We start from the raw sequence: 72,089 nt of genomic DNA, 5'->3' as shown, positions 1-72,089 counted from the left end.
TTTAAGTACAGATAAATCATAGTTATTGCGTATATTACATTATCTACAGATAATTTTGCTTGTTGGTCAAATGCACTATCTTGAATATAGATGTCATAAATGAGGTGATGTTGGTCACTCACTTATGTTGGATAAGTAAAAAATCAACGTTTGTAATACACAGGCAGAGTCTCATAGTTTGTGGTTCAGTGATTAACGGTTTTATAAAAAAGAGTTGTACCCATCCTGTTCATTAAGACCCAAAGGTGCTAGGGTATTCAGCCAAAATATCCAGCGACATTCCGCTTGGAGTAACATATTCTCAACGTTTCCTGCTCTAATACCAGGTTTTATCACCTGTAATACTGAGACCTTCAGTTCTGGTTTAGTGCCATGGCTTAGCCACTGGGGTAAGGTTTTTACCCTTCTGTTGATCCTTTATGCAATTCTTTATGCTGTTTATGTGTTCACCAAGTCGCGTACATAGTTCACGGGTCGTTATGCCGATATATCTCTTGCCACACTTGCACAGTAAGCAGTATACCACATTTTTGGTTTTGCAATTAGCAAATCCAAGCATCCGTTTCGTACCTCCAGTTCGAGTAATATATTCCCTCTCATTGGATATGAATTTGCAAAAACTGCATGTGCCACATGTATATGTTCCACATATATATTTGTTAGTTCTCCTCTTGGTAAAGTGACTTTTAACCAGCATATTGCCAATTGTTGGCGCTCTTCTCCAGCTTGTTTTTATTCTGTCACCTACATAGGGTGACAGGTCCTTGTCAGATTTGAGGATACCACTGTGTTTATTCAGATATATCAGTGATTCTGTTATGATTATTGTTGTAAGTTGTTACAAATCTAACTTCTTTGTCAGCAGCTTTAACCCTCCTTTTAGGAGTTAATAATGATTCCCTAGATGTTCTCTTTTTTTTTTTTTTAAGATTTTTTATTGAGGTTTAAAATAGTGCATACAGTCAAGTTGTGACATTTGAACAATATACATAAAATTTGTTGCAAAACATACATATAACACATAGTGTACAGGTTAGTAGGCATATCACATGTCCATATATAATCATCTTTATAACCTATAGAAACAACACCTCAATTTAAAGGGTAAAGGGGGGTATATCAATATCATACTATTGGTAAAGACGTTTAAACAGAATTAGGGGTTACGTATGGGGTCTGTGCCCCTAAGCTTAACCAGTAAGCTGCGTCAGCAGGGGGGGGGGGGCAGCTCAAGAACTGGCCATATTAAATACAACTATTATATAAAAAACCACGTTAATTTAAGGCAACATTATGCTGAAATTACAATTATTACAGATATTGAGAGAAATTCTAAAGCTAGAAGGTTGAAGTATGCAAGTGAACCTAGGTAGGCTATCCCGGCCGTAGACAGCCCACCCTCCTCTGCACAAGATACTAAAACAACTTATAGGTACTGTGAAATGATAAAGAATCGCTATAAATGAGTTTAGATGCAGCTAAACTATATATCAAGAGAGACATCAACAACCTTCAAGTATCAATCCCATGGCCTCTACCATATAGTGTATTCATTTAGCTAGGTACAGTATTAAACCACAATTAGTGAAAATATGAGCTATAAATTCTATAACAACTGCCATAGACTGAGTGACATTAAGCATTTGGATCTACTAGCAGATATCTTGCAGCTAAAGTAAAGCCTAAGCTTCAAGCTTATATTTTCCCCTGGGAAGATTACTATTAATAGAACAATTAAGATCTCATTTATCATTGGGTACTTTATAGTGCTGACTCAGGAGCATGGGCCCCATACCCCCAGGTCAAAAGTGAAATGTGCAGTTCCCTAGCATATAATATAAAAATATGACCAGTATAAAAAGAGTAAGGGGCTGGCAAATATACAGGGAGTGCAGAATTATTAGGCAAGTTGTATTTTTGAGGATTAATTTTATTATTGAACAACAACCATGTTCTCAATGAACCCAAAAAACTCATTAATATCAAAGCTGAATATTTTTGGAAGTAGTTTTTAGTTTGTTTTTAGTTATAGCTATTTTAGGGGGATATCTGTGTGTGCAGGTGACTATTACTGTGCATAATTATTAGGCAACTTAACAAAAAACAAATATATACCCATTTCAATTATTTATTTTTACCAGTGAAACCAATATACCATCTCAACATTCACAAATATACATTTCTGACATTCAAAAACAAAACAAAAACAAATCAGTGACCAATATAGCCACATTTCTTTGCAAGGACACTCAAAAGCCAGCCATCCATGGATTCTGTCAGTGTTTTGATCTGTTCACCATCAACATTGCGTGCAGCAGCAACTACAGCCTCCCAGACACTGTTCAGAGAGGTGTACTGTTTTCCCTCCTTGTAAATCTCACATTTGATGATGGACCACAGGTTCTCAATGGGGTTCAGATCAGGTGAACAAGGAGGCCATGTCATTAGATTTTCTTCTTTTATACCCTTTCTTGCCAGCCACGCTGTGGAGTACTTGGACGCGTGTGATGGAGCATTGTCCTGCATGAAAATCATGTTTTTCATGAAGGATGCAGACTTCTTCCTGTACCACTGCTTGAAGAAGGTGTCTTCCAGAAACTGGCAGTAGGACTGGGAGTTGAGCTTGACTCCATCCTCAACCCGAAAAGGCCCCACAAGCTCATCTTTGATGATACCAGACAAAACCAGTACTCCACTTCCACCTTGCTGGCGTTTGAGTTGGACTGGAGCTTTCTGCCCTTTACCAATCCAGCCACGGGCCCATCCATCTGGCCCATCAAGACTCACTCTCATTTCATCACTCCATAAAACCTTAGAAAAATCAGTCTTGAGATATTTCTTGGCCCAGTCTTGACGTTTCAGCTTGTGTGTCTTGTTTAGTGGTGGTCGTCTTTCAGCCTTTCTTACCTTGGCCATGTCTCTGAGTATTGCACACCTTGTGCTTTTGGGCACTCCAGTGATGTTGCAGCTCTGAAATATGGCCAAACTGGTGGCAAGTGGCATCTTGGCAGCTGCACGCTTGACTTTTCTCAGTTCATGGGCAGTTATTTTGCGCCTTGGTTTTTCCACACGCTTCTTGCGACCCTGTTGACTATTTTGAATGAAACGCTTGATTGTTCGATGATCACGCTTCAGAAGCTTTGCAATTTTAAGAGTGGTGCATCCCTCTGCAAGATATCTCACTATTTTTGACTTTTCTGAGCCTGTCAAGTCCTTCTTTTGACCCATTTTGCCAAAGGAAAGGAAGTTGCCTAATAATTATGCACACCTGATATAGGGTGTTGATGTCATTAGACCACACCCCTTCTCATTACAGAGATGCACATCACCTAATATGCTTAATTGGTAGTAGGCTTTCGAGCCTATACAGCTTGGAGTAAGACAACATGCATAAAGAGGATGATGTGGTCAAAATACTCATTTGCCTAATAATTCTGCACACAGTGTATACATAAAATGGAACAGTATAGCCCAAGAACTACTATAACACTAATTTTAGATCTTAGAGTCTCTATGAAGAGTGTAGGAGCACATAAACCTCAAGTAAGGGCATTGGTATCTTTAAACTAAACATTGTGTCAAGTTAAACATACGAAATTTATTCTATTAAAAAAGGATAAACACTGCTAAACCAAGTGTAAGCTATCTAAACAACAGAACTTGAGCACGGTGGTGTAATACATATACAAATAAAGGGTATATCAGACTAGCAAGTGATCTCCTATAATGGAAATTATGGGCCATTTTAATAAACTGTTAAAGGCCTTGAATGAAAATAAACAAAAACCAAATAATACCAGCAATAGGATCGAGTCCATACATAACTAGTTCAGATAACTCCGATCCCAGCGTGTACACCCTCTCCTCAGTCCACAGTATTTTAACCTATGCCAGCTTTTTGTGAGACAAAGAGGTCAGTTGAAACCATTTTAGGAGCCCTCTGTATGGCGTGTTCGGATGGAGGTTCGTCTGCATAAGTTGTGGCCGCTCCGACAGAAAAGGTAAGTGTCCCTGAGTCTTAGACTTCCAAGCCGTCGGATTATCTCCTGAAGCGGTTTAGCCGGCTTGATCCAATGCTCCATGCGCAATGTCCGGTCTATCCAGTCGGCTTACCACTGTCATAGGCACTGTGTCAAAGCCGCTCCAGGTGTCCCCAAGAGCAATTAAGGGGTACCCGGGTCCCAGAGCATCCCCACCCTTGGAGACAGCTGCAGAGGCAGATGTATAAGCACCATATTCTGCGGGCCTTACTTCAATGGGTTGGAGGGTCCTCTGGAGTGTGAGTTCCACTGTAACTCGACAAACGTCTAGAAGGTTACTTATTTCCTGTATAATAAAGGATGCAGGCTCCATGTTACCATGAGTTGTCGTTAGTAGAGGTAATACAGTTCCAATAAGTCGGATTCACTCCCCGCACTGGGCGCCACGTGGAGGAGCAAAATGGCGACTTCCGAGATATCAGATCAGCCAAATAAGTCCTAAAAACTTGAAAGTCTGTCTGCAAAGTGCTTATCACTTAAAAGTAAAGTAGCCAGATCCCTGGAGCCTAGAAAGTAGCTGGTTACAAGTGTTAGAACAATCGCCAAATTAGCCTCTGTATATGATATAGTCAGAGCTATTGCATTGCGCGGCCATTCAGCTTCAGTGTCAGCTCCGCCCCCCCCCCCAGATGTTCTCTTTGCTCTTTGGTATGCTTTACAAATTATCTTGCGACTGTAACCTCTATTTTTAAGTCTTATTTTCAATTCTCTCGCTCTTTCATTGAAGAATTTGAAATCTGTACAGTTTCTCCTTATCCTTAAAAACTCCCCCGTGGGGATTGCATTTTTGGTTCCTCTGGTGTGGCAACTATCATATTGAATAATCGAATTAGTCGCTGTTTCTTTTCTAAAGAGGTCAGTTTTAATGCAATCATTCTCATCTCTGTAGATGTGAATGTCCAAAAATTCTACTTTGTTTTTGCTTATGCAGTAGGTCAATTTCAAATTGATATCATTGTGGTTCAGAATAGAGATAAACTCTCTGAAGCTATCTGCACTTCCTGTCCATATTATAAAGAGATTGTCTATGTACCGGCACCACAGACTTATATGGTCAGTGTATTTCGACATACTTTCATTGAAGACAAATTCACTTTCCCACCACCCTAAATAGATATTTGCATATGTAGGTGCGCAAGAAGACCCCATAGCGGTGCCTTGAATTTGTAAGTAAAAGTTGTCATTAAAAACAAAGTAGTTGTGTGTAAGTACAAACTAGAGTAATTTGATTATAAACTTATTCCTTTCAGATTTGTCATTTGATTGCATACTCAAGAAAAATTCTACCGCTCTTAGCCCAAACTCATGTTTGATAGAGGTATAAAGCGATTCAACATCGCAGGTAATCAGAAAGGAATCCTTATCCAATGTTAGATCATTTACTTTGCTTAAAATGTCCATGGTATCACGGGTATAAGATGGTTGTGCCCATACTATCTCTCTTAAGTACAAGTCTAGAAATTTGCTTCCCTGTTCACATAAACTATTTATACTGGAGACGATTGGTCTACCTGGTGGTAATTCCTTATTTTTGTGAATTTTGGGTAAGAAGTATATGGTAGCAATTCTCGGATTCTTAACTTGTAGAAAAGACCATTCTTTTTAACTGATTAGATTGTCTGCTTTGGCGTTATTAATAAGATTGAGGTAATCAGTTAAAAATTGAGAGGTGGGATTGGAGAACAGATTTTTATAACATTTGCGATCATTTAGTTGTCTGTTTGCTTCATAAACATATTTCTCTTTCTCCCAGATTACTATGTTACCTCCTTTGTCTGAAGGCTTTATGATTACATCATCCCAGGAATTAATTTCCTTTAGAGCTTCATCTTCTTTTTTACTGATATTTCTGATTTTAGTATCTGGTAATTCAAGGAAATCATGCATGACCATTCTCAAAAAGACTTCAATTTGTGGTACTTTTGATGTTGGTGGCATGTATTGAGATTTTAGTTTAATTTGTTTATCTAGAAACATATCACTTTCAGCCGTCTCACTTTCCTCATTTTCATTTAATAGATCGATTAGAGTATCTAACGTCTGAAGGTCAGTGCTGGCACTATCATCATGGGTACTATACATTTTCTTTAATAATAGTTTTCTGCAGTAAAGATGTAAATCTTTTATTAAGTCAAATTTATTTAATGGAGGGGAGGGTGAGAATGACAAACCCCTAGAAAGGACATGTTTTTGAGTTTCTGTGATTAATCTGTTTGTTAAGTTAATGACTTGCAATTTGTCACTATCCTCATTTACCATTTTGGGTGTTTTCCCCAATCCTCCCTCCTCCTGTACCCATTGTCGGTCCTGTAACCCCACCTCGTTCGATGTCGTAGGGTTCTGTTTTCCTTTCCCCCTTCTGGTTGGTCTCTTGTATCTTTGTCAAGATGTGTTGTGTCTCTCCCTAAAAAACTACTTGTACTGGGTCTGTTAACATTATTCTCAGAATCACTGTCTTCTACTGCAGAAGATTCACAGTCTGACTGATGTGTATTCTTTGATGGTGGTAAACTATTGGGTGGCCATCGTCTAGACTGCTTATCGTCCCACGTAAATATCCTTCCCTTTTCAAAGTCTTTAATATTTCTTTTCATTTTGGAACACTTTGTCTGGATTATCTCTTTTTCTCTTTTGTCCAGCTCATCTCTCATCTCTTTATATGATTGTTTGAATTTTTCTAGTGTTTCAAATTTTTGTAACTTCATATTATACTCACTGATTTCTTTATCTAACTCAGACATAACCTCTGTTTTGTAATCTGACAAGATTGCAACCAATATCTCTGAACAGTTTATTAATGCCTGTTCCCATCTGTCTTTGTAAGTATCAATGTGAAAGGAGAAGGTAGGAAATAAGCGTACCCTAAGACCTCTAGGTATAATATGCTTTGCTAGGTATTTATCATACGCGCTCTTATTCCAAAAAGAGCGCGTATGTTTCCTAATTAAGTATTTCAGAGATTTCAGACCATCTTCCCAGTTGTCTATTTCGGTGTCAAGAGTAGTCTCAGTATCGCAGGCTAATGCAAAAGTTTTGTCTATGTCCCTTAGTCTTTGATCTTGTCTGTTTTTAAAGTCTTGTGACAGACTGTGTGTCATTTTTGTGTTCGGACTGATCGGCTATCCAACTAATTAAATACAGAAAAAGTAACTTTAAAAAAAAAGTTTCTTCCTTGCTTTTCTCAGAATGCTGTCCTAAACAGCTGATAGACAGTTAACAGTTATATAATTGTAGAGGAGAGAGTATAGTGTACTTCACATTAAGTCCCCAACAAAATTATAATATATATGAACACAGGAAAAAATGATATACATATTAAACCTGTGTAGAGGGAATTAATCCTTTGACTAATAGTAAGCTGGGGGTTGCTCAATATCCTTGGATAAACATAAGTAAATATATGTAGAGAGAATGGATATAACAGAGCACAGAAAAGCTACTGAATGAAGATAATTCAATGTGTCAGTGGACTTGCTGAGTTCGGGCCAATTGAATAATAAAACATAACTTTTAATAATTAAGAATTAAAATAAAAGTGGTGAAAAACATTCACTCATACATAGTGTATATTAAAATCAGTTAAAAATGGTAGATAGTGAAGGCTACAATGCCAGGTATAAACCATATAGTGTGTGTTAAATGGGTAAATCTGGCAGGGAAGCACCATAAAATGCTCACGGATTGCACAAAAAACTGATCAACAAAAGAGGATTGACCTTGCACAAATAATTATATCTAACTAGTGCAATACTGGAGCGGTGCTTGCATCTGTCAGAGTCCCACACAGTGAGTCTATTTGTCAAACTGAATTATTTAGTCAATTCCCATTAGTATTGAAGTACTGGTCTATAGTGTGAGCCCACACAATGAAAGACAACTAAGTATCAGCAATAGGGTACTAGATTAAACAATTATATATTAGGTTCCATATGTAAGTTTAGTACACACAAGGCAAGGTATTCAGCATTCACACAGAGCGCCTGATGCGCATTTCGCCACGTCCATGGCTTTCTCAAAGGCTAACCCGACTAGCGCCGTCCTAAGTGTTTAAATACTTCCTTGAACCAATCCGGGGACTTAATGTGAAGTACACTATACTCTCTCCTCTACAATTATATAACTCTTACATAATAGCACCCTGGCAGTTTTTGGTTGTTGGTGAGAGTGCACACACCCTACTTGGCATATATATATATATATATATATATAAAAAAAAACAGAGCAATACAGCGCTATAAACACAAAAAGTCCCAATCAAAAAGAGTACCAGAATTGTCCTATGTATACAAGTCTCCCTATTGTCTTCCAAGAACACCAATTAGTGATACTTGGAGGGAGAAAAGGTTTTTCCTTCCACCTGCAGCCTAATCCCAAAAGGAAAAGATCTGGAACAGAAGAGGGAAGGGTGCACAGCAAAAGAAACCTCCTGGTGTAGTATGTTAAAACACTTGCTATATTTTCTGTAGTATAGTGCCAAATGCAAACTCACGTGTTTCCACCTCAACCTTATGAGGTATAGATACGTCTCTGAGTAGTGAATATCCACTAAGGACGGCAATCCAATCCCCTTGTACTTTCAGCTTCTGTTTTTCTCCTTAGACACAGTCCTCACCTCTCCAGCAGAAAATTAACCACTTCGAAAGGTGACAGCAAAGTCCTTATTGGAGGGGGTTCTCTGACAAGCTTTTACAGGGGGAGGAAAAAAGTCGGTTTCGCACACCAAAGGGGTTTACATAAAATTGTGTTTTTATTCAATAAAACATCCCATGCATGTTTGTGTCATAAAAATCTTTGTAAAAACCACATATAAAACGGTAATATGCCAATCAATATAACAAGTCTCTTGTGCAATTCTTGCTAAGCAGTTTCAATAGCTCATAACACAATAGTCTTGTATATGTGTTAAAAATTAAGTAAAATAAGTAAATATCTCCAGCAGCTCTGGAACGTTTACAAACCATTGGCAAATCTCGGCTAGTGAGGGGGCATGGCCTGACGCATTTCTCGACTCGATTGGTCGCTTCATCAGAGGTAGGGTACACCCCCCTAAGCCTCCTATTTGTACAATATGAGCGTCATTGATTGTTGTCCGACTCCATCTTTGATTTGGGAAAGATTGAGTTTCTTACTATTCTGTTTGTCTCTTCTAAGGGCAAGTCAATAACCCTAAAGAGCGGTCTAACTATATCCCCTCAATAGCTTTTTCACATAAAATCATCTGACCTAAAAACAACTGCTTATATATATAAGCCTTTATCCCTAAAAAACTTCTTTCTGTTTGTACATTTTTGTTTACATTCGTATTTACACTTAATTACATCTATACATGTTATGCATATATACACACCCATAGGACTATTTTCCTTTACATATGTGATATTTATATATAAATCCAAAGGCAGAAAAAGGCACTCACTGTTCATAATAAAATGTAACTTTTAATATGCAAAGATTAAAACGACATAACGTTTCGGTGTTCACATAACACCTTTGTCAAATGTCAAAAAATAGTTATAGACAACTTAATGCCCAACCACTCACCTATCATACCTTAACACACACATCCTTATATACAATATCGCTTGGCGCTCCTGTACGCTGATCTGCCGTGTGCGCAATGACGTCATGACGTCGCTGCGTCGCGTAACGTGACCACATGGTGTCACGTCGCCCAGTCAGGCTACCATAGCAACCGGTATACAATACCACCATAGCTATATCGGGCTAATAGATCCCGGTTTCAAAAGTGAATGGGCATAACAGCCCATCACTAACGTACTAGGCACTACATATTGGTCTATAGTTACCGACCACAGCAACACGTATTGCTCACAGTGAAGATCATGTGACAGGGGCGCAAACTATTAAAAATCATAATCCAGTGTAATTACAGTTTAAAAAACAATCAATCATGGATAGCAGGGACATGTGAATGATGCATTCGTCTAATAACAGCAAATCTACATGGATTGAATCAGGACCAATCCAATTAATCTGCCTAAAATATATTATTCCCCCACTATTTTTCTGCGTTCTAAACACATACTTATTCTTGCCTCCTGGAGCATGATCAGAAACCCGTAAGGACCCACTAGGATGAAAATCCATGTGAATAGTTCTGGGTGACTTAGCATGCATCCATTATTGGTAGGTACTGTTGAAGATTCATTTGTTATAGAACGGTCCAAAGTCAAGGACAGTATTCAGCCCCCTAGGGACCAGAGTGTCCAGCGTATGGATCCATTTCGTTTCCACTTGTAGCAACCGGTTGTCTCTGTCGCTACCCCTTCTTAATGGTGGTACATGGTCGATTAACATTGACCTCAGGCTTGATAAGCTATGATTACATTCAGCAAAGTGCCTGGCGACTGGTTGTTCCGATTCCCCCTTTTTTAATGCCTCACGTATTGCAAAACGGTGGTTAGCCATCCTGTCTCTGAAACTTGTTATGGTTTTACCAATATAAACCAGAGAACATGGACAGACTAACATATAGATGACATATGTACTAGTGCATGTTAGTCTGTGACGGATGGTATATCGCCTATTCGTATGCGGATGCTGGAATGTCTGGCCCCTCGTCATGGTATTGCAAGTAGTACAATTTCCACATGTGTAGCATCCATTCTTGGACGTCTTCAGCCAGTTCTCCTTCTGGTAGCATCTGACCGGATCAGTTTTCACCAGTACATCACGCAAATTTTCAGCCCTGCGATACACCATCCTAGGTGGTTGCATCCTGTAAAAAGGGAGAGTGGGATCCGTTTCCAGGATCGGCCAATTTTTCTGTGCCGATTTCCTAAGTATGTCGCTGGTTGGGGTATAAGTAGTCACAAAATTTAGCCATTCAGTTTCCATTTTAGGCTTATCATGTCCCTTATATTTGGGGTCTTTTAACAATTCCTCCTTGACCTTTCTGACCATTCCTTTGTCATAGCCTCTTACTACCAACTTGTCTTCCATAGTGGTTAGTTGATCAATCATAGTGGGTACCTCACTATTATTACGGATGACCCGCATCAGCTGAGAGGTGATTATCCCCATTTTCTGATGTTTGGGATGGAAACTCCTTGCTTCTAACAAAGAATTACGATCGGTTGGCTTCGTATATAACGAAGTGCCAAATGAGCAACCATCCTCAGACATGATTTTGTATATGTTAAGATCCAGGAAATGTATGGTCTCATTACTAAATTCTAACTTGAACCTTATGGGACTGTCCATGGTGTTCAAACATGTCACCCACTCCTAGAGTTCCTCTTTACTACCCCCCCCCCCACACCAGAAAGACATCATCGATGTACCGTACATAGTATCTGATGTGGGGATGAGCAAATAGTCTCATTAAAGTCTGTTCGTACCATGCCATATATAGATTGGCATATGTGGGTGCCATGTTTGAACCCATGGCCGTCCCTGACACCTGCAAAAAATAATCATTCTCGAACTTGAAAAAGTTTTTTTCTAAGCACATGGTAAGTAATTCGCACAAAAATTCAATAGGAGGACCCTCATAAAGGGGGTTCCCAGTCACCATGGACCTGACTGCCGCCACACCCCCCCATGGGGAATAGAGGTGTAGAGGCTGTCCACATCCATGGTAACCAGGATATCCCCCTCATGTAATGTGGTATAGTCCCTTAGGACATTCAATAAACTTGGGGAATCCTGCAAATATGCTAATGTGCCTTTGGCCACCGGTTGAAGGTAGAAGTCTATATAGATGGCCAAATTGGATAGCAAGGAGTCCCTGGCCGACACAATGGGTCTGCCAGGGGGATGGTCCAAAGTCTTATGTACTTTTGGCAAGAGATATAGGACTGGTATTCTAGGGTGATCATTGATTAGAAATTCGAGTTCCTGTTCTGTCAGTAGCCCTGCTTCGTGACCTCTATAAAGGCATTCATCAATGTTTTTCTTAAATGCTCTGCCTGGATTCCCCGAAAGTTTAACATATACATTAGGGTCAGACAACTGTCTGTAAGCTTCTGCCCTATAGTCAACATAATCCTGTAGGACTATGGACCCGCCTTTGTCCGCTGGGCGGATAATAATGCTATTATCATTGCTGAGTGATTTAATAGCATTCCTCTCATCACCATTTAAATTTGGATAAGTAGGAAAAGGAAGTTTATCGGGAATCTCATTACATAACACTCTGGTGAAATTCTTAATGGAGGGATGTGTGTTTACAGGTTCAAAAGTTGATGGCTTTTTAAATTTAGTTATCACACCTTGAGTATCATTTTTAAAGTGATCTTTTAGCTTCAGTTGTCTTTGTAACTTGTGGATATCCACAATGGAGTCAAATCTATCACATCTAGGCGTGGGAATGAAAGATAACCCACGATTCAAAACTGAAATTTCCACATCATTCAAAGACCGACTGCTTAAATTATATACTATATTTACTTCTTTTTGGGCTGTTTTTTGCGATTTGTGTTTGCCTCGCCTGACGTGCGTGCGTCTGTGTCTTTTAAATTTCCAATCAGCGGTGGTTTCGCCGCTGATCTGGTAGCAACCCCAGAAAAAGATTGTGACTGACTAGATGTAAGTCCCTCACCATTGCCAATATCACCAGTATTCCTTTCATTGTCTGATGAGTCGCCACTGGTGTCAACCAGGCTAAGATTATTGCGTACCCGTGGGTTTCTACGCCTTGATCTCATAGGGAGATCCTCCTTGCCATATAACCACCTATATAGACGTCTATACCTGTAGTCATTCTCAACTGTGTTCAATTTCTTGTTTTTAAATGCGACCAACTCACCTCTGTACTTAGCAATCATAGTATCAAGTTTAGTTACCCAATCCTGGGTTTTATCATCCGACAAAATATGGTAGCTCTGTGTTTTAGTGGCCTCAATCTCTATTTTAATCTTGTGCTCAAGTCTACAGACCTCTTCTATGACCAATAACATAAGGTCATAGGAGCATTTGTTTAATATTGAGCACCACTTTCTACAGAAATCCATATTTTGTCTACCTAGTGTGGGGACATTTTTCACTCGAAAACCTCTTGGTATGTACTTTTTGCGGTGGTAACCTGAGAGATAGACTGCATGTAAATGGTAATTGATCTCTTTCTTATGTAAATTCAACAATTTATAATATACATTAATGGGGGTATCACCCCTCAACTCACTGAGGTCATCCGTAACCCGAATCCGGTCTGCATCTTCATCCGTAAATACAAAAGGATCTGCATTGAAATCTTCATCCATGTATCTATTTTCCATGTCCACTGCTATGGAAGCCATGTTGATGGTACTCTGTGTAGTTAAAACAATCAAAATATGAATGGCTTATGGTTGGTTAATTCAGTTGCAATTCCAAAATGTGATTAAAGTTCATCAGTCAATATTCATAAAGCTGGAGTGCATAATCCAAGAAATAGCATAAAGTCCCAACAACAGATCAGCACATCAAACAATCTGTACAGCAGCCAGGGTGCACTTAATTAGAAATCCATAAATCCAAAGGCAGAAAAAGGCACTCACTGTTCATAATAAAATGTAACTTTTAATATGCAAAGATTAAAACGACATAACGTTTTGGTGTTCACATAACACCTTTGTCAAATGTCAAAAAATAGTTATAGACAACTTAATGCCCAACCACTCACCTATCATACCTTAACACACACATCCTTATATACAATATCGCTTGGCGCTCCTGTACGCTGATCTGCCGTGTGCGCAATGACGTCATGACATCGCTGCGTCGCGTAACGTGACCACATGGTGTCACGTCGCCCAGTCAGGCTACCATAGCAACCGGTATACAATACCACCATAGCTATATCGGGCTAATAGATCCCGGTTTCAAAAGTGAATGGGCATAACAGCCCATCACTAACGTACTAGGCACTAGATATTGGTCTATAGTTACCGACCACAGCAACACGTATTGCTCACAGTGAAGATCATGTGACAGGGGCGCAAACCATTAAAAATCATAATCCAGTGTAATTACAGTTTAAAAAACAATCAATCATGGATAGCAGGGACATGTGAATGATGCATTCGTCTAATAACAGCAAATCTACATGGATTGAATCAGGACCAATCCAATTAATCTGCCTAAAATATATTATTCCCCCACTATTTTTCTGCGTTCTAAACACATACTTATTCTTGCCTCCTGAAGCATGATCAGAAACCCGTAAGGACCCACTAGGATGAAAATCCATGTGAATAGTTCTGGGTGACTTAGCATGCATCCATTATTGGTAGGTACTGTTGAAGATTCATTTGTTATAGAACGGTCCAAAGTCAAGAACAGTATTCAGCCCCATAGGGACCAGAGTGTCCAGCGTATGGATCCATTTCGTTTCCACTTGTAGCAACCGGTTGTCTCTGTCGCCACCCCTTCTTAATGGTGGTACATGGTCGATTAACATTGACCTCAGGCTTGATAAGCTATGATTACATTCAGCAAAGTGGAATTGCAACTGAATTAACCAACCATAAGCCATTCATATTTTGATTGTTTTAACTACACAGAGTACCATCAACATGGCTTCCATAGCAGTGGACATGGAAAATAGATACATGGATGAAGATTTCAATGCAGATCCTTTTGTATTTACGGATGAAGATGCAGACCGGATTCGGGTTACGGATGACTTCAGTGAGTTGAGGGGTGATACCCCATTAATGTATATTATAAATTGTTGAATTTACATAAGAAAGAGATCGATTACTATTTACATGCAGTCTATCTCTCAGGTTACCACCGCAAAAAGTACATAAAAAGAGGTTTTCGAGTGAAAAATGTCCCCACACTAGGTAGACAAAATATGGATTTCTGTAGAAAGTGGTGCTCAATATTAAACAAATGTTCCTAATGACCTTATGTTATTGGTCATAGAAGAGGTCTGTAGACTTGAGCACAAGATCAAAATAGAGATTGAGGCCACTAAAACACAGAGCTACCATATTTTGTCGGATGATAAAACCCAGGATTGGGTAACTAAACTTGATACTATGATTGCTAAGTACAGAGGTGAGTTGGTCGCATTTAAAAACAAGAAATTGAACACAGTTGAGAATGACTACAGGGATAGACGTCTATATAGGTGGTTATATGGCAAGGAGGATCTCCCTATGAGATCAAGGCGTAGAAACCCACGGGTACGCAATAATCTTAGCCTGGTTGACACCAGTGGCGACTCATCAGACAATGAAAGGAATACTGGTGATATTGGCAATGGTGAGGGACTTACATCTAGTCAGTCACAATCTTTTTCTGGGGTTGCTACCAGATCAGCGGCGAAACCACCGCTGATCAGAAATTTAAAAGACACAGACGCACGCACGTCAGGCGAGGCAAACACAAATCGCAAAAAACAGCCCAAAAAGAAGTAAATATAGTATATAATTTAAGCAGTCAGTCTTTGAATGATGTGGAAATTTCAGTTTTGAATCGTGGGTTATCTTTCATTCCCACGCCTAGATGTGATAGATTTGACTCCATTGTGGATATCCACAAGTTACAAAGACAACTGAAGCTAAAAGATCACTTTAAAAATGATACTCAAGGTGTGATAACTAAATTTAAAAAGCCATCAACTTTTGAACCTGTAAACACACATCCCTCCATTAAGAATTTCACCAGAGTGTTATGTAATGAGATTCCCGATAAACTTCATTTTCCTACTTATCCAAATTTAAATGGTGATGAGAGGAATGCTATTAAATCACTCAGCAATGATAATAGCATTATTATCCGCCCAGCGGACAAAGGCGGGTCCATAGTCCTACAGGATTATGTTGACTATAGGGCAGAAGCTTACAGACAGTTGTCTGACCCTAATGTATATGTTAAACTTTCAGGGAATCCAGGCAGAGCATTTAAGAAACACATTGATGAATGCCTTTATAGAGGTCACGAAGCAGGGCTACTGACAGAACAGGAACTCGAATTTCTAATCAATGATCACCCTAGAATACCGGTCCTATATCTCTTGCCAAAAGTACATAAGACTTTGGACCATCCCCCTGGCAGACCCATTGTATCGGCCAGGGACTCCTTGCTATCCAATTTGGCCATCTATATAGACTTCTACCTTCAACCGGTGGTCAAAGGCACATTAGCATATTTGCAGGATTCCCCAAGTTTATTGAATGTCCTAAGGGACTATACCACATTACATGAGGGGGATATCCTGGTTACCATGGATGTGGACAGCCTCTACACCTCTATTCCCCATGGGGGGGGTGGCGGCGGTCAGGTCCATGGTGACTGGGAACCCCCTTTATGAGGGTCCTCCTATTGAATTTTTGTGTGAATTACTTACCATGTGCTTAGAAAAAAACTTTTTCAAGTTCGAGAATGATTATTTTTTGCAGGTGTCAGGGACGGCCATGGGTTCAAACATGGCACCCACATATGCCAATCTATATATGGCATGGTACAAACAGACTTTAATGAGACCATTTGCTCATCCCCACATCAGATACTATGTACGGTACATCGATGATGTCTTTCTGGTGTGGGGGGGTAGTAAAGAGGAACTCTAGGAGTGGGTGACATGTTTGAACACCATGGACAGTCCCATAAGGTTCAAGTTAGAATTTAGTAATGAGACCATACATTTCCTGGATCTTAACATAGACGGATGCTCATTTGGCACTTCGTTATATACGAAGCCAACCGATCGTAATTCTTTGTTAGAAGCAAGGAGTTTCCATCCCAAACATCAGAAAATGGGGATAATCACCTCTCAGCTGATGCGGGTCATCCGTAATAATAGTGAGGTACCCACTATGATTGATCAACTAACCACTATGGAAGACAAGTTGGTAGCAAGAGGCTATGACAAAGGAATGGTCAGAAAGGTCAAGGAGGAATTGTTAAAAGACCCCAAATATAAGGGACATGATAAGCCTAAAATGGAAACTGAAAGGCTAAATTTTGTGACTACTTATACCCCAACCAGCGACATACTTAGGAAATCGGCACAGAAAAATTGGCCGATCCTGGAAACGGATACCACTCTCCCTTTTTACAGGATGCAACCACCTAGGATGGTGTATCGCAGGGCTGAAAATTTGTGTGATGTACTGGTGAAAACTGATCCGGTCAGATGCTACCAGAAGGAGAACTGGCTGAAGACGTCCAAGAATGGATGCTACACATGTGGAAATTGTACTACTTGCAATACCATGATGAGGGGCCAGACATTCCAGCATCCACATACGAATAGGCAATATACCATCCGTCACAGACTAACATGCACTAGTACATATGTCATCTATATGTTAGTCTGTCCATGTTCTCTGGTTTATATTGGTAAAACCATAACAAGTTTCAGAGACAGGATGGCTAACCACCGTTTTGCAATACGTGAGGCATTAAAAAAGGGGGAATCGGAACAACCAGTCGCCAGGCACTTTGCTGAATGTAATCATAGCTTATCAAGCCTGAGGTCAATGTTAATCGACCATGTACCACCATTAAGAAGGGGTGGCGACAGAGACAACCGGTTGCTACAAGTGGAAACGAAATGGATCCATACGCTGGACACTCTGGTCCCTAGGGGGCTGAATACTGTCCTTGACTTTGGACCGTTCTATAACAAATGAATCTTCAACAGTACCTACCAATAATGGATGCATGCTAAGTCACCCAGAACTATTCACATGGATTTTCATCCTAGTGGGTCCTTACGGGTTTCTGATCATGCTCCAGGAGGCAAGAATAAGTATGTGTTTAGAACGCAGAAAAATAGTGGGGGAATAATATATCTTAGGCAGATTAATTGGATTGGTCCTGATTAAATCCATGTAGATTTGCTGTTATTAGACGAATGCATCATTCACATGTCCCTGCTATCCATGATTGATTGTTTTTTAAACTGTAATTACACTGGATTATGATTTTTAATGGTTTGCGCCCCTGTCACATGATCTTCACTGTGAGCAATACGTGTTGCTGTGGTCGGTAACTATAGACCAATATGTAGTGCCTAGTACGTTAGTGATGGGCTGTTATGCCCATTCACTTTTGAAACCGGGATCTATTAGCCCGATATAGCTATGGTGGTATTGTATACCGTTTGCTATGGTAGCCTGACTGGGCGACGTGACACCATGTGGTCACGTTACGCGACGCAGCGACGTCATGACGTCATTGCGCACACGGCAGATCAGCGTACAGGAGCGCCAAGCGATATTGTATATAAGGATGTGTGTGTTAAGGTATGATAGGTGAGTGGTTGGGCATTAAGTTGTCTATAACCATTTTTTGACATTTGACAAAGGTGTTATGTGAACACCGAAACGTTATGTCGTTTTAAAAGTTACATTTTATTATGAACAGTGAGTGCCTTTTTCTGCCTTTGGATTTCTGGATTTCTAATTAAGTGCACCCTGGCTGCTGTACAGATTGTTTGATGTGCTGATCTGTTGTTGGGACTATATATATATATATATATATATATATATATATATATATATATATATATATATATATATATATATATGTATTCTCTATTAGATGGATGGTTACACATTTATTTCTATACACATCTATATGTCTTATCACTTGCAGCAGTTATACCCATTATATCCCCACAAGGACTTGTTTATATGTATAACTACTTCCTTCCCTATATCTCCCTATATGTTTAAACAATACATAAATACACACTTCATCCCTATTTTGTTTATTTCTCACTGGCTGTCTCTTAACTACAAAAAGGCAGCCAGATCCATATCTTTATTTAGACCTTGTGGATCCAGGCTTTTCAAAGCATGGATCCAAAAGGTCTCTCTTTTCCTGAGCTCCAACAATCTACTCCCCCCTCTAGGTCCCACTTGTACCTGCTCAATAGCTTTAATAAAGAACTGTGAGGGGTCTTTGTTATGTATATTTGTAAAATGTTTAATTAGTGGGGTTTGTAAAATTCCAGCCTCTATATTCTTTAAATATTCGAGGCATCTTACTTTCAGAATTCTTTTCGTTCTTCCTATATATTTCAGTGGGGTCTTGCATTTACACTCTAACATGTATACAACATGATCTGATTTGCAATTTAGCCTTCCTTTAATTTGAATTAATTTATCTTTTCCATCTATACCAATGATTTTGTTGTAATGTTTAGAGGAGTTTGTGTGACTACAGCACACACAATTTTTTCTAAGCCTTGTACTTGTGGCATCCCCATATTCCTTTTATCCCTACTTGGCTCCCTGATGATACTGGGTACTAGAATATTTTGAATACATTTATTCTTCTTAAAAATAACCTCTGGATATTTTCCCAGGGTTTCTTTTAATAAGGGATCTTTCAGAAGTATGTTCCAATGTTTCTTGAGAATGGTTTTAACCTGTGTGTAACCTGTATTAAAGGTGGTAACAAAACTGAGGTATCTCTTATTTTCCTTCTCATTTTTAGCATCCCTATTGGATTGCCCTTGTGCCTCCCTATTTATAATGTGTTTTTTTTGTTGTTATTACCTGTAACTAAGTCATTTCTATTTAGGTTTTTTGCTTTTTTAGAAGCTTTCTCAATATTGTCTGGTCCGAAGTGTTTAGCCTCAAATCGTGCTTTTAACCCACTAGCTTCATCCTCAAAATGTCCTAGGCGGCTACAATTTCTTCTGATCCTCTGGAACTGCCCAAAGGATACATTTTCAATCCTCCTGGGGGTGATGTCCACTTCGGGCGTCCAAGAACCCATTGGTATCTGTGTCTTTCCTATACCCTCTTGTGCCTACCTTGTCACCCTCTTTAAAGAGGATGACATCCAAGAAATTGATCTCCTCTGTGTTGGAGCTACCAGTGAATTTCAAATTCATGTTGTTTGAATTCAACTCTTTCATGAATGTTGACGAGCTTATTGAATCCCCATCCCAAATGACCAGAACATCATCTATATACCTCTTCCAAAATATAAGATGTTCATTTCTAAAGTTCTCTTTCTCATAAATCATCTTTTCTTCCAAACATCCTACATATAGATTCGCAAAGTTTGGTGCGAACTTAGTTCCCATGGTGGTGCCTTTCTTTTGTAGGTAGAATTTGCTCTGAAAGAGAAAGTAATTCTTTTCCAGAACAAATCTTATTGACTCTGCTAGAAAATTCTGCTGGATTAGAGGATACTCCTCATATTTCTCCAGAAAATATCTCACAGCATCTATACCACCGCCATGGGGAATAGATGTAGATAGAGCTGATATGTCTAATGTAGCCCACCTATATGTTGGTTTCCAACTTACATCTTGTATTATTTGTAATAATTGTGGTGTATCCCGTAGGTGAGATCTGAGGCCAACCACCATTGACCTAAAAAAAACCATCTATATACTCAGATAATCTCGCTGTTAGTGAATCAATGCCCGATATAATGGGTCTCCCGGGTGGGCATTTCTGATCTTTGTGAATTTTTGGCAAGTGATAGAATAAGGCTATATTCGGTTCATCACTTGCCAAAAATGTCCACTCTTTTTGATTCAACACCTTGTTTCTATATCCCTGATAAATATGTAGTTTATATTCATCCAGGTATCGGTGGGTGGGATCGCCATTCGTATCTCATATGTCTCTACATCAGATAGTAGGTTGAATGCCTCTTTCAAGTAGTCAACCTTGTCCTGAATGACGATACAACCCCCCTTGTCTGCAGCTCTGAAAATTATGTGATCCTTCTCTTTCAGATCTTTTAGTGCTGCTTTCTCTTTCAAACTTAGATTTTGTTTTTTTATTTTAAAGTCCCTACATAGGTCCGAACATTCTTGGATAACTGCATCCTTAAATAAAGAAATATACTTCCCTTGTGAGTGTACAGGGAAAAATATTGATTTTGGTTTCAGTTTACTATGAATACAGCTTTCCATCTCTAGATCATCATCTTCATGTATAGACCATAATTCCTGGTCACTTTGAGTACGACTGTTAAATTCCCGTTCTAGGTCAGCTAATGCTTGTAGTGTCTCTTTTTCGTCCTCTGTTAGGGTACCCCCACTTTCATTAGTTTTACCCTTCTTAAAGTGTCTAGTAAGCATTAGCTTCCTAATAAACTTGTTGATATCCACAAACAAATCAAAGGAGTTTGGAATTTGTGTAGGTGCAAATGAAAGACCCTTTCTCATGACTCTCTCTTCTATTGTATTAAGTGTGTATGAGGAAATATTAAATATTTTTATTGTTTCCTCTACTGTGCCTATTGGGGTCTTCTTCTTTTTATGTTGAATCCTTCTACCTGCCCTACATCCTCTTCTATTTCTATTGTTCTTTTTCTTCCCTTTGCTTGATTTTGTTCGTGGTTGGGCCTCCATTCTAGATCCCAGTCTACCTGCTTGGGTCTTGCCCCTTCTATTGATGGTCTCGGTCTGAACCTGTTTCCTGTGCCCTGTTCTAAAAAATGGGTCTGAACATAGGGTCCCTGATTTTTTATTGTTGTTTCTATGGGTCCAGAGTGGAAGGTCTCTAAATCTTCCCATTCTGTCTCCTCATACTCCTGTTGGTCCCAAAATTCTCTCCATCTTTGTGGGGTAACCCCTTTGTATTGTTGGCTTCTTTTTCTCAACCTACTGGTGTTATTATGCCTGTAGTTGTTACTCAATGGCCCTTGGGAGTAGTTATGAAATGGCTGTCCAGTATATTTCTCAATTTAAGGATGCAGTTATCCAAGAATGTTCGGACCTATGTAGGGACTTCAAAATAAAAAAACACAATCTAAGTTTGAAAGAGAAAGCAGCACTAAAAGATCTGAACGAGAAGGATCACATAATTTTCAGAGCCGCAGACAAGGGGGGTGGTATCGTCATTCAGGACAAGGTTGACTACTTGAAAGAGGCATTCAACATACTATCTGATGTAGAGACATATGAGATACTGAATGGCGATCCCATACACCGATACCTGGATGAATATAAACTACATATTGATCAGGGATATAGAAACAAGGTGTTGAATCAAAAAGAGTGGACATTTTTGGCAAGTGATGAACCGAATATAGCCATATTCTATCACTTACCAAAAATTCACAAAGATCAGAAATGCCCACCCGGAAGACCCATTATATCGGGCATTGATTCACTAACAGCGAGATTATCAGAGTATATAGATGGGTTTTTGAGGTCAATGGTGGTTGGCCTCAGATCTCACCTACGGGATACACCACAATTATTACAAATAATACAAGATGTAAGTTGGAAACCAACATATAGGTGGGCTACATTAGACATATCAGCTCTATATACATCTATTCCCCATGGCGGTGGTATAGATGCTGTGAGATTTTTCTGGAGAAATATGAGGAGTATCCTCTAATACAGCAGAATTTTCTAGCAGAGTCAATAAGATTTGGTCTGGAAAAGAATTACTTTCTCTTTCAGAGCAAATTCTACCTACAAAAGAAAGGCACCGCCATGGGGACTAAGTTCGCACCAAACTTTGCGAATCTATATGTAGGATGTTTGGAAGAAAAGATGATTTATGAGAATTGAGAATGAGAACTTTAGAAATGAACATCTTATATTTTGAAAGAGGTATATAGATGATGTTCTGGTCATGTGGGATGGGGATTCAATAAGCTGGTCAACATTCATGAAAGAGTTGAATTCAAACAACATGAATTTGAAATTCACTGGTAACTCCAACACAGAGGAGATCAATTTCTTGGATGTCATCCTCTTTAAAGAGGGTGACAAGGTAGGCACAAGAGGGTATAGGAAAGACACAGATACCAATAGGTTCTTGTAGTCGCCTAGGAGATTTTTAGGATGAAGCTAGTGGGTTAAAAGCACGATTTGAGGCTAAACACTTCGGACCAGACAATATTGAGAAAGCTTGTAAAAAAGCAAAAACCTAAATAGAAATGACTTAGTTACAGGTAATAACAACAAAAAAACACATTATAAATAGGGAGGCACAAGGGCAATCCATTAGGGATGCTAAAAATGAGAAGAAGGAAAATAAGCGATGCCTCAGTTTTGTTACCACCTTTAATACAGGTTACACACAGGTTAAAACCATTCTCAAGAAACATTGGAACATACTTCTGAAAGATCCCTTATTAAAAGAAACCCTGGGAAAATATCCAGAGGTTATGTTTAAGAAGAATAAATGTATTCAAAATATTCTAGCACCCAGTATCATCAGGGAGCCAAGTAGGGATAAAAGGAATATGGGGATGCCACAAGTACAAGGCTTCTTTAAATGTTTTAGAAAAAAATGTGCGTGCTGTAGTCACACAAACTCCTCTATAAATTACAAAAAAATCATTGGTATAGATGGAAAAGATAAATTAATTCAAATTAAAGGAAGGCTAAATTGCAAATCAGATCATGTTGTATACATGTTAGAGTGTAAATGCAAGACCCCACTGAAATATATAGGAAGAACGAAAAGAATTCTGAAAGTAAGATGCCTCGAACATATAAAGAATATAGAGGCTGGAATTTTACAAACCCCACTAATTAAACATTTTACAAATATACATAACAAAGACCCCTCACAGTTCTTTATTAAAGCTATTGAGCAGGTACAAGTGGGACCCAGAGGTGGGAGTAGATTGTTGGAGCTCAGGAAAAGAGAGACCTTTTGGATCCACGCTTTGAAAAGCCTGGATCCACAAGGTCTAAATAAAGATATGGATCTGGCTGCCTTTTTGTAGTTAAGAGACAGCCAGTGAGAAATAAACAAAATAGGGATGAAGCGTTTATATATGTATTGTTTAAACATATAGGGAGATAGAGGGAAGGAAGTAGTTATACATATAAACAAGTCCTTGTGGGGATATAGTGGGTATAACTGCTGCAAGTGATAAGACATATAGATGTGTATAGAAATAAATGTGTAACCATCCATTTAATAGAGAATGCATAAATATATATAGGAAAATAGTCCTATGGGTGTGTATATATGCATAATATGTATAGATGTAATTAAGTGTAAATACGAATGTAAACAATAATGTACAAACAGAAAGAAGTTTTTTAGGGATAAAGGCTTATATATATATAAGCAGTTGTTTTTAGGTCAGATGATTTTATGTGAAAAAGCTATTGAGGGGATATAGTTAGACCGCTCTTTAGGGTTATTGACTTGCCCTTAGAAGAGACAAACAGAATAGTAAAAAAATCCATCTTTCCCAAATCAAAGATGGAGTCGGACAACAATCAATGACGCTCATATTGTACAAATAGGCGGCTTAGGGGGGGCGTACCCTACCTCTGATGAAGCGACCAATCGAGTCGTGAAATGCATCAGGCCATGCCCCCTCACTAGCCGAGATTTGCCAACGGAGTGCTATGGCACGGTTTGTAAACTTTCCAGAGCTGCTGGAGATATTTACTTATTTTATTTCATTTTTTTTTTTAAAAAAAGCTTTGATGTGAATAAACAAATTACAATCAAAGAACAAATGAAAATATGGTTACATTCCAATGCAATGGACAATACAAACTTCAATCATCATAACCAAGTGATATTTCACATCTAGAATTATTGATTCCATCCAACAGTCTCTTCTGAGGACAGAAAGTGAGGTGTCCATTTTTAATTTTATATAATCATCTAACCGTCTATATTGAGAGCTCAGGAGTAAACGATGAGCCAAGTCTGGTACAAGAAAGAAGAAATATGAGAACGGTGGGGAGAAGAGAGAGAAGAAGAGAAAAAAAAAAGGGGGGTTGGGAGATTGAATAAAGGGAAGTTAAATTGTTTTATGCCATAGGGCCAGCATCATCTCGTACTTCGCCAATTTGTGCGTTTTCAGGTAATGGAATCTTTCCAAGAGAAGGGTCTCGTCGATTTGGGATCTCCATTCCTCAATGGTAGGGCTAACCCTTGTTTTCCATTTCCTGGGGATTAATATTTTGGCACCTGAGATCATTATCAACAGAAGTGCTAAGTGTGCCTCGCTTTGTGTTTTGGGCAGTTCCAGGAATAAGAGTACTTCTGGGGAAATAGGGACATGAATATTGAGGATTGCTGATATTTCCCCTAGAACTTTCGGCCAGAAGTTCATTAGATTCGGGCAATGCCACCAGATGTGGAGTAAAGACCCGTCCTCACCACAGCCCCTCCAACAGGTGGGGCTGAGAGTAGGAAATAATTTGTGCAGCCTCTTCGGAGTGAGGTACCATCTACTGAGAAGCTTAATGTGGTATTCTTGTATGTATGCAGACACCGAGGATCTTCTAATTAGGCCCAAGTCCTTCAACCATGCTTTATAATCAAAATCAGAGCCAAATTCTCTGTGCCATTGACTTGTGTATGTGGGGAGTGTGTCCGCCTCGGGAATGAGCAAAATTTTATAGATCAGAGAGATCAGGTGTTTCGGGACTTGAGTTGTAGAGCAAAGTGCCTCGAAGGGTGTTAAATCTCTCCCCAAGGCCTGCTTATTTTTGTGAGTTTTTAAATAATGGATTAACTGGCTATATTGTAACCAGGAAGTGAAAATGCCTGTGTGAATTTCTCCTAATCTATCCTGGGGCAAAATGTTCCCGTTTTCTGTTATGCCTCTTACTGAACCCTCCCTAAGACTGTATGGTTTGGATTTCGAAAACTTAGTTTATGGAAGGGGAGGTCAGGGTTCTCGATAATCGGTGTGAGAGGGGAGCACCTTGTTGATATATGTGTCGTAGTAGCTAGAATACCATCCCACACTCGTAAAGTTTCTGTTATCAAATGATAGTCCTGATTAATCTTTGGTCTCTTAAAGGGGGATATCCAAGCCAATGTGCCCATGTTATTTAATTTAATGATTTTTTTGTCTAACTGTATCCATGCCTTCTGCTCTGCGTTATGTGACCAGTCTGCTATCCTCTGAAGGATGACCGCGTTTCTATATGCACTTAAGTCAGGAAGGCCCAGTCCGCCTCTGTCTCTGGGTAAATAGATGGTGCGTCTAGGAAGGCGGGGCCTTGCTTTCGCCCAAACATTTAACCTTTGAAGCTGATTTAGGTATCCAGCCGGTAGGGCAATAGGGACTGTTTGAGATATATATAGAATCCTTAGAAGGACATTCATTTTAACAACACCCACCCTTCCCAGCCATGAGTGGGGCTTGCTGTTCCAAGAGGAGAGGTCTGTCTCTATGTTGTGTTTAAGGGTACCATAATTATGTTTGAATAGGTCAGATGGATCAGGGGTGAGGTGTATTCCCAGGTATTTAAGTTTTTCTTTGGTGATTTTGATGTTGTATTTTTTTTGTAAGGATTGTATAATTTTGGGGCAATTATTGATATTTAATAATTCTGATTTACCTAAGTTAAAGGGACATTATACACTCATTTTTTCTTTGCATAAATGTTTTGTAGATGATCTATTTATATAGCCCATAAAGTTTTTTTTTTAAATAAATGTATAGTTTTGCTTACTTTTAAATAACATTGCTCTGATTTTCAGACTCCTAACCAAGCCCCAAAGTTTTATGTGAATACTGTCAGCTACCTTCTCCAGCTTGCTCCTGTTTGTGTAAAGGGTCTTTTCAAATGCAAAAGAAGGGGGAGGGGGGGGAGTGTCTTATTTGCCACTTGCAGTGGGCTTTCCAGCTACCTTTTCAACAGAGCCAAGCTGACAGCTTCTAAGTAAGTTTTTAAAAAGTTTTATACTGGATTTTTATATTAGTATCTGTGCATCTTATTCTTTATAATAGTGTCTATTACATGCAGTTATATGAAAATGAGTGTATACTGTCCCTTTAAGAAGAAAATTTGATATATCTCCGTATGTCCTCAGCTCGTTAAGGAGCTCGGGAAGGGATGTGTCTACGTTTGTAATGGTATAGAGGACGTCATTGGCATATAGTGCCTGTTTATATTCGGTGTGTTCGATTTATAAACCTGTGATGTTTCAGCTCTGCCTGATTTTTTGGGCTAAGGCCTCTATTGACAAAGCAAATAAGAGCGGGGATATAGGACATCCCTGTCTAGTGCCGTTGGTAATGGGGAAAAATTCAGATAGTGTCCCGTTCACTCTGATCCTAGCGTTAGGGTTCGAGTAGAGGGCAAAAACTACATTTAAGAAAGCGTCTCCAAAACCCATCTTCTCCATAACCCGACGCAGGAAAAGCTAGTCGACCCTGTCGAAAGCCTTCTCTGCGTCGGTTGAGAATAGCACCATTGGAGTTTTTGTTATTCTGGCATGGGAGATTAGCTGTAGGACTTTGGCGGTATTATCCTTGGCCTCTCTGCCGGGGACAAAGCCCACCTGATCGTTAGATACTAATTCTAGGAGATATTTGTTAAGGCGGTTCGCTAAAATTTTGTCCAAAAGCTTCATGTCCGTATTAATTAGGGATATAGGCCTAAAGTTTTCTGGAGTCTCTGGCTTTTTGCCAGGCTTATATGGGCCTCTAAAAGGATCTTAGATAGTTGTGGTTTGTCTCTAAGGCTGTTAAACAATTGGAGGAGGGGACAGGATACCTCGTCTATAAACTTTTTATAGTAGGGCATTGTAAAGCCATCCGGGCCAGGACTTTTCCCCGAAGGGGAGTTTTTGATGGCTTGAGCTAGTTCCTCTTTAGTGATTGGAGAATCTAGGAATTCCGAGGCTTCTTTGGCTAGGGTTGGTAGCCCTATGTCTCTAAGGTATAAATCTATTTTTTTGTCTTTACTAAGTTGTGGAGTCTCCTCTCCCCGAGGTTCTAGTTTTTCTTTAATGTTATATAAGGAGTAATAGTATTTGTGGAACGCAGAAGCAATCTGTGAGCTACTATAAAAACGTTGGCCGTCTTTAGTTTTGATCGAATGAATATATGACTGCAATTGCTGTCTTTTGAGAGATCTAGCCAGGAGTTTGCAAGGTTTGTTTCCCCCTTCGTAATAAAACTGCCTCAGGGAAAGTGCTTTCTTTTGACGCATTTCTTCTAAATATTTATTCAGGTCTAATTTTGTGGAGGTTAGTTTACCCTTCACGTCTGCATTTAATGGGTCTGATTTATGTAAGGCTTCCAGTGTTTGTAACATAGAGATTAAATCAGTGTATTTTACGCGATAGCGTTTGTTAAGTGTTGCTTTGTGCCTAATGAGGATTCCTCTTATTACGCTCTTATGTGCTTCCCACACTGTCATAATTGAAGTGGGCGGGGATGTGTTTATTTCAAAGTATTCTTTTATCGCCCTACATATGTCTTCCAGTATTAAAGGGTCATCTAATAAAGTGGCATCTAGTTTCCACGTGTGGTTTGTGACTGGGATGTCAGGCCATAAAACCAAGCATGTGACTGGTGCATGGTCTGACCAAGTGATGTGGCCAATATCACATTTTTGTGTGATAGAGAGGCCGTTGGCGTCTGTGTATATGTAATCTATCCTCGAATAGCTGTTATGAGGTATGGAGTAGAAGGAGTAATCCCTCGAGTTTGGGTGTAGGGTTCTCCAAATGTAATGCAGTGCCACCTCCCTTAAGGTGGAGTTAACCTGTTGTATTGTAGAGGTTGGGGTGCAAGTTATACCCTTCGAGGAGTCCATAGAAGGATTAGCTACCAGATTGAAATCCCCTGCCAAAAACGTGATTCCCTTGGAGTGCTCCAGAAGGAGATTTGTGACTTTTTTAATAAAGCCTCCCTGGGACAAGCTGGGGGAGTACACCGAAGCCAAAGTAATGTAGTGACCGTACAATGTTCCTATAAACACTATATATCTGCCCTCTGGGTCTTTCTCAACCTTTGTTATATGTAATGGGACCGATTTGTGGAGAATGATGCCTACCCCTCCTTTTTTGCTCGCCTCCCGAGGCGAATACCGCCTTCGGGTATGCTGGGTGATGCCATTTAGGCTCCTTTCCCTTCTGGAAATGGGTCTCTTGTATTAGAATAATTTGGCTCTGCAATTTAGCTAGCTCCCTAAAGGCGATAGAACGCTTGCCGGGGTTATTGAGACCTTTTGCGTTAATTGTGGTGATATTAATACCATGATCTTGAAATTTACTAACCTTAGGCTGCATGGTTATCGTCTTTAAGGACGAAAGGGAGGGGGAAAAAAAAATAACGGGGGGAAAGAAGGGGTTAGAGGGGAGGGAAGGAAAAAGGGGGGAGAAGGTTTAGTAGATGGGAGGGGAAGGAGAGGAAAGTCAAGAGAAATAGAATATAGAGATACAAAGAAGAGTAACAAAATCTACAAAACAGTCTGATTACTTTCCAGACGTTAGTTGCAAAACGTTCCTGTACCAATAAATATTAATGTTATAATCTTTTAGACAAACTTTCAAGTAATCTCTGTAGCTCAACAATTTAATAACAATTGGGGAAAAGCCCCATAACTGACGTAAACTATTATAGACCTTGACACCCCAATTACTTCATTGGGGTGCGGCGACTTTTGGCACATGAGAATTTTATAAAATTTGTGAGTTGGGTCATGTGCGGGACTAGGATTACTAGGCACCATATTTTTAATGTTGGAAGAAAGAAAGAGGAGATAATCAGCACGATTATTTGTTAGTGATATGTGATAATTAGTGCATTTTAGAGTATCATTTCTTCCTGCCTTTGATAGACCGCTTGAGATAGTTGGTTTAAGATTTAGTTTCTAGACGGTCTGTGTGTTAGGCGGATTCCTGTGCGATCATATCGCCAGGAGAGAGGGTGTGATGCGGCATGATATGCTTTTAGTGAGGCCTGATTACAGTATTTCAAACTCTCTTATGGGATCTATACTTCACTCTTAGGAGGGAGAGTAGTGCTCAGTGGGGTGAGAAGGGGCTAGTATTATGTTCAATGCAGATCATCTCTCTGCTCATGTACCCTAAAGTATGTGCGCATGGCCATAAAAGTGAGCCTCTACTAGCGTGAAACCTCTTGCGAGATATATACAGTTATTAGTGGTCTGACCTAAAACCTTTATATGCTAAACAATACACAGTAAATAAAGTAAAGAGAAAAAAACAAAAAAAAACAGTATTCCAATCTCTTATGAAACTTTATATACGTTAACTATTTGGTATGCATAATTGCGACATCTCTTTATAACGGTTGCAACTAGGTCTATGATTTCAACAGACCTTTTCAGTGTCCCACCAGCCGGATCAGGGAGAGATACACATAGATCTTGGTTTTGTCAGATTTGAAATACAGTACTTTACCCAGTATTGTCGTGCTCACCACTTCTATCCGAAGGAGGACTGGGAAGAAGGAGTTTCATTTTCGGCGCTTGTGCCCTGTGTTGGGGGTAGTTGCAGAGATAGGTTTTCAAAGAATTCTTTTTCGTCTGCTCCAGGTCTGTAGATAAAAGTCTTATTATTATTGTTTGCAATGATGGAAACTGGAAATCCACAGCGGTATTGGATCTTATGAGACCGTAGTGTAGACGTTATATGGGCTTCTGGAGGGTAACTGGGGACAAATCAGTAAAGATCTGAATTTCTTCTCCAGCATGGGTTATAGGGTGTTTACGCCTTGCCTCTTGGATGATCTCTTCTTTGTCCTTAAAGCTAAGGAACTTGACAATTATGTCTCTTGGTGGAGCTTTGTTTGGCGGTCTGGGCCTAAGAGCCCTATGTGCCCTTTCAAGTGGTACTTCTGGAGCAGAGGGGTTTCCCTTAATGATTCTAAAGAGGGCCTGCAAATAACCCTCAATTCCCTGCTGGGAGACCGTTTCAGAGACTCCATGAATTCGCAGGTTATTCCTGCGGCCTCTATTATCAAGGTCTTCGATTTTATCATTGAGGTTGTCTGCATGGTGTTGCAGCTCGGTAGAATTCCGTTTTATGGAGGTAGATGCATTGCTGAAGTTTGCCTCAACTTTGAGAATTTGTGAATCTAATGCAGCTATGTCTTTTCTAAGGTCCCCAAATAATCTCATCTCATGCATTATGCCCTTAATGCCCTCTTTAGAGGATAAGTGAACAATGTCCTCTTTTTTGAGATATGCTGAGTGAAGAGCCTCATCAGCATGAGAGGGTGTCTGTGGCATCGCCATATCTTCTCTGTTAGCTGGTTTACCTGTGTCTACTGGCTTTAAATACTGAGATAGGGGCTTGGTGTTTATTGATCTATCAGCCCTACTTTGTCTCTTGTTAGGCAATACCTGCTCGTGTTTGAGGTACTTAAAATATATCTCTGGGGATTGCGTTATAGTTCTCAGCCCCTGATCTTAAGGCTTTGTGGCCTAAATGTCTATATAAGAACAACTCCGGGGTCAATCCTCTAAGCCCTGCCTGCACAGTCACTAATATGTCTGTTCCTGCGGTCGTACGTGTTTATGGCCTGGACCCCGTTGTGTGCTGTACCTTAGGCTTTTGTTTTTTACTTGCAGCTGGCGCTGTCTTTTACCTCCGTCTCCTGGGTTTTGTGTGCAGCCCTCGCGAGCGGTCCTACTGTCTGCGGCCCTCCTCCGGATCTACAAGGACCCAGCGGTGATGAGCAGGAGGCCGTCTCTGGTGACGGCTTCGAGTGCTGTTGACGATGTGCTCAGCGTGGTTGTGAGCCTGATCTATTGGCTGCTCATAAGGTTTGTGCCGCCTTGCTGCCTTCAAGCCTATTGTGATAGTCAGTGCCCCAGCTGTTTCAAAGCTCCGAGCAGGAACGCTGCTTTCTGAGGGACTACGCTTGTCAGCAGTTCTCCAGCGCGATCCCGGTGCTTCCGGTTCTCAGTTAGGCCTGATAAGTGTGCAGCCCTATTGCCGCGGCACTCCTCTCTCTGCAGGCTAAGAGTAGCTTCCAAGAATGAGTATCTATTGTGAGGAATGATATTTTAGCCCACTCACTAAAATGTAGGTTGTTATTATGCCATTAAATGTTATACTGTCAGCTTAGGAAGCAGGAGCCCTTCTAATGTGTGACCATCTTCCAGCGTGGCCAGACTCCGCCCCCATTTTATTTCATTTTTAACACATATACAAGACGGTTCGTGTTATGAGCTATTGAAACTGCTTAGCAAGAATTGCACAAGAGACTTGTTATATTGATTGGCATATTACCGTTTTATATGAGTTTTTTACAAAGATTTTTATGACACAAACATGCATGGGATGTTTAATTGAATAAAAACACACTTTTATGTAAACCCCTTTGGTGTGCGAAACCGACTTTTTTCCTCCCCCTGTATAAGCTTGTCAGAGAACCCCCTCCAATAAGGACTTTGCTGTCACCTTTCGAAGTGGTTAATTTTCTGCTGGAGAGGTGAGGACTGTGTCTAAGGAGAGAAACAGAAGCTGAAAGTACAAGGGGATTGGATTGCCTTCCTTAGTGGATATTCACTACTCAGAGTCTTATCTATACCTCATAAGGTTGAGGTGGAAACACGTGAGCTTGCATTTGGCACTATACTACAGAAAATATAGCAAGGGTTTTGACATACTACACCAGGAGGTTTCTTTTGCTGTGCGCCCTTCCCTCTTCTGTTCCAGATATATATATATATATATATATATATATATATATAGATATAGATATATATATATATATATATATATAATTGTTCTATCAAACACTTAAAAACAAGGAAATTCCTAACTCAAACTGACCCCACTCCCCCCTTGGAAACGTTGCATGACATAATCAATTACATCACAACTTACATCATACATGGCATTGTTGATGACATCATTAATGACACCTATGATATAAAGTACAATCTGCACCCTCTCACTCCCTTACAGAATCCCAAGGTAACCTTTTTATTTCCTAGCTCGCTCAAATGAAACCACCTCCTCATCCTCCCACTTCACTCACAATCTCCTATTCACACTCTCACCTCAATTCCCCCCACCCACACACAGCATGTTTCTTTTCCTCTCACTCCAGACTCATCTTCTACACAACCTTTCCCTCACACGCTGCTCACTCTCTCCCAATCCAACTAACGGTTCAACCTCACTGATTTCCACTATCCTCTTTACCCTGTTTATTTACAGTTTGCTTCACATTCTCTTATTCCTCTCTCCCTCACGCAGAGCGCCCTTTACGCCCACCACTGTCTGTTACACACAGCCTCCTCCTTATCCTCTCACCCCTTTTTCTTTACACTCAGCCCTGCTTATCTTCTTAGCTCACTCCCCTCACATGCCAGCCCTTGCTTAGCCTCTCCCTCTCCCTTGCACAGATAATAACATATGTACCTCATTAATGTAATCCTTACTTGTATTAAAGTGCTTGTGGATTCAGGGGTAGCTGCTTAGTCCCTCCAAGTATAACATAAACAGATTCCACAACACTAGGATTTATAAAACAATCTGTTTATTGATGCATTCTGGCCCAGAGCCTGCCCTTAATCATGCTTAAGCTGTTTATTACCGCAGTACCAGAATGCATCAACAAAAGGATTTTTTTTTATTCTAGTGCTGTGGAACCTCTCCCATGCGCACAGTTTCCTCATCATCTCACCCCCTCTCCCTTGCATGTAACTCCTTCTGATCCTTCAAACTAGGCACATTCCCAATTATAAGTCAATGGAATTTTTCTGTAAGACAGCACTTTTTTCTACATTGGAGCAAATTTACTATCCCTGCAGGCAGACAGGTTCGCAAGTAGTGAACCTGTCTGCCTGCAATCACAACTTGCATTGTTGCATCGCACAGTGAAATTTAACATTGCACAAGAGGTTTCTTGCACAATGCTTCCCCCCTGCTCCGGCGCAATCAATTGCTCTAGAGCTGGAAATGTCAATCACCCTGAACGAGCGGAGAGGAAAAATATGTGGCAGCAGACTCGCTTATGTGAACATGCTCCATATAGCCCAAAAAGCTGTGCATGCAGCTTAACGGGACAGTCTAGTCCAAAATAAACTTTCATGATTCAGATGGAGAATGTAATTTTAAACAATTTTCCAATTTACTTTTATCACCAATTTTGCTTTGTTCTCTTGGTAATCTTAGTTTAAAGCTAAACCTAGGAGGTTCATATGCAAATTTCTAAGCCCTTGAAGGCCGCCTCTTCTCTCATGGCATTTTGACCGTTTTTCACTACTAGAGGGTGTTAGTTCATGTGTGTCATATAGATACAGTGAGGCAAAAAAGTATTTAGTCAGCCACCAATTGTGCAAGTTCTCAAACTTAAGAAGATGAGAGAGGCTTGTAATTTTCATCATAGGTATACCTCAACTATGAGAGACAAAATGTGGAAACAAATCCAGACAATCACATTGTCTGATTTGGAAAGAATTTATTTGCAAATTATGGTATAAAATAAGTATTTGGTTAATATCAAAAGTTCATCACAATACTTTGTTATATATCCTTTGTTGACAATGACAGAGGTCAAACGTTTTCTGTAAGTCTTCATAAGGTTGTCACACACTGTTGCTGGTATGTTGGCCCATTCCTGCATGCAGATCTCCTCTAGAGCAGTGATGTTTTGGGGCTGTCGCTGGGCAACACGGACTTTCAACTCCCTCCAAAGGTTTTCTATGGGGTTGAGATCTAGAGACTGGCTAGGCCATTCCAGGACCTTGAAATGCTTCTTACGAAGCCACTCCTTCGTTGCCCGGGCGGTGTGTTTGGGATCATTGTCATGCTGAAAGACCCATCCACGTTGCATCTTCAATGCCCTTGCTGATGGAAGGAGGTTTGCACTCAAAATCTCACGATACATGGCCCCATTCATTCTTTCATGTACATGGATCAGTCGTCCTGTTCCCTTTGCAGAGAAACAGCCCCAAAGCATGATGTTGCCACCCCCATGCTTCACAGTAGGTATGGTGTTCTTTGGTTGCAACTCAGCATTCTCTCTCCTCAAAACAGGACGAGATTGTCCTAACTTTGTGATGGCATAATCTAGATTTTATTAAAGACCTTTTCAAAGCTCTGTATCAAAGGTTCTGTTGTAACTTCTGGATAACCTGCTTTCTCCCACTGAACCAATATCTGCGTTATGATTGTGTCAGCTCCAGCTGCTAGTAACATTTCATACATCAGCGAGATACTATAGATACTATAGATCTACGTCCCTGTTTGTGAAGGGAGTATAAGGTATCCCAACGAGACTTGTCCCAAAAGGATGTATCTTGGTTAATTATATTATTAACATAATGATAAACCTGCAAATGCGCAAAAAAAAGTGTTGCCTCAGAATATTGAATCTTTCCTCCAGTAGTGAGTATACCCTTGTAGGAACAGTTAACTAATTGACCTACTTTCGCTAAACCCTGGGATGCCCATTGTTTAAAGGGGCCAATTGTAAGGCCTAGTATAAAGCCCTAATTCCCAAATACTGGAAGCAGTTTAGAATGTGAGCCAGCTACCCATGATAATGCAGATGCTTTCTTGTATGCCAATACAGGTCCTTTAGATAGTCAATTATCTTTTATATGGTCAGGCAGTCTAGATAGGTCTGCAAACAGCAGGTACCCCAATGAAATCTGTGCTATCCATGCCCCATTCTAACTCTTTAATCGTGAAATGGCCAGATTCAGTCACCCAGTCTAATGCCGCCCAATTATACCATTAAACATTTGGTCATTTCAAACCCTCCTTTGAAGGAGTGCTCAATAATTTCGAAAGATCTATTCTCTTTCTTTTGTTCTGCCATATGAATATGCCCTATGCAGTAGATGAATATCATTCTTGGTTAACAATAAAGGGAGAGACTGCATTACATATAATAACTCAGGGAAGAGGAAAATTTTAATGAGTCCTATTCTCCCCAACAAAGTCAAAGGAAGGTGTGTTTAACTTTTTAAAGTGCTCTCTGCTTTAGCTCTTAAAAGGGAGATGATAAATTTGTACCAGCTGTGCGGGTTTCTTGCCAATTGGATGCCCAAATATGTAAATGACTTTGAAACTTCCTTAAAGAATCAGTCCTTCAATATTTCCATCTTGCTCTTTATTTGATCAATATTGATTTTCAGGCTTGAGATTTTCAGGCTTGAGAAGTTGCCATAATTCTTAAAATAGTGCATTATTTTGGGTATTGAAGAATGGTATTCCCTATGAAGAGGAGCATATCGTCCACATTGAACGATATTTTTTCTTTACTATCCCTAAACCGTATACCCTCTATTTCTTGTTTCAATTGCTGGGCCAAGGGTGCTATAGCTATATCGAACAATAGAGGTGATAGCAGGTAATCTGTCTGATCTTTGTGAATAACGGATGGGAGAATAGTCGCCAGCCTGTCAGCAAGGATCCACAACAAATGTAATCGTTTTACCCACATCACAAGCAAAGGTATCTTGTGGGATAACTAGTTAGTTGCATTATATAAAAATAAATATATATATATATATATATATACTGTATATAACAGTCCCAATGTGAATCCGCCCTCCTGGGGTCAACCACCCGGTTGTTCCATGTAAGTATAATAGCTCCAACAGAAACAGAGACAAACAAGGATTTTTCAAAGGAAACAGTAAAATTTATTGACGTTTCGGGAAATAAAACTCCCCTTCCTCAGAACATCCAGTGTACACACAAAACCGTGCTTAAATACAGTGAAATAACAAACAGTTACCTCCTTTTTCCTGTTCAAAAAAAGCGCCAAACATACATCATTTCCGGTATAGTTTAAAGTGAACTCGGAAGTTAACAACCTTCACTTCCGGTGTTAATATATATCTTAATACTCAGTCAAAAATATACAGAATTATACAAAAAGCAAAGATTCTTATTCCCTTATACGGGTTATCATCATGTTTATAAATCCATCAGTGTTGGATATAACATTGTATTGTGCCCAAACATATCGTGTCATTTCTATCACCTATGTGATAACGTGCCATCAATCTCTCATATCCGTAAAACCGGAAGTTACGTCACTTCCAGTTCCGGTCTTGCCGGAAATACGTCATATATGATGTCACTTCTGTGGTGTTTATATTGCAAACGTACACATGCTTACTAGTGTTAAGAATCTCTCAAGCATCATGTCTATACCTAGATGATGTACATCCAGAAAAGCAGGTAGCTAGAAAATACAGAACAAACTCGTGAAAAACATGGCGTGATAGACATATATCAAATTACAAAAACAATATAGTGAAAACTCAATTCAATTAAAACAGAGGATGGTCTACAGCATAAGATATCAAAGCTCATATATACAAATATACTAATGACAAGAGGTCTAATGGACATATCTCATAAAACAATATGGTATAGGCAATACAAAAATTGATTAGAATACCACACTGTTACATTATTACATTGTTACCACTTAGGACATAGCGATACCCCAACGTGGGACATGGTGCAGTCAATTATCAGCAGTGTATACTAGCGTCACTAGTAGAGAAAGGGAACCACTGACCAAGGTCTAGGGGGTAATCAAGGAGATCACGTGAACTACAAGTAATCCACGCCATCCCTTAATGTTACCAACGACTATGGTGTGGGGTAGTATCCTGTCAAAAGGCGGAAGGCCACCCCCACCCAGTCCCCATCCACAACCTGATGGTGTCCCATTCTACAATGACACACTGCATTATGTGACTTGCCACCGGTTGGTCGGATTCCCCTATGTGGCCAGTCTAATTGCGGCTCAATGGTTGGCCATTCTTTCACGGATAGTTCCCTGCGTCTTTCCTACATAATGTAGGCCACATGGACAAATTATCATGTACACAACATGTGTCGTGGTACACGTAATAGGATGGTTGATGGTGTATTTTTGATTGCCATGCGGATGATTAAACTTCTTAGTGGCTATCATAGCATTTCATGTTGTGCAATTAGGGCACCGAAAGCATCCCTTGCGTGTGATCTTTCGATCTTCATCTGTATAGCATTTAATGTAGTCTGAAATGACCAACAGATCTCTTAGATTGGTATTGCATCTATATCCAACTATAGGGCGTGTGTCCTTAGCAAATTTCAGTTTTGGATCCGAGAGAAGAATATGCCAATGCTCTCTAATGGATTGTCCAACTTTGGAAGTATTGGGGGCATAAGTTGTTTCCTTTCAGCAAAAAAGCATACACTTGCATCCAGGCTATTTAACAAAAACTAAGGCTTGTTTACCTTATGCTTTGGCCTTGAGAAGATAATTAGTGTAGTAAGTTTTAATATTAATATGTATGTATTGGGTACTTGTAAAGTGTGGCTAATCACCGTAAGGGTCTCAAGGCGCTGCTTATTTTATCAACCTCGGAAAGGATGAAAGGCTAAGTGGACCTTGCCGGGCATTGAACCTGCAACCCTACAGAACTCAGCCACAGTGCCTTTGCATGCTGAGCTATCTGTCCCTGATTATGATTAATACTTTTTTTTTAAGATGGGAGCATTGCTGCTGGGTGAAAGAGTATAATTTTTACAATCACACAGAAATGAAGCAAGCAAGAGCGTGAGACTGAGAGTTAGGTTAAGAAATATATCCTGCCCAGAACTCACAGAAAATACAAAGATTTTTACACTCAGCTGTTTCAACTGCCCTCTACTAACTTACAACAGGTAGCCTTCTGGAAAACAGCTTTGCCTCTTTTGAGCATGAGCAAAACAGACTTGCTGTCTTTCTATCAGTATCTGAATAGCAAACCAGCTCAAGTTACTCTAGAAGATTTATGTAATCAAGCTAGATGTCTTCCTGTATAGAACACAGCCCCCTTGCCAGCCTGTGACAGGAAGTAATGGGCATTGCATAAGTAAAATAAAATAAATAAAAGGTACAATTATTTTAAAATGATAAAAAATACATGTTGTAATAATTTCTATCACCTATAACCCACTGCATAGTATTTTTTTTTTATTGCAACAATGAAACAATCTATTTAATATCCCTTTAACTGTACATAAAAACCTGCCAGATCTATTAACAGAGCTGCTTCCAAGCAAAACAAAAAATCTAACAAGCTGCTGTTGAGTGGAGACTTTGTTGAAAAATCTTCCACAAAGTGTTTTGTCACCTAATGAGATGTGTGATTATAGTGATCTGTCTTCCTGCCAGCGTATACCATGTTTAGCAATAACAAGCCATTGACTACTCAAAGCTAAGTATAGCCTAATGTATAATCATTGCTTTATTTAAGCTTATTAGTATAACAATATTCAAAGACAGAACTTGTATTCTTGCTTTTAAAACAACAATAAATCATTATTCTTTTTGACAACATGACAATTATACTATCACTCCCTTTCTTATGAACTAAAGGAATACTTGACCCTGTTCCCTGCCTCTCCCATCACTTTGTCTCTATTACCAAATCTTGTTGTATCCTCTTGCAAAACAAAAAGGTTGATCACATTATTGTGCTTGTTTTCGATGGATAATAACATTCAGTCAGTATTGTCAGTATGTCACAATCCTAAAAAGCTTCTGCCACTTATGCCCCCGAAGTTTGAAATCTTTGCCTCCTGAAAACAAAACAAAATTGTTATCTGCCTTGTTAATCTCCTGATTTTGTTATCCAAAAACCAAATGTGCAGGATTAAGGACAAACAAAATGACCACAGGTTGAAGAAACTATGGGCCAGATTATGAGTGGAGCACTAACAGTTACGCACGTGTGATAAAGGATTTATCGCGGGTGTTTGCACACGTTGGGATTTTCACTCGTATTACAAATTGAGAGTAAACGTTATCGCTTGAGCGCAATTACCATTTACACTAGAATGATAACCGTGTCCTCAGAGCTTTGGTTAAAGGGACAGTCAAGTCCAAAATATACTTTTATGATTAAAATAGGGCATGTAATTCTTAACAACTTTCCGATTTACTTTGATCACCAATTTTGCTTTGTTCTCTTGGTATTCTTAGTTAAAAGCTAAACCTAGGTAGGCTCCTATGCTAATTTCTTAGACCTTGAAGGCCGCCTCTAATCTGAATGCATTTTGACATTTTTTCACCACTAGAGGGTGTTAGTTCATGTGTGTCATATAGATAACATTGATCTCATGCACGTGAAGTTAACTAGGAGTCAGCACTGATCGGCTAAAATGCAAGTCTGTCAAAAGAACTGAAATAAGGGGGCAGTTTGCAGAGGCTTAGATACAAGGTAATTACAGAAGTAAAACTTGTATTATTATAACTGTGTTGGTTATGTGTTTTGGATGCAAAACTGGGGAATGGGTAATACAGGGATGATTAATCTTTTTAAACAACAAAAATTCTGGTGTTGACGGTCCCTTTAACTGTTTTGCAAAACAAAAAAGTGTCACAAATACATTACAAAGTACAGTTACACTCATAATACACACAAGTTATAAGGGCTCAAAGATATGAGGTCTCAGATGAAGGCAGGCAAAGGGTTTTAACATAGAGCTACATACAACAACGTCTAAAGATGTGTGTGTATATATATATATATATATATATATATATACACAGTATATAAATATATATATGTCTATTCATCAGTGTATTTAGGTATTTACAGACATATATACACATATAAACACATAAATACATATGTACACATATATAGATTTATATAGAAGTGCATTGGAGCCTTTTGCAGTTAAGTAGATGAAAACATGTAAAAGCATATTTATGCAATATTCATTTTTAATAAAGTGTTATAGTTTATATTTACTGTAAATATTTTACATTCCAATGTTGTACACATAGCAGAATATGTTATGTGTATTTATAAATAGATATTCCTATATATATCTGTAATTCTATACCAATATATAATCATGTGTATATATAGGTATAAATTTATATTTGTGCAAAAAAACATCAGATATATGAAAAAATATTTATTTATGAATAAAAAGTACATATTCTTATCTCTGAAGAACATTGGAATGTGAAATATTTTTTTCATGTCAGGTTAGCGCACTTGAGAGTATGCAATCGGGTTTGCGTGGTTGTAGAGTGTTTTTTTAGCTTTTTTTGCTCCGTTGACTTCTATGGGGGAATAAGTTATCACGCGCGCAATATTAAAGTTCAGCTTTTAACGCGTGTCGGGTTAGTGTGTGAGCGAATTATTGATCCTTTTAATAGCATGTAGAGATGCTAAGTGTTGAACATTGTTTTTGGGCCTGCCCTAAGGTTAGGAAATTCTGACATAAGGTTAACTATTGGCTTAACAAAATTAATAATATCCAGTATCAATTGAAGGAGGAACACAATTTTTTTTTTTTATAGATGCTAACAAAGAAGCGCTACACAAAAACATTTTACATTTAAACACTGTAATAATGGCAGGCAGGTTACTGATTCTTAAATACTGGAAATCTTCTAAGGCCCCTAATCTGACAGAACTCAGGCATAATTTAAGCTTAAAAACCAATTTATAATGGAACAAATGGATACCTCAATAAATTCGGAGCCACAAATTAAACATTTCTTGATCAAATGGGGCAATGTAATTAATAATTTTCCTAAAGAAATCCAATTGTTGATAATCCTACCCTTTCGAGGCACAGAGACTATAGAACTGGCTATAGCAAATAAAGAATTCCCAGAATTATAGACAGAGTAGTATTGGACTGTCTGCGAGGTGGGTGAGGGGGAAATGAAACAAAACTTCTTTTTTTTTTTCCTCTTTCTTTCCTCTTTTTATAAAATGTGAAAATTTTTAATATATTTCTTGATTAAGAATTTAAGATAACAATCAATGAACAAAATGTGATTATATGTATTATTATTTGATTGATTAGAAGCCGTTTCGTTGGACGTGGTATATGTGTGTATGTCTCTGAGGAATTTGAACGGGGCATTATCGGTATAGTGGTCACAGTGTGTAACTTTAGCGGAAAATTATTATTATTATGATTTTAACTTTTACTGGTTGAAACCACTATTTTTAGAAATAAATTACAGGAAGAGGGGCAACATAAATAATTAAAGTATATAGCAATGTTTTTTACTATAAAGAGCCAGAAGGGGGTGTGGGATAAGGTGTGGGCTAGATGCTGTGATATATGCAGCTGTCAAATGTTGTATCTGGGACAACTCCGTAGAGTAAACTGAACAAACTGTATACGCTCGAGCATGTGATAATTGCAAACACACACAAAAAATAATGCAAGCAGGACGGCAAATATGAAATTAAAAGTCACTTACATAAGCGGCCCCTGCAGTGGATAGTGTGTTCCCCCCAGCAATATAAAACTCTGCCGAGTATGCAAAAGGGAATCCTACTGTGTAGGTATGAGCGAATAAAGCATTGTGTCAGGGGTCCAGCAGGAGTAGCCGTGTCTCTCCTGTTTGTCGTTTTTAAACTGCTTGCCTGAGTTGAAATTAATATATACATGTCTCAATAATTTTACTTACCTATCCATGGTGCCCACTCTAATAGTTATTGATACTTAAAAGTAAATACAGCCCTCGGATTGTAAGGGCTTAGCTTACTCTAGGGAACACTAGTGGGCACTTATATATTACTACCATTTATATTTGAGCTACTTTGTATCTACCTATTAACCAGGTTTAAGTGCTTTTAACTCAGTTGCCTTTGTCACGGCGTGAATGTTTTGTTCCTAGATGATTTAAATAAAGACTTAAATGTATGAATGATATGGAACTTTTTAACAATATAATAATTATCTGAATTTCATTAGAAATACTTTTTGAGAGTTAAGATTTATTTCTATTTTGTGGAGTTCTTTGCTACAAACTTTGTTGTATCCTCATACAATTAGTTTATAAAGCATTGTGTCAGTCAATCAAAAGGATCCGTAACAGTGGATGCTGGAAAATAGGAGAAATACCTGACAAATGGCGGCTCCCGTAGCTTGCAGTTGTATTCACTCTGCAGCCCGAATATTGCCAGCTCTGGATGTCGGTGTAGCTCCTGTTAAAACGGGTGATTTCCGGTGGTTCCTAACAAGGCGTCCGTGGATGTCCCTCCTCTGTATCGCTGGTCCTGTTGGAGTCACGGTATCCGTGTGCTAGATCCGGTACTTCCGCTCACAGCGGGCACACAACCGGAAGCCTCTCCCACAGCCACAGGACCCAGATCGGAAGGGATGCCAGGACCTCGATCCACTGTAGTAAGGTACTTGAGACAGTCCCGGTAAAACCCCATAGAGGGGATCACTTGGAAGGAGGGGGTTTGCTTCAAGTAGGCATAGAAATCCAAAACAAACCAGAAAGGATAAAAGCAAATGCCCAGAGTAAAACTTAAACTTTTATTGTCAAAGCTTAAAATCCAGGAGGATAAAGGCACAAGGATGAATACTGTATACGCGTTTCGGCTACACGCCGTAATCACTACTGATTAAAACTGATACACACATGTGCATTTAAAAAGGGTGTACTCAACACCCATTGGTAAAACAAAAACACACCTATTATGATGACGTTTTGCTTAGTGCCCGGGTTGTACAACCCTAATACAATTAACCCCATGATAACCGGAGCAACAAGATGGCAAACATAATATTATATAATTGCACTGTGGGATCGCATAACTGATACATTAAAAGTAAAAATCTATTGTATCTACATATGTGTACATTTATCGTGATAATGCATAATCAATATACAACAGCACCTTAGGCTCATAAATATACAGAGATATACAGAACAGTTTAAGCATCAAAACAGGACCATCACATATGACATATAGTGCTAGATTGTATATGCATATGAAAAACATGTACACTATATTTTAGAGTGGGACAAGACCAATGTTAGAATGCTAATAAATGGTTGAATAAGCATCAGTAACAAGGAAAAAAGCCATAGGTATATGATTTAAAAGAAAATGGCTAAATGGGTCAGTGAAGATATAAGTCACAAATATCCCAAATAAGCTGTCTCAGCAATTGTATAAAGTGGCAAAGTATAGTACTGACATTGAGTGATATATCATCACCAATCCCCATTTTGAATAGGATATGTGGGGAGGGGGGAGGGAAAAAAGAGGGGGGAGGACTGTGGGGGGGGGGGGAGAGGGGAAGGGGGGAGAGGAAAGGAGAAAAAAGGGGATAGAAGAAGGGAGAGAGAAAAATGTGGAGGGAAAAATGAGAAAAGAAAAAGGAATAAGAAGAAAAAAAATGGGGGGCATGGCTGTGGGGGGAGGAGGAAAGGAGAAAAGGAAAAGAAGAAGAGGGAAAGGGAAGGAGGAAAATGGGGAGGGAAAAAATGGGGAGAGAAAAAGGGGAATAAGAAAAAAGATGGGGGGAGGGGGGGAAGGGAGGGGGGGAGGGGGGCAAAGAACAAGGAGAAAAAGAGGAGGAAAAATAAGGAAGCAGAGGAGAGGATTCGCTGAGTGCGGGAACTACACACATTACAAAGGTGTCAAATAGAATAAAATAAAGTCCACAAGACACCGGACATGAGAAGGATGGAAAACAGCAATTGCTCAAATAATTATTCCTAGAAGTTTATGAGGTCGAACTCTGCATTTAACCCTAGTTAAATTTTAGTAGAAAGCTTGAAGATCCAGAGCATTTCTCGCTTTTCCAATAACCTCTGCCTGTCTCCACCCCTCTTGGGGTAAGGAATGTAATCTATGGCCAACCATCTAAACGATGATACATCTTTCTGGTGTATGTCTACAAAATGTTGTACAATGGGTGAGGTAGATTTGCACACATTAATAGTGGACAAATGTTCCCTAATACGGGACCTGATGTCTCTTGTGGTGAGACCCACATATTGGACGTTGCAAAGGACACAAGTTATCAAATAAATCACATGATGTGTCAGGATTTGACTTTCATACTACACCTTTAAGTCAAATCTCCTCCCCACTCTACTCCCTATATAAGTTCTTTACTTCCAGTGTCCATTGCTTGATTATTGGATCACTGAAGGGAAGTACTGCATTCTCCCTTTAAACCTCATCTCCATTATCAGCCTTAGAGTATCTCACTTTAAATATACAGTAACCTACTAACACTGTTCTCCTTTTTTAGTACTGTTCTGGAATCGTTGGGATTACAAGTTTATCAATCCTTTAATATAACGTTATTCACTACTTCTAATTTTGAACCTGTATCAGCGCTGCAACTTACGCTGTGATCACAGACAGATCCGGTGACGTCACCCGCTCTCTCCGCTCCGTTGTGCATCACTCCCTCTGATCAGAGCAGCTGTAACCTACGCGCTCAAACACCGGTCAGTACTCGGAAGCTAACACTGATTTCAGACTGAATCCACAAGTTCTCCTTACAAAAAGCTCATTTCTGAACTTCGTAAATAGGTATGACTTTGTTATTTGATTCCCAAAGTAATTCCGGATGGCATGCTATTGAAAATATTACATTTGTTATCATGCGCACTCTCTTCCTGAATATTACATCGCAGTCTCTGTTCATTCAGTTGCTTTACATATCAAACCACAGTTAACAATCATCAACCAATTATGATATACAAAACGCTAATATCTTACAAATCTACTTGCTCTTATATCAGTTTTCTTACTCCCTTATATTCTCATGTGTTGACAATAGAAGTTCTAATCCTTTATTATAACCTTGTTCTGTTATATTATTTCTCAGAGATAACATTTGTTTGTTTAGATATTCAACCTGTGTTTCACCACTTCTAAAAATCCATTTAGATTAACTGCTTCCATATTTTATCCCAACATCCCAGAAATGTTTATTGGGAGATCATGGCAGCATACACTCAGTGAACTAGTGATAGATATAAGTGCTTTATACATTCATAGACTGTCACAGAATAATCAAGCCCAAAAAAAAAAAATGAATACAAAAATATACAACTGAAATTTTTACATTACAATTTTAGATCTAACATGGATCCTGTTGAAATGTCCAATCAAATCACTACTTTAAATCAGAAAGTAGAAATCCTAGCCCAAGGATTAACTGAGCTAAAAAATGAGAATAGCACTCTTAAAAGAGTAATAAATGAATTCATTACTCAAAAAACCAATGAGATGCCTGAACCTCAGGTAAATCCTCCCATACCTTTTTCTGGTGATCGCACAAAATTCCGCAAATTTAAAAACACCTGTATTTTGCTATTCTCACTAAAACCTAGGACCTATCGTACTGAGAAAATTAAAGTTTTCACTGCCATATCCTATTTATCTGGCGAGCCCAGAGCATGGGCAGATAGGTTTCTGGAAACTGAAGATCCAATATTAAATTCATTAGAAGAATTCTTTCGTACTATGGCTATTTTATATGAAGATGTAAATAAACAACAGACAGCCGAGTTACGTTTAAGATCATTAAAACAAGGAAAACGAGCAGTGGAAGACTACATAGCTGATTTTCAGTTATGGGCCACTGACTCCCAATGGAATTCGGTAAGTCTGAAAAACCAATTTCGTTTGGGTCTTTCTGAGTATTTAAAGGATGAACTTTCAAGAGTAGATTTCCCAGAAACTCTAGATGCTCTAATAAAAATGTGTATTACCATGGATAGGAAATATGAAAAACATCAACTGGAAGTTACTCCTAAAAAACCTTATCAAGCATATCAAGAAAGAGAACGATCTCACGCAGCACCTATACCAATGGAAATAGGCATCATTCGTGGTCCGCTCAGCCAAGAAGAAAAACAAAGAAGAAGACTGGCGAATCTGTGTTTGTATTGTGCCAACAAAGACCATGATGTGGCTACCTGTCCTAATCTTTTACGTCAAAAGAAGGGTAAGCAGACATATAACTCTCATTCTGACTATTCAAAAATATCTTGTCATCTATCTATAACTTTATCTTTACAGTGGGACCACCAACAAGTACAGAACGAAGCTATCGTTGATTCTGGTGCAGATGGCATCTTTATAGACGAATCTGTTGTTAGATTAAATAAAATACCAATTATGCAGAAAACTTCTCCTGTTTTTGTGAGAGTCATAGATGGTACACAGATCCTAAAAGGTCCTATAACACACCACACAATACCACTCTTAACAATTACTCCAGACGGTCATAAAGAATTTTTAACTTATGATATAATTCCCAGTTCCATACATCCTATAATTCTTGGTTTCCCATGGTTACAAAAACACAATCCTTCAATAAATTGGGTAAACAATAATATCACTTTCGAATCACAATTCTGTCAAACTACATGCTATCCCTATGTTACAATAGGACAGATAACTTCAAAATTACCTGAAGTTTATAAAGATTACAGTGATGTATTTAATTTAAAAAATGCTGAAACACTTCCGCCGCATAGGCATTTTGATTGTCCCATAGACACAAAACCTGGTGTTGAGGTACCATCTGGAAAGATATTTCCTCTGTCACAAAAGGAATTAAAACACTTACGTGATTACTTAGATGAAAACCTTAGAAAGGGATTTATTTCTCCATCATCATCACCTATAGCTTCAGCAATATTTTTTATAACTAACAAAGATGGCACAATCAGACCGATCATAGACTACCGTGCCCTGAATGCAGTCACAATTAAAAATAGATACCCTTTACCACTCATCCCTGAAATAATAGAGCGACTCCAAGGTGCAACCATTTTTACGAAATTGGATTTAAAGGGAGCCTATAATCTGATTCGGATGAGATCAGGGGATGAGTGGAAAACCGCATTCAAAACAAGGTATGGTTTATTCCAATATAATGTCATGCCATTTGGGCTGACAAATGCTCCAGCAACATTTCAATTCTTTATTAATGAGATCTTTAAAGAATTAATGGATGTATGTGTAATTGTCTATCTTGACTACATTTTAATTTATTCAAAAACATTAGCAGATCATAAGAAACATGTTCGATGGGTCTTAGCTACATTAAGAGACCATAAACTTTACGCTAAAATGGAAAAATGTCATTTCCATAAAGACACAATAAAGTTCCTGGGATATATTATATCCCCGCAAGGAATACAAATGGATCAAGATAAATTAGCTGCAATCGAAAATTGGCCCATTCCCACAACATTAAAATCTTTACAAAGGGGGGGGCGGAGCTTGGACGCAACCAAGATGGCTGCATAATCCCTTGCTCCGTTAATGGCAACGCAATGAATCTCCATCAACCAGGGGACTAATCACTTTTTGTCATGTCTCCAGGTAAATAAAAAATAGATTTGTAGCTTTTTCCAATATTTAACAAATATAGGTTTGAATAAGTTAAACTCATGGAATAAAGCAATTTAATATTAGTAATTGAAAATGATTTGTGTAAATAAAAAATAATACAGAGTGGGAAATCTGAGGAAAAAGATTCTTGAAGTAAACTCACTCAGAATAATATTTGTCTTACAAGAGACAGGCTGTATTAATGACAAAATATAATACACTCTGTGCGCACAAGAGAAAAATAGGAGACAAAATGGTGAGCAAAAAGATAGAAAAATATGTATCCGCTATATATGAGATGTAAACTTGAATTAACAGAATATACTTTGTAAGTTACAAGATGATCTTACTTGAGGCAAAAACAGTTTATGAGCTGAGGAAGTTTGTACCTGATCGGAGACTGAAATGTATCGAAGACACAGCTGGGAAGCAGCGTTAATGATTACGCAGCGTTCACTGAACAGGTCAGAGAGGAGAAGGCTGCAAGATGCGAGTGCTGTACGGCTCCTGTGATACAGCGTGTGAGATGACGTCACAGATTCAGGCTGTAGATTACGGCAAGGGATAAATACCTTGGAGAAGTAAGTTTTGGAAGATATAATCAATTGAGATACACTTTGAAAGTGAAAACTTGATCCAACGTAGATGATTCTCAAAAATTAGTTAAAGGCTTGAAAAAGTAGAAACGGAGGAACAGGAAGTTCTTCAGAAACACAACTTCAATAATCAAGCATTAAACAGGTGTGTCTGATATCCTTTTATAGGTGAATAGTAAAGGTGGACAAAGGGATTTAAGGTGGAATCATGACAGATCCCCCGTCTCAAGGCGGACCTCCTGGGAGCAGAGACCCAGGTTTGGAAGGGTTGTGAAGATGAAATTCACGTAAGAGCTCTGGAGCGTGAATATCACGTAGAGGAATCCAAGAGTCTTCTTCAGGACCATATCCCAACCAACGGACCAGATATTCAACCCGTCTCCAACGGTTGCGGGAATCCAAGATCTTTTCCACCTCGAATTCAGACTGATCTGCACACAAATCCGCATCAGAGGAATCATTCCCGGGTAATGAGTCTAATGTACCAAAATAAGGTTTCAAGAGAGACACATGGAAGGAAGGATGAATCCGTAGATGAGCTGGCAAATGGAGAACGACTGCATTAGGATTCAGGATTTTCTTAATTTTGAAGGGACCTATAAATTGGGTTGCCAATTTTTTGCAGGGAACTTTCAGTTTTATATTTTTCGTGGATAACCATACACGATCTCCAGGTTTATATGATGGGGGAGGTATATGTTTCTTGTCAAAATAAAACTTTTGTTTATCTTTTGCAGTCTCCAGATGTTTTTTTCAATAAAGGTATGGAGTTTTTCAGTTCAGTAATATATTCGACAGCATAGGGAGAAGATGAGGTGATGTTAGAAGTGGGTATTGTTCTCGGATGATAACCATAAGAAGCATAAAATGGTGTCATTTTAGTAGAAGTGTTAATCGAATTATTATAAGCGAATTCCACCATTGGTAGCCAGTCTGACCAATCATCTTGAACTTGAGATATATAACACCGAAGATACTGCTCTAATGTTTGATTTAGTCGTTCTGTCAAACCGTTAGACTGCGGATGAAAAGCTGTTGTGAATCTGGGGGTGATCTTCAATAGACGACACAATTCCCTCCAGAATCTGGAGGTGAACTGAGTTCCCCTATCTGTAACTATTGAAAGTGGTAGACCATGTAATTTTACGATATGGTTAATGAAACAGGTAGCAGTGGTTGTTGCAGAGGGTATCTTCTTAAGTGGAATGAAATGTCCCATACGAGTAAAGTGATCAACGACTACGAGGATACAGGTATAATTCTTCGAAGGTGGTAACTCCACAATGAAATCCATTGATATCATATGCCAAGGAGTGTCAGGTATTGGCAGAGGAGTCAACAAACCGAATGGTTTATGCGAAGGTCGTTTGGTTCGGGAACAAACTTGGCAGTCAGTGATATGACTACAAATATCTTGTTTCATTTTCGGCCACCAATATTCTCTATTCAACAATTCATGGGTTTTAGTAATACCCGGATGTACTGCTAATGGAAGATTATGGAAATGATGAAGTAATTGTTTTCTTAATGTTGGTGGTACATACAGAAGTTTGTGATAATGATATAAACCAGTCTTTGAATCTTTAGTACAGATTGAAGGGATTGTGGAATCTTTGAGTTGAGCATGTAGTAGATCAGAATGGAATGAGGTAATAGAGGCTAAGAATCTGTGAGTGGGTATGATATTTTGTGCCTCTTCCTTTTCAGGTACATTCTGAAAAGTTCTGGATAGAGAGTCTGCTTGAGTGTTTTTTGATCCTGGACGGTAGTGGATGAGATAGTTAAAGCGATCTAGAAAAAGGGACCATCGGACCTGACGTGAAGATAAAGTTTTGTTTTTCTTTAGGTACTGTAGATTCTTGTGATCTGTAAGTACTAAAAAAGGTTTGGATGTGCCTTCAAGAATATGCCTCCAATGTTCCATGGGAACTTTTATTGCCAAAAGTTCTAGGTCACCCACAGAGTAATTCCTTTCTGCTGGAGTCAAGAGTCGGGAATAAAAGGCAACAGGATGGTTAACTTGTGATCCAATGCGTCGTTGAGACAAAATTGCCCCAACACCAACATTTGAGGCATCAACTTCTAAGGTAAAATCTGAATCTGGATCAGGAAGCTGTAAGATTGGAGCTGAAGTAAAACATTTTTTCAGATGTTCGAAAGCTTCTTGTGCTTCAGTAGTCCAACAAAATTTAATTTTTCCTGTCAATTTAGTTAAGGGTTGAACTATGGAAGAATACCCCTGAATAAATCTTCTGTAAAAATTGGAGAAACCAAGAAACTTTTGGAGAGATTTTAAATTGGTAGGGACAGGCCAATCCAAAACAACCTTTATTTTGTCAGGATCCATTTCTATGCCAGTTGGGGAGATGATGTAACCCAGAAATTTGATTGTCTTTACATGGAATTGACATTTCTCTAATTTAGCATAAAGATGATGCTCTCTTAACCTCATTAAAACCCATCGTACGTGTTTGATGTGATCAGTTATGTTCTTAGAATAAATTAAAATGTCATCTAGATATATCACTACGCAGATATCTAATAAATCCTTGAATATCTCATTTATAAAAAACTGAAAAGTTGCTGGAGCATTTGTCAAGCCAAAAGGCATGACATTGTACTGATATAAGCCATAACGAGTTTTAAAAGCTGTTTTCCACTCATCCCCTTTCCTTATGCGTATGAGATTATACGCACCTTTCAAATCTAGTTTGGTAAAGATTTGAGCATCAGTTAATCTTTCTAAGAGTTCAGGGATGAGTGGAAGTGGGTAACGATTTTTTACTGTAATTTCATTTAAACCCCTGTAATCTATAATAGGACGTATAGTACCATCTTTATTGGTCACAAAAAACATTCCAGCTGCTGCTGGAGAAGTGGAAGTGGATATAAACCCTTTTCTTAAATTTTCATCGAGATATTCTCTAAGGTATTGTAATTCTTTATTAGACATAGGATATATTTTACCAAAAGGTATGGTGGTATTAGGTTTAGTGTCTATAGGACAATCGAATGGCCTGTGTGGTGGTAGATTTTCTGCCTCTTTAAGATTAAACACATCTGAAAACTCAAGGTATTCTGGGGGTAATTGAGGTTGTATGTGGTTTATAGGGATTGTAGGGTAGCAAGTATTGGTACAGTACTGAGATGTATATTGTATATTATTGGTTACCCAATCAATACTTGGATTATGCAGCTGCAACCAAGGGTATCCTAAAATGATAGGATGGATAGAGTTAGGTAGTATATCGAATGTGATATATTCAGTATGTCCATTACCTGTAGTAGTGAGTAGTGGAATAGTGTGGTGTGTTATTGGACCTTTTAAATGAGTGGAACCATCAATAACTTTGACAAGAATAGGGAATTGCTTTAACACTCTGGGTATTTTATTTTTTGTAACATAAGTTTGATCCATGAACATGCCAAACGCCCCTGAATCAATCATGGCCTCATTCAGCAGAAGATGTTGATCCCACTGCAAAGACAATGAAATGGTTAAGTGTGATATCATTTTAGAATTAATTTGAGGGTTAACTATCAATATCTTACCCCTCTTCTGGCGTATTAGAGTTGGACAAGTGGACACTGTGTGGTCTTTGTTTCCACAGTACATACAAAGATTTAAACTTCTTCTTCTTTGTTTTTCTTCATATGTTAGAGGACCCTTAATTGTGCCAATTTCCATAGGTACAGGACTTGAAGATGGTTGTTGTACATGTGGTTGATGGTACTTCTTTGGATATGGTTCAGGTGGTACCTTTTCAGCACGGCGTTCCCTGAATCTCCTATCCATTGAAATAGAGATCTTTATGAGAGACTCAAGTGTGTCTGGGAACTCAATACGAGATAACTCATCTTTCAAATGTTCTGATAGTCCCAGACGAAACTGGTTGCGTAGAGAGACTGAGTTCCACTGAGACTCCGTAGCCCACAGTTGAAACTCAGCGACGTAGTCCTCAACTGGCCGTTTGCCCTGCTTAAGTGTTCTTAAGTTATTTTCAGCAGTGAGTTGGGTGTTGCGGTCCTCATACAATAAAGCCATTGCGTTAAAGAAATCTTCCAGTGAACCTAAAATGGGATCATTAGTCTCAAAAAATTTGTCAGCCCATAATCTGGGTTCCCCACTTAAATATGAGATCACAGTACATACTTTTACTCTATCAGAATAATATGTTTTAGGTTTCATAGAGAACATGAGTAAGCATGCATTGCGAAATTCACGGAAGCGAGTGCGTACACCAGCAAACACACTTGGTGGGTTAATCTTTGGTTCAGGGTGTTCAGCTGCCTTTTGTGTAATAAAGTCATTCATAATACTTTTCAAAGTGTTGTTTTCATTTTTTAACTCTGTTAAACCCTGAGCTAATATCTCCACCTTTTGATTTAAACTGGTTATTTCATTTGCCATTGCTGCAGGATCCATGTTTAAGAGTAACTTTATATATTTTTAAGGCTTGATTATTCTGTCATGTCTCCAGGTAAATAAAAAATAGATTTGTAGCTTTTTCCAATATTTAACAAATATAGGTTTGAATAAGTTAAACTCATGGAATAAAGCAATTTAATATTAGTAATTGAAAATGATTTGTGTAAATAAAAAATAATACAGAGTGGGAAATCTGAGGAAAAAGATTCTTGAAGTAAACTCACTCAGAATAATATTTGTCTTACAAGAGACAGGCTGTATTAATGACAAAATATAATACACTCTGTGCGCACAAGAGAAAAATAGGAGACAAAATGGTGAGCAAAAAGATAGAAAAATATGTATCCGCTATATATGAGATGTAAACTTGAATTAACAGAATATACTTTGTAAGTTACAAGATGATCTTACTTGAGGCAAAAACAGTTTATGAGCTGAGGAAGTTTGTACCTGATCGGAGACTGAAATGTATCGAAGACACAGCTGGGAAGCAGCGTTAATGATTACGCAGCGTTCACTGAACAGGTCAGAGAGGAGAAGGCTGCAAGATGCGAGTGCTGTACGGCTCCTGTGATACAGCGTGTGAGATGACGTCACAGATTCAGGCTGTAGATTACGGCAAGGGATAAATACCTTGGAGAAGTAAGTTTTGGAAGATATAATCAATTGAGATACACTTTGAAAGTGAAAACTTGATCCAACGTAGATGATTCTCAAAAATTAGTTAAAGGCTTGAAAAAGTAGAAACGGAGGAACAGGAAGTTCTTCAGAAACACAACTTCAATAATCAAGCATTAAACAGGTGTGTCTGATATCCTTTTATAGGTGAATAGTAAAGGTGGACAAAGGGATTTAAGGTGGAATCATGACACTTTTAAACTGCCCAGAATAGGAGGATCGTCTTGTGAGGGGCTGAGGATCACTTGCGGTCACTTGCGGTCACATGAAGTGACATCGGAACAGACAGGAAACGCTACCGCGGTGTCCCGGGGTGAGGCCTAGCCGCGACTAAAACCTGCTACGCATTTAGACTTGAAAAGTACAAAAGATAGTGCCGGGGGCTCACCTTAGGACATCCAAACACCCAGACTCTTATTGCCCTTAACGAGTGGAGGTGAGTGTGACTGAGTATAGTGCTGCATGGGCTATTACATCGAGAGACTGTGAAACTATACCGGGATTTCCCGGGATCTAACGCAGCTGTTCTTGGGCTTGTGAATGTGATAACATGTGTCTACACATGGCTATAGTGGCTACAGGTACTGCTCCCAGGCGTAGGGCATAATATATCATTACCTATATTCCGGCCAACAGTATTGCACAAAATATAAAACTGAGACCTTTTTGCTGACATTTATACACCTGGCACAGGGACCAAATCTTAAAGACACAAGAAAGAAAGAGGGTTCTAAAGGAAGGATCTGTGTTTTTTCCTTTTTTCTATTTTGATGATACTGGATTTAAGGCTGCTATCACCTAATCAGGGTGCTGGGGACACCAACATTTAAGACGCAATTGCCATTATTTGTCTTTATTCACATACTGGACTTAAACTTTGCTATCGTTAAATAAAAATGGCGTCAAAACCAAAATCCAGACAGGAGAGATCAAGCAAACCCACGCCAGGCAAGCACCAATCAGTTACTTCCTACTTTAGTGCTGCAGAGCAATCATCACAAAGTGATAATATATTATCAGAGCTAACTGAAGCCCCAAAAACCCCACATGCAGACGCTGAACATGAAGCACAAGAATTAATTCAAATCCCAGCAAACATACTCTCCTCCCTCCCCTCTAAACAAGACATAGCTGATATTGTAAGGGCAAGTGTCAGAGAAGAACTTGCAGATCTTAAGCAAGATGTTCATGCATTAGGTTTCCGGGTAGAAGCTTTGGAGGAAGGTAATGACTCTATGAAGGAAGATTTTACCCAACTACAAGAGCGTTATGACGCTCAGCAAAAATCTATGGAGTTGTTATATGACAAAGTTGATGATTTAGAGAACAGGAGTAGGAGGAAGAATGTGCGTATCCATGGGATTCCAGAATCTGTTTTACCCAAAGATCTCCCTACTTACTTGCCGGCTTTATTTACTCATCTATCTGGTGACAAATCATCAGAATCCATTCCTTGGGATAGAGCACATAGGGCCTTGCGCCCGAAACCACCAGCAACAGCACCCCCCAGGGACATAATTATTAAATTTAAAAACTTCAGAGACAAGGAGGAAATACTTGGTTTCTCCAGAAAAAAATCAGCCAATAAAATTTAGAGGCACTGTTTTACAATTTTTTGCAGATCTCTCTCAACGGACCCTCCAACAAAGGAGAGAGTTTAGTCCTCTAACACAACTCCTCCGTCTCAAGAGAATTCCCTATCGGTGGGGCTTCCCTACCCATGTAATGGTGATCCATGAAGACAGACGGCATATCTGCAAAGATGTTTCAGAGATTGGAGACTTTTGTAAGGCTATGAACTTAGAGGCACCTGCAGCACTCCAGCTTTCCGAGGGTGAATCCTCACAGAGAGATCAAAGACCTTCAACGCCTTCTCAAAGGTGGAGGACTGTAAACAATTCCCAGAAAAAGTCTTCTCCTCCACACCAGACAAATACCCAGGATCCTGAAGCCCAAGGTATTTTACAACCCAGATCTCCGAGACCAAGAAATGGACGGTAAATTACAGATGGACACTTGTGTCTCTGACCCCTATTAGGGTGAAAAGTGAGTCTAACAAGAAGTTTAGGTATGTTTGTTAGCTGTTTATGTATTATTTGCAGTTTCCTCATTTGGACGAACTATCTTAAGAATGATCCCCGAAACTGTTTCAATTTACTGTTATTGATTGTTGTTGCCATTATCTATCCCCAAAAAGGAAAGAAGATTCCTTTTTCTTTTCTACAGAATAGAGGCGGGGGGGGTGGAGATGGCCCTTGTGGCTGTCTTCGCTCCCGGCGCCACTACGGGTCGAAGTTACCTGGCTCTGTAATGTTATTTTGTTTTTGTTATTGTTATTATTGTATTGTTGTTTATGGTCATGTTAGGCTATGTACATGGTTTTTTATTATGCTCCACACAGACAGGAGTCCCGAGAGTTGCGCTCTAACACCCACACCATGGATCAGGAAGTACGTAGATTAACTATAACTACCCAGAATGTAAAAGGATTCAATTCCCCCAGTAAACGATACAAAGTATTATTTGACTTGGCTAAGAGAGGGGCAGATATTCTCTTTTTACAAGAGACCCATTTTAAGAGACATAAAGAACCTGCTTATTTTGGGGCCCAGTACACACAACACTACCACAGCTCAGCAGGAGTTAAGAAAAGAGGGGTCAGTATTCTTATAAAGAAAACAATACCATTCACACTTCACAAACTCGATAAAGATACTGATGGTAGGTATGTTGGCATATCTGGACTACTCTTTGGTAGGAAGGTTTCTTTCCTAAACATTTACGCTCCAAATGCACAGCACTTACCCTTTTATAAATCATTGTTCCGCAAGTATTTGGATCTGTCACAGGGTATAGTTTTTCTGGGAGGGGATTTTAATTTCCCATTCAACCGTGAACTAGACTCCTCTAACCCCAACACTATGATCTCCCAGAAGACCACAAAATTCCTTTGGAGAGCCCTTAGAGACCATAATCTCTATGACATATGGAGATTTATTAATCCAGACAAGAGAGATTATACGTTCTTTTCCCACCCAAACCTATCCTACAGCAGAATAGATTATATACTCACAAATCAAGAGGGCCTTTCCCTGATTACCCAAAGTCACATAACACCAAGCTCCTGGTCAGATCATTCGGCTGTGGAAGTTAAATTTAAATGGCCAGACACTTCCCATACCTCAAATAATTGGAGACTAGATGACTCTCTCTTGGGGAACTCTGTAAACATAGAAAGCTTAACTAAAGCGCTAAGAGACTATTTTGAGCTTAACATTAACTCAGTTTCAGATCCTTACATACTTTGGGAGGCACACAAATGCTCCATTCGTGGAGAATTTATCAAACTCAAATCTCGAACCCAAAAAATAGCTAGACAGCTGTACAACACGTTGACCTTAAAACTGACCCACGCTGAGTATGCCCATAAACAGGACCCCTCTAATCCTCAACTATTAGTGGAAGTCACATCCCTCCGTGCCCAATTAAACGATTTTCTGTCAATAGAGCACCAAAAAGCACATATGAGAACAAAACAATTATATTTCTATGAAGGAAATAAGGCAGGCAAGCTCTTAGCACGGGCTCTTAGAAAGAAAAGACTGAAAACATACATTCACGATATTAAAACACCCAGTGGTATGAAAGTTAGGACCACACCTGAGATCCTGCAACAGTTTCATGATTATTACTCCAAGCTGTACAATATTAACCCTCAGAAAGATAGAGACAAAGTAGACAACACACTTTTAGCATACCTCCATAGCTGTAATCTCCCCAAACTCACAGAAGAGCAAGTTAAGGATCTAAACTCTCCAATAACCCCTACAGAGATAGTTGCAGCGATTAAACTGCTGAAAGCAGGGAAAAGCCCGGGCCCAGATGGCCTCACGGCCAAGTACTATCAAGTTTTCAAACAAATTCTCCTTCCCCACTTATTGCATGTATTTAATCTTGCGTCTAGCCAAGCCACTTTCCCAGCATCCATGCTAGAGGCAAACATAACGGTCATACCCAAACCGAGTAAGTCACCAGATAATCCACCGAATTTTAGACCGATCTCCCTGTTGAACGTCGACACTAAGATATACGCCAAAATCCTGGCGCACCGCCTAAACAAACTACTCCCATCCCTAATTAATTTGAATCAAGCTGGGTTTACACCGGGACGAGAAGCTAGGGATAACACCACGAAAATAATCACATTGTTAGAGTATGCATCCTCACATAAGATTCCGTCTGTCTTTGTGTCAATGGACGCGGAAAAAGCTTTCGACCGGCCGGACTGGTCATTCCTTAGACAGACGCTCACACAATTTGGCTTTCCCACTAAATTTATAGAAAAGGTATTTGCCCTATACAGTTGCCCAAGCGCTAAAATTGCGGTGAACAATGATCATTCACCTTTGTTCCCGATACTGAATGGAACTAGACAAGGATGCCCGCTTTCCCCCCTATTGTTTGTTTTGGCGATGGAAGTTTTAGCCTCTAGAATTAGACAGAATGCCAACATTAAGGGCATTCGGATAGGCCCTAGGGACTATAAGGTCACCCTATACGCGGATGACGTATTCTTAACGTTGTCATCCCCGATTAACTCTATTAGATTTCTCATGGAGGAATTATCCTTATATGGAAAGTAAAATTAATGCGAGCAAATCTGAATTCTTAGGGCTGGAGCTCTCCCAGATGGAAATTGACACAATAGAACAGACTCACGAACTCAAGTATCGACCAATATCCTTAAAGTACCTGGGGGTTTCTATTTCCATTTCTACCCACAATACCTTAACGCTCAACTATTCCCTACTAATTAAAAATATACAACAGGAAATACGGTCCTGGCAACATAAAAATTTGTCTTGGGTTGGAAGGATAAACGCGGTCAAGATGACTATACTGCCAAAGATACTATATATTTTTCAAACTGTCCCTACAAACATCCCAAACTCCCAACTAAAGGCACTTCAAAAAATTATTAACACCTATATTTGGCAAAACAAAAGACAAAGAATAGCTAATTCAACTATGTACCGTACAAGAGATAATGGTGGTTTAGGCGTACCACTGATAAAATATTATCGGTGGGCAGTGTTTCTCACACGAATAGTGGATTGGTGTAGACACTCTTCACAAAAGGAGTGGGTGGGGTTGGAGCATACTCTAGCTAACGTGCCACAACTAGGAGGGAGCTGCTGGATCTCCCCTCAAGGTAGGCAACTTGGACAGAACACTCCTAAAATTACCTTAGAAACCTTTAGTATCTGGGATAAACACCTTATAAAGATTCCTAATGTTTCCTCAAACACCTCGCCACTGACCCCATTGGTCAATAACCCTAGTTTACCTATACCTTGGGTCCCGATTTGCAGACTTTCTAACACGATATCTGATATTCCCAAATGCTACGATGTACTGCAAAACAAGAAAGTTAGACCTAAGGCAGACCTATCGGACTGCTTCGGTGGGATGTTCTGTCACTGGTTCAGATACCACCAGATTACACACTTTATTAATAACCATGTAGGGAAAAGTAACATACTTAGGCCCCTTACACCGTTTGAATCACTCTGTCACACAAATTTCTTTAAAAAAGGCACTCTATCCTTAACATATAAACTACTAATGCAATCCTACTCTGAGAAGCTGCCGTCTTATATAAATAGATGGGATATTGAACTACAGGGGCCCCCTACACATGAGGACTGGAAGCATATTTTCCAGAATATAAACAGATTCTCTTCGTCAATACAAACGCAGGAGATGAATATTAAACTTCTGTGTCGGTGGTACCTTACCCCGTCTAGACTATCCACAATATTTAAAAACACAACACCGGAATGCTGGAGAGGGTGTGGAGGTATAGGCACATTTATTCATGTATGGTGGGACTGCCCCCTCATGTCCTCATTTTGGGTTACCATCGTTAATGAAATTAAAAAAGCCATAGGAACTACACTCCCGTTGGACCCAGTTGTGATTCTGTTTAACAAATTCCCGAAGGTACACTGCAAACTTAGACTACAACTACTATACCTAATGGTTAATAGTGCAAAAAGGCTGATTCCTCAAAATTGGAAGAACTCCAATCCCCCCACAGTAGAAAAATGGAGAGAAACAGTCACTTCCACAATACTACTAGAAAAATACCACTTTGTTGTCTCTAAAAGACTTGATGACTACTTATCTATCTCCTTTCTATGGGAAGAGTACTCCTTGTCATGTAACGCACACCACACACATAGGGAACGCACTAACCTGTTTGTTAGCTAATTCAAAAACTAACCAGTTTTTTAATAACAACTAAACTACCTACGTGGAGCTTGTAGCGAAAAGACCATATCACTTAGATTTTTCTTTTTCTTTTTTACAGATACACTATATGATTGATGCCTTACTCTGTTTATTGACCTTTTTTTTTTCTTTTTCTCTTATTTGTTTTTTCTTTGTTTAATTCCTTATGTATTTGTTCTCTATTTACTTTATCTTGTCAGTTTGATGTCACGATATTGTGACATCGACTTTGATGACTGTAATTAATAATTTGTATTGTTTGAATATCACTCAATAAAAATTTAAAAAAATAAATAAAAAAAAAAAAAAAAAATCTTTACAAAGATTTTTAGGGTTTACCAACTTCTACAGAAAATTTATCAATCAGTTTTCTACGATTGTTCAACCTCTTACTCAATTAACAGGTAAACAGAAATTCATATGGGATCATAAAGCAGACCAAGCTTTTCTTCACTTAAAGAAGGAATTCACTACAGCACCTATTCTAAGGTTACCTGATCCAGAGTTACCCTATATCCTAGAAGTAGACGCCTCTAACGTAGGGATTGGTGCTATTCTTTCCCAACAAAGAATAGGCGATACAATCCATCATCCAATTGCCTATTTCTCTCGGAGGTTAACCCCTGCTGAACGAAACTACTCCGTGGGAGATAAGGAATTATTGGCAATGAAATCAGCAATTGAACATTGGCGACACCTCCTTGAGGGAACGAAAGAACCATTTCAGGTATACACAGATCACAAGAATCTGCAATACCTCAAAAGAAATAAAACTCTTTCTTCCAGGCAAGTAAGATGGGCACTGTTTCTTGACCGTTTCAATTTCATCCTTACTTACATCCCCGGAACAAAAAACATTAAGGCGGATGCTCTTTCAAGATCTTTTGAATCAATGGAAGATATTGACAACTCAACTTACATTATCCCATCTACCAAAATAATTGGTTTCGTAACCATAACAACTACTGATTTGTACCAAGCTCAACAAAGAGATAATGAAATCCCTCCAGCCTGTGTTGCAGACTCAGAAACAGGTCTTTACATGTATAAAGACTTAATATATGTACCCAACTCTCTTAGAAATCAAATCATACAACAACATCATGAAACCCCCTTAGCCGGGCATCCAGGTATTGAAAAAACCTTTGAATTGATTAATCGAATGTATTGGTGGCCTCATATGAAATTGGTTATACATGATTACATCTCAAATTGTCAGATCTGCGCAACCAAAAAGAAAGATCATCATAAACCCTATGGATTCTTAACTCCACTGCCCATACCCCAGAAACCTTGGGATACAATTTCTCTTGATTTCATTGTTGATCTACCGATGTCACAGGGACACAACACTATAATGGTAGTAGTTGATCACCTCACAAGATTGGCTCATTTTATCCCAATGAAAAGAACACCCACAGCCTATTCAACTGCTATTGCTTTCAAAGATCATATCATAAAGTTACATGGATTACCAACATCTATAGTATCAGATCGAGGTACACAATTTACTTCTAAATTTTGGAGATTTATTTGTAAAAGTCTACAGATAACGTTAAACTTTACTACAGCATTTCACCCACAATCTAATGGTTTAACTGAACGAGCCAACCAAATCCTTGAACAATATCTCAGATGTTTCATTTCCACTCACCAAGATAATTGGTATGAATTAATATCAAATGCGGAATTTGCATATAATAATTCAGTTAACAGTTCAACTAAATTCACTCCCTTTTTTGCAACATATGGATATCATCCTCGCACTTATCCCCTAACTTTAAAATGTCCCCAATCTCCATCAGTCTCTCATTACACGGACACTTTGAGAGATGTTACCACGAGTTTGCAGGAACATTTACTTAATGCCAAAAAGACTCAGAAACTTTATTTTGACAAAAAAAGGAACCCTGCACCTGAGTATAAAAAAAATGATTTAGTCTGGTTATCCACAAAAAACATAAAGTTACCAGTTCCTAGTAAGAAACTCGCTGATCAATTTATTGGACCATTTCCGATAGTGAAAGTCATCAATGAGAATGCAGTGACTTTACGATTACCCCCATCAATGCACATTCATCCATCCTTCCATGTTTTGCTTTTGAAACCTTATTTGGGAAAGGATTTTCCACTCATTGACGACTTTCCTATGACAATTACAGATCCTCTGGAATATGAGGTTGATGAAATTCTTGATTCCCGAAGACGCCGTAATACCCTTGAATATTTAGTTCACTGGAAGGGTTATGATGCGGATGAGAATTCCTGGATCCCTGTTCGGGACTTACATGCTCCTGATTTGTTGGCCGATTTCCATGCCGCATATCCAATGAAGCCTGGATCTCGGCTGCCTGGAGGGGCCTCTTGACAGGGGGGATCTGTCAGGATTTGACTTTCATACTACACCTTTATGTCAAATCTCCTCCCCACTCTACTCCCTATATAAGTTCTTTACTTCCAGTGTCCATTGCTTGATTATTGGATCACTGAAGGGAAGTACTGCATTCTCCCTTTAAACCTCATCTCCATTATCAGCCTTAGAGTATCTCACTTTAAATATACAGTAACCTACTAACACTGTTCTCCTTTTTTAGTACTGTTCTGGAATCGTTGGGATTACAAGTTTATCAATCCTTTAATATAACGTTATTCACTACTTCTAATTTTGAACCTGTATCAGCGCTGCAACTTACGCTGTGATCACAGACAGATCCGGTGACGTCACCCGCTCTCTCCGCTCCGTTGTGCATCACTCCCTCTGATCAGAGCAGCTGTAACCTACGCGCTCAAACACCGGTCAGTACTCGGAAGCTAACACTGACTTCAGACTGAATCCACAAGTTCTCCTTACAAAAAGCTCATTTCTGAACTTCGTAAATAGGTATGACTTTGTTATTTGATTCCCAAAGTAATTCCGGATGGCATGCTATTGAAAATATTACATTTGTTATCATACGCACTCTCTTCCTGAATATTACATCGCAGTCTCTGTTCATTCAGTTGCTTTACATATCAAACCACAGTTAACAATCATCAACCAATTATGATATACAAAACGCTAATATCTTACAAATCTACTTGCTCTTATATCAGTTTTCTTACTCCCTTATATTCTCATGTGTTGACAATAGAAGTTCTAATCCTTTATTATAACCTTGTTCTGTTATATTATTTCTCAGAGATAACATTTGTTTGTTTAGATATTCAACCTGTGTTTCACCACTTCTAAAAATCCATTTAGATTAACTGCTTCCATATTTTATCCCAACATCCCAGAAATGTTTATTGGGAGATCATGGCAGCATACACTCAGTGAACTAGTGATAGATATAAGTGCTTTATACATTCATAGACTGTCACATGATGTGAAGTGCAGTTTAAGCAGTAATTTATATCATATGTCTTGTGTGTAACCGTTGAGGTAAAGGTGTCAGTGATAATAATATAATCGCAGGCTTTAAACCTATTACTTCCGCATCTATACATGCCTCTGTTAGTTAGCCAAGAGCTTCCAGATATATGTGGATTGCTCAAAACTGTGGGGGAAAGATAGTTACCAATGGTCTTATTCCGGCGATAGGAACATCTCATGCCCTCTGAGACACAGTCTATCAATTTATCATCTGCTACCAGTAGCTTAAAATGTTTCTTCACTATATTACAAATTGACTGGTAATCAGAGCTAAAGTCAGTTACAAATGTTAATTGTTTGTTGTCATGTTGGGTGCATTTGCTTCCCTTCCTATCCTCTAACAGAGATGTACGTTCAACTGCTTTTACCTCTTTGACAGCTCTATTAAGTACCTGTTTCGGATAGCCCCTTTTGGTCAAACGATCTAAAATATCCTTTTGATGTACCACAAATGTCTCATTAGTGGAACAATTTCTTTTAGCCCTAATGAGCTGGCCCTTGGCTATGGAGTACGTCACATTCTTGGGGTGACAACTCCGGCCATGAAGTACTGAATTTCCTGAAATGGACTTTCTGTAAATGCTGCTTTCAATAGTACCAACTTGAGTACCCATAAGAGTAATGTCCAAAAGTTAATGGTAGTCGTTTGTATCTCAGAAGTAAATCTGAGATTGAGGTCATTCTGATTGATATAAGACAAAAAATCAGAAATGCTCTCAGGTTCACCCCTCCATATAAGTAACAGGTCATCGATGAAGCGTCCATAATAGGAAATATTTGATCTGAAGGGGTTCTCATCTCCATAGATGTGGGACAGCTCCCACCAACCCATGTACAGGTTGGCATAGGAGGGGGCAAACTTCGCCCCCATTGCTGTCCCACACCCCTGGAGATAAAAAAACCCCTCAAACTACAAAATAGTTGTGGCATAGTAAGAATCTAGCCACCTCAACAATGTACTCCTGAAATTCTTTACCTAGATTTGAATAATTTGGCATTATATGTTTTAAAGCCAAGAGACCTAGCTCATGGGGTATGGAGGAATATAATGAAGTTACGTCAACTGTCACCCATGAGTTGTTGTTGGGTTCGAACAAGCCAGAAAGGATAGAAGCAAATACCCAGAGTCAAACTTAAACTTTTATTGTCAAAGCTTAAAATCCAGCAATATAAAACTCTGTCGAATATGCAAAAGGGAATCCTACTGTGTAGGTATGAGCGAATAAAGCATCGTGTCAGGGGTCCAGCAGGAGTATATATTCACAAAACAAGAAAAATTGGCACAGTGAAGTTACTACACAGGAAAAAGGGATATAATAATCCCTGGTGCTAACCCTTATTAACAAGTATTAGAGAAAAAGGATTGGGGGGATTGGACAAGAAGGGGTTAATTAGCACTCATTCCATTGTATTTTGTGAGGATTGTTGAAACAAAATTCAACTATAATTAGTAAGGATAGATTAATTAAAATTTAATATTTTATTAAACCACTATTAAAATGTGACTATTATTACAACTGGGAGAATTCCCATAAACCTATTGATAATCTCACACACAGAGATATGTTACCATCTGCAATATACCGAGACAGGGAGCGTAGTTCCAGCCACCCCCCTGTATTCCTGGCCAGTAACAGGATACTCTGGCATCAGGTGACAGGGATGGCTAGTTTACCACGTTATAATCTCTTGCAGAAAATTACCTCATAATGTGGATAAATCAATATTTAGAAGTTAAAAACAAGGACACATTCATACTAGCATACACCACACACAAACGCGTTTCAGCCGAGTTGCGGCCTTTCTCAATGTGTATCACGGATTGACAAGACGAGTGTTACACTGACGATTCCTTAAATACCCTATGTGTTACTGTCACAACCAATCCCTTTGCCCATTGCGTACACGCCCATCAAATGGCGAATCATGAACAACCTTGTTTAACTGGAGTCAGCACTGACACCTAGTCACATGATTGGTCCCGATTTAGCCAATGGGGATTAACCTACGAGCGTGATTTGCAATGTTGTTATGTTTATGCGATCGTTGTTTTAACATAGGTATTCCTATCCGTCAGTGACAGTGTCGCTCAAACACCCAGTACCTCATTCTACGTGCACCTAGAAATAACCATTTTTATTCGGCTGATTGTATACCAAGGGAGTATAGTAGACCGCACATTTGCTTGCTATAGCGCTGTCATCTCTAACACCTTGCGCATGCGCCACCGCCGAATTATATTAAAGCTTATTCCATATCTATTAGAGATAAGTGCCCATCGCGAGCAAATTCCCCGTTCCCCATAAATGACATGTTGATAACGACACATCCAGTGTTTTGCTGCAATGATAATCAGGGTAATATATACTATACCACTTTGCAAATCAGTGTCTGGTCCATATGTTCCAGCCATACTGACAGTAATAACCTGTTTAGGTTTATTCATCTGTAATGAATCTATTGTTTAATACACTGCTTTATATGGTCCAATTTTGAAGCCTTTATCTATGCTTATAGTTATTTGTTGTGTGGTCTCATTTTTCTTATAGATATATTAATATCGTTTATTATGATTCATTTAAACTTAATATATCCATGTAATGGTTTTTCATTGTATGCTATTACTTATGTTATGATTAAACCATAATCTTAAAATGATGTACTGACCCAACATTACTGTACAACCATATTGGAAGCCGATTATGTTAGTGTTATCACTGGTGGGGTCCTAAGGACATTTAGTGCCAGCGGCTCACTTATGAAAGAATGTGTAAACATATCAAGTAGTGTATAGATTAATTACAGTACAACAGGAATTCCGGACTCTGATCGGCATGTATAGTACCATCATATACCTTATATTTTACTGCAAGTTATAGTGTTGTAGCATTGGATGTCTATTAAACATCAATAATTATATGGGTCTGTTATGGTTAAAATTAATGAACTTCTGGGTGCACGTTTATGAAAGAGGTACCAATTTAACCATTATAAGATATATCTGAGGAGTATTAATTTGTGAAGTTGAAGAATTGGTAAAAGAATTACAACTAAATTACAGGAATGCCCAAAAATTATTGTTCTCATTCATACCGTATGGCATTACAGTATTTAAATTAAATATCCATTTGGCTTCTTTCTTTAATAAAATTTGTTCCATATCACCACCTCTAATACCTGGACGTATTGCTTCCAGTCCCCAGCATCTAAATGTGCTAGTTTTCCCATTATGATGAGTTAAGAAATGCCTAGCAACACTTGTAATTTGTTTGCCTTTTTCAGTATCTTTTGCTGCGTTCCTAATGTTACTGAGGTGTTCCGTCATTCTTATGCCCATTTGTCTTGTGGTCATACCTACGTATAAGAAATTGCAGCTGCATGATAGGCAGTAAATTACATTAGGGGTTTTACATGAAATGTGGTTTTGAATGGTCCATTTTTTGTTGAACCTACTACTGTTTTCTTTTTTACCATGTGTGTACAGATCTTGCAATTCCCACATGCTAATGATCCCTTATATAAAGGGGCTTTTTTAGCATTTCTATCAAAATGGCTAACTGTTAATTTATCATTTAGATTGCTAGCTCTTCTATAGGTAAGCAGTGGTGTTTTTGGAATAATGGAATTTAATTGTTCGTCTGATTGTAGAATGTGCCAATGTTTTGACAGTATGTTGGACACTTGTTGGCTTTGACTACAATATGTAGAGATAAATCTCAAAGGATTAAGATTGTCCTCTATTTTTTGGGGGCTTAAAAGTTCCTGTCTGTCTCTATATAGGGCTCTATGGTAAGCTCTTTTTAGAGATTTCCTAGAATATCCTCTTAATAGCAACCTATCTCTTAGTTCGTTTGCTGCCTTTTGGAACGATTCTATTGATGAACTATTTCTGCGAATGCGTAAATATTCCTCAATCGGTAAGCTCCTTATTGTATTGTGGTGATGAAAACTGTTCGCATTTAAAATATTGTTTGTCGGTGTTGGCTTCCTGAAAGTTTCAGTCTCTAAACAATTATTTACTTTTTTGATAGTTAAATCAAGGAATTCTACCTTATAGTCATCATGTGTCATAGTTAAGAAAAGTCCAAAAGGGTTGTTATTAAGAGTTGTAATGAATTCATCCAACAATTCTATGGACTCTTCCCATACAAAGAAGATATCGTCTATATACCTGGACCAGTGGGTGATATGTTTGGTAAACTGTGAAAGATTGTTATGGAATACCACAGTTTCCTCCCACCAGCCCAGGTATATATTAGCATATGTGGGGGCGCACGACATCCCCATTGCTGTTCCACATACTTGCAAATAGAACTTCCCATCGAAAACAAAATAATTATGTTCTAGAACGAATTCCAACAAATCTACAATAAATTGTTTGGTCTCGTTAGTAAGATTTTTGTTTTTTGTCAAAAAGTGGGAAACCGCTGCACACCCCCAATTCTTTCTTATACTAGTATACAGTGACTCCACGTCACAGGTCACTAGGATTGATTGTGGTGTTACAGCTAATGTACTGATTTTATTTAGTATGTGCATCGTATCTTTTGTATGGGAGGGCAATGAATCCACAATATATCTGAGTCTTGCGTCCACATATCTGCTGGCCTTTTCAGTCAGAGAACCAATGCCTGAGACAATTGGTCTCCCTGGTGGACATTGTTGGTTTTTGTGGATTTTAGGTAATAAATATAAGGTGGCTATTATTGGATGTTTTACTTCTAGGTATTGTAGTTCTTTTTTATCAATAGTGCCCTCAGCTGCTGCTGAGTTAATCAACTTTCTATACTGCTTGAGAAAATCCTCAGTTGGGTTCCCAAAGAGATTTTTATAATTCTTTTGGTTACTCAGTTGTTTTTGAACCTCATTCAAATACATTTCAGTAGGCCACACAACAATATTCCCCCCCTTATCACTCTGTTTAATTTGGACATCCGTCCATTTATTCATTGATCTGAGTGCTAGTTTTTCTTCCTCAGACATATTTTCTAGTTTACCATCAGATTCGGGGGAAATTGCCAGTATGTCTTTACACACCAAGTCTAAAAATGTCAAGGTGTTGTATGAAGTGCTTTGTGGAGGTATGAACTGTGATTTCGTTTTTAGTATGCTTCGCCATTTGGTGTCATTATATATAATCTCATTTGGGTTATTATCAGATTCTTCCAAATCTTAATCCTTTGAGATTTATCTCTACATATTGTAGTCAAAGCCAACAAGTGTCCAACATACTGTCAAAACATTGGCACATTCTACAATCAGACGAACAATTAAATTCCATTATTCCAAAAACACCACTGCTTACCTATAGAAGAGCTAGCAATCTAAATGATAAATTAACAGTTAGCCATTTTGATAGAAATGCCAAAAAAGCCCCTTTATATAAGGGATCATTAGCATGTGGGATTTGCAAGATCTGTACACACATGGTAAAAAAGAAAACAGTAGTGGATAGGTTCAACAAAAAATGGACCATTCAAAACCACATTTCATGTAAAACCCCTAATGTAATTTACTGCCTATCATGCAGCTGCAATTTCTTATACGTAGGTATGACCACAAGACAAATGGGCATAAGAATGACGGAACACCTCAGTAACATTAGGAACGCAGCAAAAGATACTGAAAAAGGCAAACAAATTACAAGTGTTGCTAGGCATTTCTTAAATCATCATAATGGGAAAACTAGCACATTTAGATGCTGGGGACTGGAAGCAATACATCCAGGTATTAGAGGTGGTGATATGGAACAAATTTTATTAAAGAAAGAAGCCAAATGGATATTTAATTTAAATACTGTAATGCCATACAGTATGAATGAGAACAATAATTTTTGGGCATTCCTGTAATTTAGTTGTAATTCTTTTACCAATTCTTCAACTTCACAAATTAATACTCCTCAGATATATCTTATAATGGTTAAATTGGTACCTCTTTCATAAACGTCCACCCAGAAGTTCATTAGTTTTAACCATAACAGACCCATATAATTATTGATGTTTAATAGACATCCAATGCTACAACACTATAACTTGCAGTAAAATATAAGGTATATGATTGTACTATACATGCCGATCAGAGTCCGGAATTCCTGTTGTACTGTAATTAATCTATACACTACTTGATATGTTTACACATTCTTTCATAAGTGAGCCGCTGGCACTAAATGTCCTTAGGACCCCACCAGTGATAACACTAACATAATCGGCTTCCAATATGGTTGTACAGTAATGTTGGGTCAGTACATCATTTTAAGATTATGGTTTAATCATAACATAAGTAATAGCATACAATGAAAAACCATTACATGGATATATTAAGTTTAAATGAATCATAATAAACGATATTAATATATCTATAAGAAAAATGAGACCACACAACAAATAACTATAAGCATAGATAAAGGCTTCAAAATTGGACCATATAAAGCAGTGTATTAAACAATAGATTCATTACAGATGAATAAACCTAAACAGGTTATTACTGTCAGTATGGCTGGAACATATGGACCAGACACTGATTTGCAAAGTGGTATAGTATATATTACCCTGATTATCATCACAGCAAAACACTGGATGTGTCGTTATCAACATGTCATTTATGGGGAACGGGGAATTTGCTCGCGATGGGCACTTATCTCTAATAGATATGGAATAAGCTTTAATATAATTCGGCGGTGGCGCATGCGCAAGGTGTTAGAGATGACAGCGCTATAGCAAGCAAATGTGCGGTCTACTATACTCCCTTGGTATACAATCAGCCAAATAAAAATGGTTATTTCTAGGTGCACGTAGAATGAGGTACTGGGTGTCTGAGCGACACTGTCACTGACGGATAGGAATACCTATGTTAAAACAACGATCGCATAAACATAACAACATTGCAAATCACGCTCGTAGGTTAATCCCCATTGGCTAAATCGGGACCAATCATGTGACTAGGTGTCAGTGCTGACTCCGGTTAAACAAGGTTGTTCATGATTCGCCATTTGATGGGCGTGTACGCAATGGGCAAAGGGATTGGTTGTGACAGTAACACATAGGGTATTTAAGGAATCGTCAGTGTAACACTCGTCTTGTCAATCCGTGATACACATTGAGAAAGGCTGCTACTCGGCCGAAACGCGTTTGTGTGTGGTGTATGCTAGTATGAATGTGTCCTTGTTTTTAACTTCTAAATATTGATTTATCCACCTTATGAGGTAATTTTCTGCAAGAGATTATAACGTGGTAAACTAGCCATCCCTGTCACCTGATGCCAGAGTATCCTGTTACTGGCCAGGAATACAGATTGCAGATGGTAACATATCTCTGTGTGTGAGATTATCAATAGGTTTATGGGAATTCTCCCAGTTGTAATAATAGTCACATTTTAATAGTGGTTTAATAAAATATTAAGTTTTAATTAATCTATCCTTACTAATTATAGTTGAATTTTGTTTCAACAATCCTCACAAAATACAATGGAATGAGTGCTAATTAACCCCTTCTTGTCCAATCCCCCCAATCCTTTTTCTCTAAGTCCAGCAGGAGTAGCCGTGTCTCTCCTGTTTGTCGTTTTTAAACTGCTTGCCTGAGTTGAAATTAATATACGCATGTCTCAATAATTTTACTTACCTATCCATGGTGCCCACTCTAATAGTTATTAATACTTAAAAGTAAATACAGCCCTCGGATTGTAAGAACTTAGCTTACTCTAGGGAACACTAGTGGGCACTTATATATTACTACCATTTATATTTGAGCTACTTTGTATCTACCTATTAACCAGATTTAAGTGCTTTTAACTCAGTTGCCTTTGTCACAGCGTGAATGTTTTGTTCCTAGATGATTTAAATAAAGACTTAAATGTATTAATGATATGGAACTTTTTAACAATATAATAATTATCTGAATTTCATTAGAAATACTTTTTGAGAGTTAAGATTTATTTCTATTTTGTGGAGTTCTTCGCTACAAACTTTGTTGTATCCTCATACAATTAGATTATAAAGCATTGTGTCAGTCAATCAAAAGGATCCGTAACAGTGGATGCTGGAAAATAGGAGAAATACCTGACAAATGGCGGCTCCCACAGCTTGCAGTTGTATTCACTCTGCAGCCCGAATATTGCCAGCTCTGGATGTCAGTGTAGCTCCTGTTAAACCGGGTGATTTCCGGTGGTTCCTAACAAGGCGTCCGTGGATGTCCCTCCTCTGTATCGCTGGTCCTGGTGGAGTCACGGTATCTGTGTGCTAGATCCGGTACTTTCGCTCACAGCGGGCACACAACCGGAAGCCTCTCCCACAGCCACAGGACCCAGATCGGAAGGGATGCCAGAACCTTGATCCACTGTAGTAAGGTACTTGAGACAGTCCTGGTAAAACCCCATAGAGGGGATCACTTGGAAGGAGGGGGTTTGCTTCAAGTAGGCATAGAAATCCAAAACAAACCAGAAAGGATAGAAGCAAATGCCCAGAGTAAAACTTAAACTTTTATTGTCAAAGCTTAAAATCCAGGAGGATAAAGGCACAAGGATGAATTCAGTATACGCGTTTCGGCTACACGCCGTAATCACTACTGATTAAAACTGATACACACATGTGCATTTAAAAAGGGTGTACGCAACACCCATTGGTAAAACAAAAAGCAGGCTTCTTAGCTAGAGATACCGTAGAGTATCTGTATGTCCAACATCCAGTGACTTCTGTATTCTATCATCTCCCGAAGGTGCATAAGTCCCTGGTTGAAGTTAAGGGCTGACCAATAGTGAGTGGCATCGGCTCCTTGTTCGAGCATGTGTCTGAGTGGGTTGATGATATTCTATGCCCTCTGGTACAGGCTTTACCAAGCTTTTTACAAGATACCAAACATGTATTAAGAATCATGAACGATCTTCAATGGGAATCCAA

This window comes from Bombina bombina, chromosome 3 (genome assembly GCF_027579735.1).
Source record: "Bombina bombina isolate aBomBom1 chromosome 3, aBomBom1.pri, whole genome shotgun sequence".
NCBI lineage: Eukaryota > Metazoa > Chordata > Amphibia > Anura > Bombinatoridae > Bombina > Bombina bombina.
The sequence above is the reverse complement of the archived record's forward strand: the minus strand, read 5'-3'. Positions refer to the sequence as shown.